At 45.8% G+C, this 62,319-nt stretch overlaps 1 protein-coding gene, 1 long non-coding RNA gene and 4 pseudogenes across 5 annotated transcripts; all 6 read left to right on the top strand.

The window, feature by feature from the left end:
- The first annotated feature begins 1,992 nt into the window (after nucleotides 1-1,992).
- On the top strand, nucleotides 1,993-4,191 carry LOC125534648 (uncharacterized). Its single transcript, XM_048697816.2, has one exon. It carries the CDS (start codon nucleotides 2,017-2,019, stop codon nucleotides 3,244-3,246), a length of 1,230 nt encoding a protein of 409 aa, XP_048553773.1. The 5' UTR covers nucleotides 1,993-2,016; the 3' UTR covers nucleotides 3,247-4,191.
- A 3,925-nt stretch (nucleotides 4,192-8,116) lies between these two features.
- On the top strand, nucleotides 8,117-10,797 carry LOC125540501 (disease resistance protein RGA2-like; annotated as a pseudogene). Its single transcript, XR_015617773.1, has 2 exons — nucleotides 8,117-10,558; nucleotides 10,659-10,797. The product of XR_015617773.1 is annotated as a disease resistance protein RGA2-like (transcript).
- A 22,925-nt stretch (nucleotides 10,798-33,722) lies between these two features.
- LOC147988052 (uncharacterized) lies at nucleotides 33,723-34,743 on the top strand (annotated as a pseudogene).
- A 2,376-nt stretch (nucleotides 34,744-37,119) lies between these two features.
- Nucleotides 37,120-42,966, top strand: LOC125540500 (disease resistance protein RGA2-like; annotated as a pseudogene). Its single transcript, XR_015617772.1, has 3 exons — nucleotides 37,120-37,671; nucleotides 38,531-41,991; nucleotides 42,400-42,966. The product of XR_015617772.1 is annotated as a disease resistance protein RGA2-like (transcript).
- Nucleotides 42,967-44,549: 1,583 nt separating this feature from the next.
- LOC147988051 (uncharacterized) lies at nucleotides 44,550-45,846 on the top strand (annotated as a pseudogene).
- A 2,749-nt stretch (nucleotides 45,847-48,595) lies between these two features.
- On the top strand, nucleotides 48,596-53,342 carry LOC125540498 (uncharacterized). Of its 2 annotated transcripts, none has more exons than XR_007297336.2 (2): nucleotides 48,596-49,031; nucleotides 53,056-53,342. It is a non-coding gene; the product is annotated as an uncharacterized LOC125540498 (long non-coding RNA). The 2 variants fall into 2 exon arrangements; XR_015617771.1 differs by lacking the exon at nucleotides 53,056-53,342 and adding an exon at nucleotides 52,266-52,811.
- The last annotated feature ends 8,977 nt before the right edge of the window (nucleotides 53,343-62,319 follow it).

Below are 62,319 nucleotides of genomic sequence, written 5' to 3'. Positions count from 1 at the left end.
TTGATGTTCACCTGCAGCCAAGCTTGGGAAGTTTGGCGGGCTTTAGGTCTGTGTGACATTCTTAATCAAGCTTTGGCGGTGGACAGGTCGGGCTTGATTTTGCTCGCAGAAATTCCCAATAATCTGATTAAAAAATCACCGTTGCTTGGTCAGTTCGACTCTAAGAGACGGTCGATGTGGATGCGTGGTTCATATTCGGCGGTGACAGCGTGTCAAGATGGCAACGAGGACGAAACCCACCGGGTTTTGCGCTCTGGCGCTCTTTCTTTGGGCCGCTTGATTCAAGATTGATCAATGGCATGCTAAAGAAAATGTATTTTGACGGTATTGTCGGGTTTCGAGTTCGGGTACTACTGAAACGGTTTAAATTCGTGAAACATGGCGGGTTTTATAATGTACCCACCAGCAACCCCACAGGGATAGAAAGACGCCCATCCGTGTCTCCTAATAGGGCAAAAACCCACGGGGCGGGTTTCAGGACCCATTGCCACCTTGAGCGACGTGCGGCATGTGCTCATTGAGCTCTGCTACTGATGATCTGCGTTTGCAGTTTGTAAATCTTGAGACATCTCTCCCTCCCGATTCACAGGTATGTATGTGCGAGCACAGAATGTATGAATTTGCAACCGCAGGCACACCACCAACTCTGATGAATCATAATATCCCAATGAAAAAACTGATGAATCAATCACTTCTAGTTGCACCATTCAGTTCCAACAACATCCTGATTGTCCAAAGAGCAACTAATCCCTGATCACCACATGCAGGGCGGGCGGGGGGAGGGGGGAACGCTGTGTTCTCATCATGCATGGCATGGCAAAATGTGAGCCTTACAAGCTCCTGAAAAATTTAGGCTACAACACTTCTCGACTTGTGAATCTTGACCACTCAACTTGGTTGAAGTTTGAAACAAACAAAAAATTAAAGTGTAATCTGCTTACTTCTGATCCCCCAATGTGTCTTAAAAAGCTTGCATAGTAAGTAGATTAGGTCAGGGAAACCATCTGTAATATGGTACCCCAAACTAGCTAACATTTCCGCACTTCTGAAACTTGAAACCATCTGCCTGAATGTTATATTGTACACAGTAGCTAATACTATTTTTCTCGGATACACACCAAACCAAAGGTGTGCGTCATTTGTATTTGAGGGAAAAAGCCGAGACAGTGACACGTGTCTTCTTACAAGCCAAGAGCCAGGGAGAAAGGGGAAACCAACAAGGAAATAAAGCACAAGCAGAAACCGCAAATTCCTAAAGCTTGCCATCAGAGTGTTGCAAAAAGACCTAAATTTTTCATGTTTGGAAGAAAAAATTTGTTATGAACTTCCCATGCGAAAATATAGAAATATTTCTAAGTATGCCATGACTAGAAAAACATGATTATAATGATTTCTAAACATCAATCCATTTTTTACACATTGTTGCCATGAATTAGAAACCATACTTCCAAGTCTGGGAACATGGCAAATTTAGTAGTTTTTTCATAGGGATTTAGTTCTCTGAAAGACATGGAAAATTTGGGTGAGATGGCAAATTTAGTTCTCTGAGACCTTGGCAACTTTGGAAATCTGTAATGTACCTTGGAGAAGACAAAAGCATAGTAGATGAAAATTGATTGTTTGACCTACAACTGATTTGATTACAGCAACATCACTAAAGTTGACATGAGATTTCAAGCGTGAGGACTAACACATCGAAGCCTGTGATGTTTTGATCCCGCAGATCGTCAGATTTGATGGTTTGTTGTTCGGCGAGGATCATATGCTTAAAAAAAAAATACCTTCCTTTTTCTGGATGCTGCGGAAAATCTTTTTTAAAAAAATTGCTCCTTTTTTTGACCTAATGCTGGAGGAAATCTTAGTCGGAACGGAGGGATTTGTCATAAAAAAAACCAGAAGTGACAAGTGAGGCATAGGCGGTAAAGGTTAACGTCCGTAATATATAACTTTGAAATCGTTAATCTCCAATCCGACGACGCAGACCATCCTCCTCCCAATCCCTAATCGATCCTTCCGATGCGGCGAGATCGAGCAAAGGCGGCCATCGCCGTCGCCGCCGACCTCCCGCCGGACATGCTGGCCAACATCCAAGCCCGTCTGAGCCCCCTCGACCGCCTCGCCTTCGCCGCCGCCTTCCCGGCCTCGCGCGGCGCGTTCAGGCCAGAGGCGCCGTGGCTCGTCCTGCCCTGCGGCGACGACCCGGAGACCGCGATGCTCTTCTCGCTCTCCGATCGCATTGCCACCACCCTACGCGCCCCGGAGCCCGCGTTACGCGGCCACGTCGTCCTAGGCTCCTCCTCCTCCGGCGCCTGGCTCGTCACCGCCGACGACCGGGCCCGGATCCGCCTCGTCAACCCGGTCACCGGAGAGCAGCGTGCGCTCCCGGCCATCACCACCATCCCGGGCCTCCTGGAGAAGTGGGGCGGCTTCAGCTTCATGATGCTCCAGCCGAAAGACTTCCTCAGGGGTCCCCCGTACCACGTCGGCGGCGACTGCCCGCCGCAGGGTACGTTCACGATGGGTGCCGAGCTGATGCGTCGCTTCTTCTATCGCAAGGTCGTCCTCTCCGACTGCGACTCGCCGTCGCCGGGCCCCGCCGCCGCCATGCTGATCACGGGACCGCGATTCGGCGTCCCGGCCTTCGCCACGGCGGAGGGCGGTGGGTGGAGGCTGGCTCCCTCGCGTGATGGTGTGGAGGACGCTGTCCACTACAACGGCAAGTTCCACTCCATCACCTACACCGGCACCGTGCAGGCGTGGGAGCAGGATGGCAATGCCGGCGGCGTGTTCATGAGCGTGGTGATCGCGCCAAGGCTGCCCGATGCGGAAGGAGATTCGTCGGTCTGCCACCGCAAGTACCTTGTGGCGTCGCCGGGCGGCCGGCTGATGGTGGTGCTCAAGGAGTCCAAGGAGGAGACCACGGATAAGTACTCCCGCCCTCGGAGGACGTGCTCCTTCAAGGTGCAGGTCCTTGACGGCGAACAGTGGAGGGAAACGGACGATATCGGGGATGCCGCACTGTTCGTGGGGGTGAACAGTTCGCTGTGCATGTCGACGAGGGAGCACCCGGAGCTCAGGGTCGGCTGCATCTACTACACAGAGAACGATCAGGGACCGTGCAAGGACGATGAAGACAACGGAGCCGGGGTGTTCAGCCTCAAGGAGGGCAGGGCGGAGAAGGTCGAGGGCCTCGGGCGGCACAGGAGCTGGCCGCCTCTGGCATGGTTCATCCCTTCAATCCCATGATGATGGATATAATCATTGATACGAGTAATTGATAGCCTGGGTTAGTGTTTCATTTCAGCAAAAAAGGCTTGACAACTAAGAAAACAGTTTAGTTAGTCCACAGGGATCAGACTAAATTTTAGTTATTAGTACTAATTGATTATTGCCTTGTGAGGTTTCTAGATGAACAGATTTTACTAAATAAATTAGAAGAGTAATTATAATTACTTGTTCCAGACTGCAACCAAGCTAACCAGGTGCACTTGTTTTCCAGAATAGGGAATTTGTTGCAGTGTGCAGCAGAGCTTAGCTAAGGCATGTGCTGCTGATGTTGCTGCTGTTGCTTGGGGTGACATGAGAGCCTGAAAGCCTCTGCTTACTTACTGCACTTTTTGTAAGTTCCGGTTTCAGAAGTAAGCTACAACAATTTTGTTTGCAGCAGGGTTTCAGCCTCTCAAGTCTTTTGTGTTTGTTTCAAGTTTCACAAGTAAGCAAGTAGTAGCTAGTTTAATGTAGTAGTTTTCCCGGCCTCAGATCGACACCTCTGATGTTTTTCTTTTGTCACTGTTGATGATCAAGATTAGTTTCAAACTGCAACCATCGTTCTCTGTTGTTTTGTTTCACTAGCAGAGAATTTGGGGGCGAATCGAGAGCCTGAGCGTACTTAGTGAAGCCTGCTTACTGCAACATCATTTTTCAGGAGTGTCTGGGGGTCTTAAGTAGGGTAGACAAATTGTTTCGCGGGGTGTTCAATTTGGTTCAACGAGACTAGTCTCTTGTGTTTTGCAGGGTGTTCAATTTTCAGAAGTAGCCAGGTACTAGTCAAAAATTTGCAGTAGGAGTGGAGCTTGCACAGGCTCACAGATTGATGCCTCTGCTGATTATTTTAACCTGATCAACAAAGTTTAATGGGTTTCATTTTTTAGGTATGATGGCTGCTGCATGCAGTTTGAGATGTAGTGCATTTGGTTTCAAAAATTAGGGAAACTGAAAATGCAATTCAGACATTGTTTGTTGGCGCTGATGCTTGGGTTTCAGAGTACTACTCTCTTTTGTATTGTTGGTTATTCCTACCCTAGAGCAGAGTAAGATGAGGTCATTTCTTAAGCAAGCAATTGTTCAGACTACTCTTCTCTTTTGTCAAGCAAAATCATTTCTTCCACATGATTATCGAAAGGAATCAAGGGGACGGCACTCACCAATTTCTATCACTACTCGAGTACCACTCTTAGGGCTAAATGAACCCAACAGTTTGGTTGCCAACTTCCTTCTTGCCTCGAAAATATCGATCTCAAGTTATTTTTCCTCTCAATACCGGCTTTTCCTAGGGATGTGCCAGTAAACCGGTTTCCGGAAAATCTCAGAATTTCGGTTTTCTCGTCTGGACTTATTCAAATGAATTATCAATTCAAAACTTTGCCATGAAAATATATATAATTAATCCCGCGACCATGCATGTGGTACTAGAGCAAAAGCTTTGCCACCAAGCTAGGCATTGCGTTGTGCCACTAAATGCATACAAACCTTATTTGATAAGCTCTGGGCGTTTAAATTCAAATCCATTTTAATTTTTCAAACAGTAATAACAGTATTTTCCCAGGTCCACGGGGATTTGGGTTTCCGCCAGTTTTCCAAATCTCTCGGATCGGAATAAAAAACCCTATTCTATCTATACTGAGTTGCAACTGCATGCAACAAAGCTGTCATTCTTCTAAATTGAATGTACGCTTCAACGTTTGCACTGACAACTTGTTATTAACATTAATTGTAGATTATGTTATGAAAAAGGCCCATAATTTGATTTCCATGACAGATTATAGTTCCGAAAAAAATTAGGAAAACCCTTCACGCCTACACGCCGGCCGAAAGGTGCGCCGGTCACACGTGCAACGTGCGATCGGCCCACATCCGTTGGCCTGCATTGCTTCCCACGTCATACTGGGGCCCATCCCACCGCCCCTGCACATCCTTATCTTCTCCCCCTCCACTCATTCAGATCCCTTATCTATTCTCTCTCTCTTCCTCTCTCCTGGTTGCGGAGCATGTCCTTCTCATACGGCTACCGGCGAGCTAATGCAAGCCCTTCCTCCTTGTATTTTTCTAGTTCAGAGAGGGGTGTTGCAAAGGGAGAAGATAAGGATGTGCAGGGGTGGTGGGATGGACCCCAGTATGACGTGGGAAAGCAATATGCTGTGCGTGTTGACCAGGAAGCACTCGGAACTCAGGGTCGGTTGCATCTACTACACCGAAAATGGCCAGTGGCGGTGCAAAGACGCGCACAACCATGAGTTCATGACCAGAGTGGCGTCGGGGTGTGCAGCCTCAACGATGGCAGGGCGGAGAAGGTCGAGGGCCGGGGGCGGCACTGGAGCTGGCCGCCCCCGGCGTTGTTCACGCCTTGCATCCCATGACGGGGATACGATGGTTGATTTCATAGTACTTTATTATGTGCATTATTACAGTATAGACGAGTAACAGTTTGGTGTTCAAGTTTTTGTGACGGCCTCCCTATTGTCATTGTAGCGGGATGCGTGGGACCAAGTCCAGGGAATAGCTTGCGGAGAGCGGTCCTCATATCTAGCTCGACGAGATTAGTTTTTAATGTTTAAAACATTTCATTGCGATCGCACGTTAATGACAGGTGTCTCGTACAATGGCTGAGATTGACCAAGCCTAGACATGTTGTGATTAGAGAACATCACAGTCATCGTCGGTGAGAGACTAAGATAAGTTGTGACACGGGTGAGACACCGTGTTGAAATAGAGGATGATGAATTGTGAGGGTCTTGAGGATATTTATCGGGCCCGTTACAACGGGCGGGCATGTTTACTACTCACTCCGTAAAGAAATGTAAGAGCGTTTAGATCACCTAGGTAGGTAGGGAGTACTTGTCAAAAAAATAAAATAGAGAGGCCGAGTCTAAGAAGTCAGTGGCAATTGGACCACGCAGAGCATCCGGCCCCTCCCTATCTACACGCGGCTACCACCCTGACCCAGCGGCGCATCCCCAATCGTGCAATGGTGGCCGGCGCCACCGGATGTGCCAACCAGCATCCTCGGCCGCTTGAACCTTTCTCTACCGCCTCCGCTTCGCCGCCGTGGCTCGTTCGTCTTCCTCTCCGGCGGCATCCCGGAGGCTGCCTCGCTCCTCTCCCTCGCCGGCCGCCGCGCGAGGACGCCATCCATAAGTTCCACCCCGCTCCATCACCTACTGCTCTGTGCTTTTCCAATTCTGCGTCCAAATTGTTTATTCCATCACCTAACCACGAGAAATTATTCCAAAGGGAATTGCAACGTGCAGAAGAGCACGCCGGTGTCGGCGTGCTTTATCGGAGCACGCGTTGAAGACCGGAGGACCGTGGTGAAGCTCCCCAGCACAGCAGATTCATAGCAAATTGATCCCCGACGACTTGGGTGGACTCTTGGAGATAGCAAGGCGACTGCCCCCCGTCACATCCAGATCCGGCCATATTTCTCCTCTCCCGATGCGCGTTTGACAGCGCTCGTCGGCGGCAACCTACTGTGAGCGCCCCTCCTTCCTTGAACCACCTTTCGTTGCATTTTCTTTACTGCATCTGCGCCATAGATTTCTTCTGCGGTCCACATACTAGTACTAGTGTGATGATGTCGACTGGTATTTTTGACTTGCACATGAATACAAGCCAAGAAAAGCATCAGTTTTACACGTATGTACAGAACAAAAAACAACAGCAAAAGAAGCAGAAATACATACTATATGGATTATCTCAACTCAACGAGGGGGAATCAGATGTTTCCCCAAAGTTGCCAGGCCTCTGTATTTATTTTTCACCCAAAATGGACATCCATTTTGTAAATTTGGGTATCTTTTGAGAATTTCTCAACACAGTGCCCAAACTATTCACTTGCCCTGTAGACCCTGCCCCATACAAATGTTGAGCCCCCATGTATGGTAGAAACACAATGAAGATCGCCTGGCGTCGTCGCCCATGATGCTTTTTTTCGGTGCGTTGTTAAAACTGGAATTCGGCAACCAATTTTAGCTTATTAACAAGGGATTTGTCAACCATTTTTCAAAGAAAATAAACAAGGGAATTTTTTAACAAGAGAACAGAAACTCCGCCTATGTCTTTTAGGCATAGCCGGTCTCAAGCCCAGGTAAAGGAGGAGGGTTGTGATAGGCTTGGCGAGCCAACGTAAAAACTAGTCAGTCCTTTGGGTATGAAACCCATTTGGCGCGAGAGTAGTACTAGGATGGGTGACCTCCTGGGAAGTCCTCGTGAAGGGTTTCATATCTAGGCTACCCCAACTTGTTTGGGACAAAAGGCTTAGAAGAAGAACAAGGGAGATAGAGCGCAGGAAGAGAACTAGAGCAGAGAGAACCAAGCAGAACACTCTGTTATGAAGATGTCGGCTGCAATCTGCTACTCACGCTCCTGGTAGGGAATGAAACAACTGGAGGATAATTTGGTGTTTTCATGTACCGCTTCATGGATCGCATGAATACACTGATTCTTCTTATTTTTGTGGGACATCTCTTTGATGTTTCAACTCCATATTATGTTATTCTATGTTTTCCGTTTGTTCTGCATGGTCCTCCCAAGCCTGATCTTTCTCTTAGTTCTGTATGTGAATGAATCTCATTTCAATATATTAGTGTATATTTCGCGACATGTATTCTGAGTAAAGCTCCAATTGCACGTGCATGATTGCTTGTCAAAGAAAAATATATTTTTAAATAATTCCAAAGGCGTATTGTAACTTTATAACTTCATTTCACTTTATGATCATTCATGATGTTTCTCTATGCTGCTGATGTATCCGTTGAAAGTAATTTGATGGGAACTTCTGAAGAAAACAGTTACTGATGCCGTGTTTATAATGCTAATTGCGTCCACTATTTGCTTCCAGGACGAAAATAAATGTCCAGAACCCAGCCACCATGAGCTTTTCTGCCATTGGGATCATTAGTGTCATCAATGAATGTGTCACTTTGTTTCAGTGGGCCAAATCTGCCATTTCATCTTTGCACTCCGATGGACTGGCTCACAGGAGCAAAGCCTCCAGGATCATGTGTTACAATTACAGAGTGATTTGCAACGTCTGAGCGATACTCTTCCAGCAATGTATGAACTCATTAACGGAGCAGAGTGGAGAAGCCATGAACACAGTGTGGCCAAGCTCCTTCCAAGTCTCAAGGATGCTGTGTCTGAGGCTGAGTACCTTATTGATGAGTTCAGATGGTACGAGACAAAGGCGCAAGTGGAGGAAATTGCAAGCCAATCTCCCCTCATTGACTTCCTTGAAAAGGTCATCCAAGGCAACTTCAACAAACTGAATGATGTCCAATCAAGGTTGAATCATCTTTCAAGTCAGCTGGAGAATATGGGGCTTCGTGGCGTTACACAACGCTTTGACAAATTAGTCAGGCCGGAGACCACCTCATTGCCATATGAAACAGAAATATTTGGTCGTGACATGGAGCTGGAGAAGGTACTAGGATGTCTTATTGTACCTAAAAATTCAAAACGCAAAAGAGTGACTAGTTCAATCAATGCATCAACAGGCGCATCATCAAGCAACCAAGTTAGTACTGAACCAAGAATATTGAGTCTTGCTGTTTTGCCAATAATTGGAATTGGTGGTGTTGGAAAAACTACTTTGACCCAACACGTTTGTAGTAATCAGCGAGTGAAATCTCACTTTGATCAGATAATTTGGATTTGTGTCTCAGATGACTTTGATGTGAAGAGGTTAACTAAAGAGGTCATACAATCCTGTACTGGAAAGGAGGCAACCACTGGTAATTTGGATTCTCTTCAGCGTGCTCTCTCTAACCATGTGAACAATAAAAGGTTATTGATAGTCCTCGATGACATGTGGGATGATGCCTTGAAGGAAAATGGGCAGTGTTGGAAGAGATTTTGTGCACCTTTTAGAAGTGTCCAAGAGGGAACTGTGATGTTGGTTACCACTAGATGTCCAAATGTTACCGAGAGGGTGGGCACAATGAGGCCTATCATATTAGAAGGTCTAAAGGATGACGTCTTCTGGAAATTCTTCAAGTCCTGCACGTTTGGATCTGAGGGTTCAAAAAAATATCCTGAGTTAGAATGCATTGGGAGAAGAATACTTTCTAAATTGAAGGGTTCTCCTTTGGGCGCCAAAACACTGGGACGGATGTTAAGCATGGACCTTCAAGCATCACACTGGAATTTTATACTTGAGAGTGAACTGTGGGAGTTGAAACAAGAGGAGAGTGACATCTTGCCTGCCCTTCGGCTGAGCTATATTTATTTGCCATTTTATTTGAAACAATGCTTCTCCTTTTGTGCTGTGTATCCCAAAGATTACGTATTTAAGAAGGCACGCTTAGCTGAAATTTGGGTAGCAGAAGGCTTCGTGGAACCTCAGGCTGGTGTTCCAATTCAAGATGTTGGTGTTCAGTATTTTGAAGACCTTGTAGCACGGTCCTTCTTTCAAGATGTTGGAGGTCGATACGTAATCCATGACTTGATGCATGACATGGCACAAAAGGTTTCAGAACATGACTGCTTCATCTTAAGAAATAAGAGTGACTTTGATAAAGTTCCCCGAAATGTTCGTCATCTGTACGTACACCATAGCAATGATTTTGATGATTCAAACCTTCTGAGACTATGCAAGTACACAAAGCTGCGTACCTTAATTTGCAAGAAGAACTTAGGAGAAAACACAGGCTTTGTAATGGACAAATGGTGCACTGAACTTCTGTGCATGCGTGTAATTTCTTGTGCCTTCACAAATGAATTACCAGATAGTATTGGCAACTGGAAGCATCTTCGGTACCTTGAAATTACCCGAGCTTGTCCTTTGAAGATGATCCCTTCAACTTTCTGTTGGCTCTATTATCTCCAGGTTTTATATGTCAAGCAATGCAACCTAGAAAGCTTGCCCAGTGACTTTGGTAACTTGATCAATTTACAAAAATTTGAATCCCTCGGATTACCAATTTATGGGCGTTACTCCTACCTTGATTCAGCACATCGGCAGGGACAAGGAATTAGGTTAATAAAGAATCTTAACCAATTTCGTGGACACTTGGAGATAGATAATGTTGGCATCCTGAGTAAGGATCATGCTGCCAAAGCTGAGCTGAAGAATAAGAAATATCTTGATGAGTTAAAACTGAATATGCAGGGTTCTTTGGGCCTCCCAGAATCTCAAATCATACCGGACGATTATATAGAAGTGCTCCAAATTCTGCAGCCTCCTATCAGTCTCAAGTCTCTATTCCTCCAGAATTATGCAGGTGTTTCTCTCCCAAGCTGGTTTCAACCACAAAACCTGCCAAGCTTAAAATCACTTACTTTGGTAAGTTGTTTTCGACTCGAGAGCATATCATCTCCCAGGATCTCACAGAGCATAAACTTCAATGAGATACCTACAATTGATGTTTTCATATCCCTGACAGACGTAACAATTGATGGATGTGAAAATATATCAAGCCTCGAGTATTTTCTGGTTCCAGATTATGTACCCGCTATCAAGAAGATAGGAATTAAAAATTGCAAGATGTTAGCATCAATACCAACCGAAAAGTTTGAGGACTTTCATTTCCTTGAAGAACTGGACATGCGCCATTGTCCAAACATCCGCCTCCAAAGGTTGGTCTCATCATCCCTTGAGAAGCTCACTCTGCATAGTTCTGGTCTCTTTTGCAACATTGACTGCTGCTCCCTCACTTACTTTCATTTGGACTGTGACTCTGTCACGTCCATCCAAATACAAATGTGGAGTCTTCCATCTCTACGGGAGTTAGCCATTAGTTGCAAATCCCTTACATCTATTGGAGGCAGCATTCAGGCATTCTTGTTCCTTACTGTCCTAAGAGTGGAATGCTGTGATAAATTGTCAAACCTTGATGACCTCCTAACACAAGAATTTCTGCCTGCTATTGAGGAAATTGAAATACGTTGTTCGGAGCTAGTGTCCCTACCTGGTGAAAGGTTTGGGAATTTTCCTTATCTGAAAGATCTGGTGGTTTGTGGATGCCCAAGTGTCAAGTGGCAAACGGGATTGGTGTTGCCATCATCTCTCCAAAGGCTCAGCTTAGCGTGGTGTGGTGATCTCTCTCCATATGTTCCCAGCTGCCTACATGACCTCACATCCCTCGTCTCATTGAGCCTTACTGGATGCCACGGTATAACATCCATTCCAGGTGACATTTGGAGCAGTAATCTTGCATCAGTCGAGAAATTGGAGATTACGGATTTTCATAACCTAGTTTCAGTTGGTGATCCAAGGGCATTTGAAAAAATAAATAAGGTGTTGATATGTGAGTGCCCAAAATTAAAGGAAGCGGATGAGATCAATAGAAGATCCCGCCTAAGGAATTTGTGCTAATGCCTAATGCTTGTTTCTTGTCCAGCTTTTATTTCTCTGTTGTTTGAAATTACCTATGGACTGTACGTTAGTCTTGTATTATGTAGTAACAATCCCACTTAAATCAATATCAGTGAAGTACGATGGACTTACTCATTGATGACACCTACATATGCATTCTATATCTTGTTTCTGCTTGTTAGTTCCAATGATTAGTCCGTATAGAATCTTGATCTGTTCGTATTGTTGGAAATATGCCCTAGAGGCAATAATAAATTGGTTATTATTATATTTCCTTGTTCATGATAATCGTTTATTATCCATGCTAGAATTGTATTGATAGGAAACTCAGATACATGTGTGGATACATAGACAACACCATGTCCCTAGTAAGCCTCTAGTTGACTAGCTCGTTGATCAATAGATGGTTACGGTTTCCTGACCATGGACATTGGATGTTGTTGATAACGGGATCACATCATTAGGAGAATGATGTGATGGACAAGACCCAATCCTAAGCCTAGCACAAAGATCGTGTAGTTCGTATGCTAAAGCTTTTCTAATGTCAAGTATCATTTCCTTAGACCATGAGATTGTGCAACTCCCGGATACCGTAGGAGTGCTTTGGGTGTACCAAACGTCACAACGTAACTAGGTGACTATAAAGGTGCACTACGGGTATCTCCGAAAGTGTCTGTTGGGTTGGCACGAATCGAGACTGGGATTTGTCACTCCGTGTGACGGAGAGGTATCTCTGGGCCCACTCGGTAGGACATCATCATAATGTGCACAATGTGATCAAGGAGTTGATCACGGGATGATGTGTTACGGAACGAGTAAAGAGACTTGCCGGTAACGAGATTGAACAAGGTATCGGGATACCGACGATCGAATCTCGGGCAAGTATCGTACCGCTAGACAAAGGGAATTGTATACGGGATTGATTAAGTCCTTGACATCGTGGTTCATCCGATGAGATCATCGTGGAACATGTGGGAGCCAACATGGGTATCCAGATCCCGCTGTTGGTTATTGACCGGAGAGTCATCTCGGTCATGTCTGCATGTCTCCCGAGCCCGTAGGGTCTACACACTTAAGGTTCGGTGACACTAGGGTTATAGAGATATTAGTATGCGGTAACCCGAAAGTTGTTCGGAGTCCCGGATGAGATCCCGGACGTCACGAGGAGTTCCGGAATGGTCCGGAGGTAAAGAATTATATATAGGAAATGCTATTTCGGCCATCGGGACAAGTTTCGGGGTCACCGGTATTGTACCGGGACCACCGGAAGGGTCCCGGGGGTCCACCGGGTGGGGCCACCTGCCCCGGGGGGCCACATGGGCTGTAGGGGGTGCACCTTGGCCTACATGGGCCAAGGGCACCAGCCCCTAGAGGCCCATGCGCCAAAGGGACAAGAGGAGGGGAGAGTCCTAAAAGGGGAAGGCACCTCTGAGGTGCCTTGGGGAGGATGGACTCCTCCCCCCCTTGGCCGCACCCTTCCTTGGAGGAAGGGGCAAGGCTGCGCCCTCCCCCTCTCCCTTGGCCCTATATATAGTGGGGGGAAGGGAGGGCAACCATACCTAAGCCCTGGCGCCTCCCTCTCCCTCCCATGACACATCTCCCTCCTCCCGCAGCGCTTGGCGAAGCCCTGTTGGAATCCCGCTACTTCCACCACCACGCCGTCGTGCTGCTGGATCTCCATCAACCTCTCCTCCCCCCTTGCTGGATCAAGAAGGAGGAGACGTCGCTGCTCCGTACGTGTGTTGAACGCGGAGGTGCCGTCCGTTCGGCACTAGGATCATCGGTGATTTGGATCACGACGAGTACAACTCCATCAACCCCGTTCTCTTGAACGCTTCCGCATAGCGATCTACAAGGGTATGTAGATGCACTCACCTTCCCCTCGTTGCTGGTTTCTCCATAGATAGATCTTGGTGACACGTAGGAAAATTTTGAATTTATGCTACGTTCCCCAACAGTGGCATCATGAGCTAGGTCTATGCGTAGTTTCTATGCACGAGTAGAACACAAAGTAGTTGTGGGCGTTGATTTTGTTCAATATGCTTGCCGTTACTAGTCTTATCTTGATTCGGCGGCATCGTGGGATGAAGCGGCCCGGACCGACCTTACACGTACTCTTACGTGAGACTGGTTCCACCGACTGACATGCACTAGTTGCATAAGGTGGCTAGCGGGTGTCTGTTTCTCCCACTTTAGTCGGATCGGATTCGATGAAAAGGGTCCTTATGAAGGGTAAATAGCAATTGGCATATCACGTTGTGGTCTTTGCGTAGGTAAGAAACGTTCTTGCTAGAAACCCATAGCAGCCACGTAAAACATGCAAACAACAATTAGAGGACGTCTAACTTGTTTTTGCAGGGTATGCTATGTGATGTGATATGGCCAAAGGATGTGATGAATGATATATGTGATGTATGAGATTGATCATGTTCTTGTAATAGGAATCACGACTTGCATGTCGATGAGTATGACAACCGGCAGGAGCCATAGGAGTTGTCTTAATTTATTTATGACCTGCGTGTCAACATAAACGTCATGTAATTACTTTACTTTATTGCTAACCGTTAGATGTAGAAGTAGAAGTAATAGTTGGCGAGACAACTTCATGAAGACACGATGATGGAGATCATGGTGTCATGCCGGTGACGATGATGATCATGGAGCCCCGAAGATGGAGATCAAGAGGAGCAATATGATATTGGCCATATCATGTCACTATTTGATTGCATGTGATGTTTATCATGTTTTTGCATCTTGTTTACTTAGAACGACGATAGTAAATAAGATGATCCCTCATAATAATTTCAAGAAGGTGTTCCCCCTAACTGTGCACCGTTGCGACAGTTCGTTGTTTCGAAGCACCACGTGATGATCGGGTGTGATAGATTCTAACGTTCACAGACAACGGGTGTAAGACAGATTTACACACACGAAACACTTAGGTTGACTTGACAAGCCTAGCATGTGTACAGACATGGCCTCGGAACACAGAAGACTGAAAGGTCGATCAGGAGTCGTATAGAAGATACGATCAACATGAAGATGTTCACCGACGTTGACTAGTCCGTCTCACGTGATGATCGGACACGGCCCAGTTGACTCGGATCATGTAATCACTTAGATGACTAGAGGGATGTCTATCTGAGTGGGAGTTCATAAGATGAACTTAATTATCCTGAACATAGTCAAAAGGTTTTCGCAAATTATGTCGTAGCTCGCGCTTCAGTTCTACTGTTTAGATATGTTCCTAGAGAAAATTTAGTTGAAAGTTGATAGTAGCAATTATGCGGACTAGGTCCGTAAACTGAGGATTGTCCTCATTGCTTCATAGAAGGCTTATGTCCTTAATGCACCGCTCAGTGTGCTGAACCTCGAACGTTGTCTGTGGATGTTGCGAACATCTGACATACACGTTTTGATGACTACATGATAGTTCAGTGCGTAATGCTAAATGGTTTAGAATTGAGGCACCAAAGATGGTTTTTGAAACGTCACGGAACATATGAGATGTTTCGAGGGCTGAAATTGGGATTTCAGGCTCGTGCCCACGTCAAGAGGTATAAGACCTCCGACGATTTTCTTAGCCTACAAACTAAGGAGAAAAGCTCAGTTGTTGAACTTGTGCTCAGATTGTCTGAGTACAACAATCGCTTGAATCGAGTGGGAGTTGATCTTCCAGATGAGATAGTGATGTTTCTCCGAAGTCATTACCACCAAGCTGCTAGAGCTTCGTGCTGAACTATAATATATCAGGGATATATATGATGATCCTTGAGATATTCGTGATGTTTGACACCACAAAAGTAGAAATCAAGAAGGAGCATCAATTGTTGATGGTTGGTGAAACCACTAGTTTCAAGAAGGGCCAGGGCAAAAGGGATGCTTCATGAAACGGCAAATCAGCTGCTACTCTAGTGAAGAAACCCAAGGTTGAACCCAAACCCGAGACTAAGTGCTTCTGTAATAAAGGGAATAGCCACTAGAGCAGAATTACCCTAGATACTTGGTAGATTAGAAGGCTGGCAAGGTCGATAGAAGTATATTGGATATACATTATGTTAATGTGTACTTTACTAGTACTCCTAGTAGCACCAGGGTATTAGATACCGGTTCGGTTACAAAGTGTTAGTAACTCGAAACAAAAGCTACGGAATAAACGGAGACTAGCTAAAGGTGAGATGACGATATGTGTTGGAAGTATTTCCAAGGTTGATCAAATATCGTACGCTCCCTCTACCATCGAGATTGGTGTTTGCGTTGAGCATAGATATAATTGGATTATGTCTATCGCAATACGGTTATTCATTTAAGGAGAATAATGGTTACTCTGTTTATTTGAATAATACCTTCAATGGTCTTGCACCTAAAATGAATGGTTCATTGAATCTCGATCGTAGTGACACACATGTTCATGCCAAAAGATAGTAATGATAGTACCACCTACTTGTGGCACTGCCACGTAAGTCATATCGGTATAAAACGCATGAAGAAGCTCCATGTTGATGGATCTTTGGGCTCACTCGGTTTTGAAAAGTTTGAGGCATGCGAACCATGTCTATTGGTGTATATGCATGAAGAAACTCCATGCAAATGGACCGTTTTGACTCACTTGATTTTTAATCACTTGAGACATGCAAATCATACCACATGGGCAAGATGACTGAAAGCCTCATTTTCAGTAAAATGAAACTAGAAAGCAACTTGTTGGAAGTAATACATTTTGATGTGTGCAGTCCAATGAGTGCTGAGGCGTGTAGTGGATATCGTTATGTTCTTACTTCATAGATGATTTGAGTAGATGTTGAGTATATTTACTTGATGAATCACGAGTCTGAATTATTGAAAGGTTCAAGTATTTTCAGGGTGAAGTTGAAAGATCGTCGTGACAAGAGGATAAAAGATCTATGATATGATCATAGAGATGAATATCTGAATTACGAGTTTGGCACAGAATTAAGACATTGTGGAAATTGTTTCACAACTGATACAGCCTGGAACACCATAGTGTGATGGTGTGTCCGAACATCATAACTGCACCCTATTGGATATGATGCATACCATGATGTCTCTTATCGAATTACCATGATAGTTTATGGGTTAGGCATTAAAGACAACCACATTCACTTTAAATAGGGCACCACGTAATTCCGATGAGATGACACCGTATGAACTATGGTTTAGAGAAACCTAAGCTGTCATTTCTTAGAAGTTTGGGGCTGCGACGCTTATGTGAAAAAGTTTCAGGCTGATAAGCTCGAACCCAAAGCGGATAAATGCATCTTCATAGGACACCCAAAACAGTTGGGAATACCTCCTGTCTCAGATCCGAAAGCAATAAGGGATTGTTTCTAGAATCGGGTCCTTTCTCGAGGAAAAGTTTCTCTCGAAAGAATTGAGTGGGAGGATGGTGGAGACTTGATGAGGTTATTGAACCGTCACTTCAACTAGTGTATAGCAGGGCACGGGAAGTTGTTCCTGTGGCACCTACACCAATTGAAGTGGAAGCTTATGATAGTGATCATGAAACTTTGGATCAAGTCACTCCCAAACCTCGTGGGATGACAAGGATGCATACTACTTCAGAGTGGTACGTAATCCTGTCTTGGAAGTCATGTTGCTAGACAACAATGAACCTACGAGTTATGGAGAAGCGATGGTGGGCCTGGATTCCAAAAATGGCTCAAAGGCCATATAATCCGAGAGAGGATCCATGTATGAAAACAAAGTGTAGACTTTGGAAGAGCTACTTGATGGTCGTAAGGCTGTTAGGTACATATGGATTTTTTTAAAGGAAGACAGACAATGATGGTAAGTGTCACCATTGAGAAAGCTCGACTTGTCGTTAAGATGTTTCCCGACAAGTTCAAGGAGTTGACTACGATGAGACTTTCTCACTCGTAGCGATGCTAAGAGTCTGTTGGAATTATATTAGCGATTGCTGCATTATTTATGAAATCTTGCAGATAGGATGTCAAATCATTGTTTCCTCGACAATTTTCTTGAGGAAAGGTTGTATGTGATACAACCGGAAGGTTTTGTCAATCCTGAAAGATGCTAATAAGTATGCAAAGCTCTAGCAATCCTTCTAAGGACTGGAGTAAGCATCTCGGAGTTGGAATATATGCTTTGATGAGATGATCAAATATTTTGGGTGTATACAAAGTTTATGAGAAACTTGTATTTCCAAAGAAGTGAGTGGGAGCACTATAGAATTTCTGATAAGTATATGTTGACATATTGTTGATCAGAAATGACGTAGAATTTCTGGAAAGCATATAGGGTTATTTGGAAAGTATTTTTCAATGGAAAGCCTGGATTAAGCTACTTGAACGTTGAGCATCAAGATCTATAAGGATAGATCAAAACGCTTAATGGTACTTTCAAATGAGCACATACCTTGACATGATCTTGAAGGTCTTCAAGATGGATCAGTCAAAGAAGGAGTTCTTGCCTGAGTTGTAAGGTATGAAGTTAAGACTTAAAGCTCGACCACAGCAGAAGAAAGAGGAAGGACGAAGGTCGTCCCCTATGCTTTTATCATAGGCTCTCTACAGTATGCTATGCTGTGTACCGCACCTGATGTGTGCCTTGCCACATATCTGGCAAGAGGGTACAAAGGTAATCTAGGAGTAGATCACCAGATAGCGGTCTAAATTATCCTTAGAGGAATAAGGATATGTTTCTCGGTTATGGAGGTGATAAAGAGTTCGTCGTAAAGGGTTACGCCGATGCAAACTTTGACACTAATCCAGATTATTCTGAGTAGTAAACTGGATTCGTATAGTAGAACAGTTATTTGAAATGGCTCCAAATATAGCGTAGTAGTTGCATCTACAAGATGACATAGAGATTTGCGAAGTACATACGGATCTGAATGTTGCAGACCCGTTGACTAAAACCTCTCTCACAAGCAAAACATGATCAAACCCCAGAACTCATTGAGTCTTAATCACATGATGATGTGAACTAGTTTAGCGACACTAGTAAACTCTTTGGATGTTGGTCACATGGCGATGTGACCTGTGAGTGTTAATCACATGGCGATGTGAATTAGATTATTGACTCTAGTGCAAGTGGGAGACTGTTGGAAATATGCCCTAGAGGCAATAATAAATTGGTTATTATTATATTTCCTTGTTCATGATAATCGTTTATTATCCATGCTAGAATTGTATTGATAGGAAACTCAGATACATGTGTGGATACATAGACAACACCATGTCCCTAGTAAGCCTCTAGTTGACTAGCTCGTTGATCAATAGATGGTTACGGTTTCCTGACCATGGACATTGGATGTCGTTGATAACGGGATCACATCATTAGGAGAATGATGTGATGGACAAGACCCAATCCTAAGCCTAGCACAAAGATCGTGTAGTTCGTATGCTAAAGCTTTTCTAATGTCAAGTATCATTTCCTTAGACCATGAGATTGTGCAACTCCCGGATACCGTAGGAGTGCTTTGGGTGTACCAAACGTCACAACGTAACTAGGTGACTATAAAGGTGCACTATGGGTATCTCCGAAAGTGTCTGTTGGGTTGGCACGAATCGAGACTGGGATTTGTCACTCCGTGTGACGGAGAGGTATCTCTGGGCCCACTCGGTAGGACATCATCATAATATGCACAATGTGATCAAGGAGTTGATCACGGGATGATGTGTTACGGAACGAGTAAAGAGACTTGCCAGTAACGAGATTGAACAAGGTATCGGGATACCGACGATCGAATCTCGGGCAAGTATCGTACCGCTAGACAAAGGGAATTTTATACGGGATTGATTAAGTCCTTGACATCGTGGTTCATCCGATGAGATCATCGTGGAACATGTGGGAGCCAACATGGGTATCCAGATCCCGCTGTTGGTTATTGACCGGAGAGTCATCTCGGTCATGTCTGCATGTCTCCCGAGCCCGTAGGGTCTACACACTTAAGGTTCGGTGACGCTAGGGTTATAGAGATATTAGTATGCGGTAACCCGAAAGTTGTTCGGAGTCCCGGATGAGATCCCGGACGTCACGAGGAGTTCCGGAATGGTCCGGAGGTAAAGAATTATATATAGGAAATGCTATTTCGGCCATCGGGACAAGTTTCGGGGTCACCGGTATTGTACCGGGACCACCGGAAGGGTCCCGGGGGTCCACCGGGTGGGGCCACCTGCCCCGGGGGGCCACATGGGCTGTAGGGGGTGCACCTTGGCCTACATGGGCCAAGGGCACCAGCCCCTAGAGGCCCATGCGCCAAAGGGACAAGAGGAGGGGAGAGTCCTAAAAGGGGAAGGCACCTCTGAGGTGCCTTGGGGAGGATGGACTCCTCCCCCCCTTGGCCGCACCCTTCCTTGGAGGAAGGGGCAAGGCTGCGCCCTCCCCCTCTCCCTTGGCCCTATATATAGTGGGGGGAAGGGAGGGCAACCATACCTAAGCCCTGGCGCCTCCCTCTCCCTCCCATGACACATCTCCCTCCTCCCGCAGCGCTTGGCGAAGCCCTGTTGGAATCCCGCTACTTCCACCACCACGCCGTCGTGCTGCTGGATCTCCATCAACCTCTCCTCCCCCCTTGCTGGATCAAGAAGGAGGAGACGTCGCTGCTCCGTACGTGTGTTGAACGCGGAGGTGCCGTCCGTTCGGCACTAGGATCATCGGTGATTTGGATCACGACGAGTACAACTCCATCAACCCCGTTCTCTTGAACGCTTCCGCATAGCGATCTACAAGGGTATGTAGATGCACTCACCTTCCCCTCGTTGCTGGTTTCTCCATAGATAGATCTTGGTGACACGTAGGAAAATTTTGAATTTATGCTACGTTCCCCAACAGTGGCATCATGAGCTAGGTCTATGCGTAGTTTCTATGCACGAGTAGAACACAAAGTAGTTGTGGGCGTTGATTTTGTTCAATATGCTTGCCGTTACTAGTCTTATCTTGATTCGGCGGCATCGTGGGATGAAGCGGCCCGGACCGACCTTACACGTACTCTTACGTGAGACTGGTTCCACCGACTGACATGCACTAGTTGCATAAGGTGGCTAGCGGGTGTCTGTTTCTCCCACTTTAGTCGGATCGGATTCGATGAAAAGGGTCCTTATGAAGGGTAAATAGCAATTGGCATATCACGTTGTGGTCTTTGCGTAGGTAAGAAACGTTCTTGCTAGAAACCCATAGCAGCCACGTAAAACATGCAAACAACAATTAGAGGACGTCTAACTTGTTTTTGCAGGGTATGCTATGTGATGTGATATGGCCAAAGGATGTGATGAATGATATATGTGATGTATGAGATTGATCATGTTCTTGTAATAGGAATCACGACTTGCATGTCGATGAGTATGACAACCGGCAGGAGCCATAGGAGTTGTCTTAATTTATTTATGACCTGCGTGTCAACATAAACGTCATGTAATTACTTTACTTTATTGCTAACCGTTAGATGTAGAAGTAGAAGTAATAGTTGGCGAGACAACTTCATGAAGACACGATGATGGAGATCATGGTGTCATGCCGGTGACGATGATGATCATGGAGCCCCGAAGATGGAGATCAAGAGGAGCAATATGATATTGGCCATATCATGTCACTATTTGATTGCATGTGATGTTTATCATGTTTTTGCATCTTGTTTACTTAGAACGACGATAGTAAATAAGATGATCCCTCATAATAATTTCAAGAAGGTGTTCCCCCTAACTGTGCACCGTTGCGACAGTTCGTTGTTTCGAAGCACCACGTGATGATCGGGTGTGATAGATTCTAACGTTCACAGACAACGGGTGTAAGACAGATTTACACACACGAAACACTTAGGTTGACTTGACAAGCCTAGCATGTGTACAGACATGGCCTCGGAACACAGAAGACTGAAAGGTCGATCAGGAGTCGTATAGAAGATACGATCAACATGAAGATGTTCACCGACGTTGACTAGTCCGTCTCACGTGATGATCGGACACGGCCCAGTTGACTCGGATCATGTAATCACTTAGATGACTAGAGGGATGTCTATCTGAGTGGGAGTTCATAAGATGAACTTAATTATCCTGAACATAGTCAAAAGGTTTTCGCAAATTATGTCGTAGCTCGCGCTTCAGTTCTACTGTTTAGATATGTTCCTAGAGAAAATTTAGTTGAAAGTTGATAGTAGCAATTATGCGGACTAGGTCCGTAAACTGAGGATTGTCCTCATTGCTTCATAGAAGGCTTATGTCCTTAATGCACCGCTCAGTGTGCTGAACCTCGAACGTTGTCTGTGGATGTTGCGAACATCTGACATACACGTTTTGATGACTACATGATAGTTCAGTGCGTAATGCTAAATGGTTTAGAATTGAGGCACCAAAGATGGTTTTTGAAACGTCACGGAACATATGAGATGTTTCGAGGGCTGAAATTGGGATTTCAGGCTCGTGCCCACGTCAAGAGGTATAAGACCTCCGACGATTTTCTTAGCCTACAAACTAAGGAGAAAAGCTCAGTTGTTGAACTTGTGCTCAGATTGTCTGAGTACAACAATCGCTTGAATCGAGTGGGAGTTGATCTTCCAGATGAGATAGTGATGTTTCTCCGAAGTCATTACCACCAAGCTGCTAGAGCTTCGTGCTGAACTATAATATATCAGGGATATATATGATGATCCTTGAGATATTCGTGATGTTTGACACCACAAAAGTAGAAATCAAGAAGGAGCATCAATTGTTGATGGTTGGTGAAACCACTAGTTTCAAGAAGGGCCAGGGCAAAAGGGATGCTTCATGAAACGGCAAATCAGCTGCTACTCTAGTGAAGAAACCCAAGGTTGAACCCAAACCCGAGACTAAGTGCTTCTGTAATAAAGGGAATAGCCACTAGAGCAGAATTACCCTAGATACTTGGTAGATTAGAAGGCTGGCAAGGTCGATAGAAGTATATTGGATATACATTATGTTAATGTGTACTTTACTAGTACTCCTAGTAGCACCAGGGTATTAGATACCGGTTCGGTTACAAAGTGTTAGTAACTCGAAACAAAAGCTACGGAATAAACGGAGACTAGCTAAAGGTGAGATGACGATATGTGTTGGAAGTATTTCCAAGGTTGATCAAATATCGTACGCTCCCTCTACCATCGAGATTGGTGTTTGCGTTGAGCATAGATATAATTGGATTATGTCTATCGCAATACGGTTATTCATTTAAGGAGAATAATGGTTACTCTGTTTATTTGAATAATACCTTCAATGGTCTTGCACCTAAAATGAATGGTTCATTGAATCTCGATCGTAGTGACACACATGTTCATGCCAAAAGATAGTAATGATAGTACCACCTACTTGTGGCACTGCCACGTAAGTCATATCGGTATAAAACGCATGAAGAAGCTCCATGTTGATGGATCTTTGGGCTCACTCGGTTTTGAAAAGTTTGAGGCATGCGAACCATGTCTATTGGTGTATATGCATGAAGAAACTCCATGCAAATGGACCGTTTTGACTCACTTGATTTTTAATCACTTGAGACATGCAAATCATACCACATGGGCAAGATGACTGAAAGCCTCATTTTCAGTAAAATGAAACTAGAAAGCAACTTGTTGGAAGTAATACATTTTGATGTGTGCAGTCCAATGAGTGCTGAGGCGTGTAGTGGATATCGTTATGTTCTTACTTCATAGATGATTTGAGTAGATGTTGAGTATATTTACTTGATGAATCACGAGTCTGAATTATTGAAAGGTTCAAGTATTTTCAGGGTGAAGTTGAAAGATCGTCGTGACAAGAGGATAAAAGATCTATGATATGATCATAGAGATGAATATCTGAATTACGAGTTTGGCACAGAATTAAGACATTGTGGAAATTGTTTCACAACTGATACAGCCTGGAACACCATAGTGTGATGGTGTGTCCGAACATCATAACTGCACCCTATTGGATATGATGCATACCATGATGTCTCTTATCGAATTACCATGATAGTTTATGGGTTAGGCATTAAAGACAACCACATTCACTTTAAATAGGGCACCACGTAATTCCGATGAGATGACACCGTATGAACTATGGTTTAGAGAAACCTAAGCTGTCATTTCTTAAAAGTTTGGGGCTGCGACGCTTATGTGAAAAAGTTTCAGGCTGATAAGCTCGAACCCAAAGCGGATAAATGCATCTTCATAGGACACCCAAAACAGTTGGGAATACCTCCTGTCTCAGATCCGAAAGCAATAAGGGATTGTTTCTAGAATCGGGTCCTTTCTCGAGGAAAAGTTTCTCTCGAAAGAATTGAGTGGGAGGATGGTGGAGACTTGATGAGGTTATTGAACCGTCACTTCAACTAGTGTATAGCAGGGCACGGGAAGTTGTTCCTGTGGCACCTACACCAATTGAAGTGGAAGCTTATGATAGTGATCATGAAACTTTGGATCAAGTCACTCCCAAACCTCGTGGGATGACAAGGATGCATACTACTTCAGAGTGGTACGTAATCCTGTCTTGGAAGTCATGTTGCTAGACAACAATGAACCTACGAGTTATGGAGAAGCGATGGTGGGCCTGGATTCCAAAAATGGCTCAAAGGCCATATAATCCGAGAGAGGATCCATGTATGAAAACAAAGTGTAGACTTTGGAAGAGCTACTTGATGGTCGTAAGGCTGTTAGGTACATATGGATTTTTTTAAAGGAAGACAGACAATGATGGTAAGTGTCACCATTGAGAAAGCTCGACTTGTCGTTAAGATGTTTCCCGACAAGTTCAAGGAGTTGACTACGATGAGACTTTCTCACTCGTAGCGATGCTAAGAGTCTGTTGGAATTATATTAGCGATTGCTGCATTATTTATGAAATCTTGCAGATAGGATGTCAAATCATTGTTTCCTCGACAATTTTCTTGAGGAAAGGTTGTATGTGATACAACCGGAAGGTTTTGTCAATCCTGAAAGATGCTAATAAGTATGCAAAGCTCTAGCAATCCTTCTAAGGACTGGAGTAAGCATCTCGGAGTTGGAATATATGCTTTGATGAGATGATCAAATATTTTGGGTGTATACAAAGTTTATGAGAAACTTGTATTTCCAAAGAAGTGAGTGGGAGCACTATAGAATTTCTGATAAGTATATGTTGACATATTGTTGATCAGAAATGACGTAGAATTTCTGGAAAGCATATAGGGTTATTTGGAAAGTATTTTTCAATGGAAAGCCTGGATTAAGCTACTTGAACGTTGAGCATCAAGATCTATAAGGATAGATCAAAACGCTTAATGGTACTTTCAAATGAGCACATACCTTGACATGATCTTGAAGGTCTTCAAGATGGATCAGTCAAAGAAGGAGTTCTTGCCTGAGTTGTAAGGTATGAAGTTAAGACTTAAAGCTCGACCACAGCAGAAGAAAGAGGAAGGACGAAGGTCGTCCCCTATGCTTTTATCATAGGCTCTCTACAGTATGCTATGCTGTGTACCGCACCTGATGTGTGCCTTGCCACATATCTGGCAAGAGGGTACAAAGGTAATCTAGGAGTAGATCACCAGATAGCGGTCTAAATTATCCTTAGAGGAATAAGGATATGTTTCTCGGTTATGGAGGTGATAAAGAGTTCGTCGTAAAGGGTTACGCCGATGCAAACTTTGACACTAATCCAGATTATTCTGAGTAGTAAACTGGATTCGTATAGTAGAACAGTTATTTGAAATGGCTCCAAATATAGCGTAGTAGTTGCATCTACAAGATGACATAGAGATTTGCGAAGTACATACGGATCTGAATGTTGCAGACCCGTTGACTAAAACCTCTCTCACAAGCAAAACATGATCAAACCCCAGAACTCATTGAGTCTTAATCACATGATGATGTGAACTAGTTTAGCGACACTAGTAAACTCTTTGGATGTTGGTCACATGGCGATGTGACCTGTGAGTGTTAATCACATGGCGATGTGAATTAGATTATTGACTCTAGTGCAAGTGGGAGACTGTTGGAAATATGCCCTAGAGGCAATAATAAATTGGTTATTATTATATTTCCTTGTTCATGATAATCGTTTATTATCCATGCTAGAATTGTATTGATAGGAAACTCAGATACATGTGTGGATACATAGACAACACCATGTCCCTAGTAAGCCTCTAGTTGACTAGCTCGTTGATCAATAGATGGTTACGGTTTCCTGACCATGGACATTGGATGTCGTTGATAACGGGATCACATCATTAGGAGAATGATGTGATGGACAAGACCCAATCCTAAGCCTAGCACAAAGATCGTGTAGTTCGTATGCTAAAGCTTTTCTAATGTCAAGTATCATTTCCTTAGACCATGAGATTGTGCAACTCCCGGATACCGTAGGAGTGCTTTGGGTGTACCAAACGTCACAACGTAACTAGGTGACTATAAAGGTGCACTATGGGTATCTCCGAAAGTGTCTGTTGGGTTGGCACGAATCGAGACTGGGATTTGTCACTCCGTGTGACGGAGAGGTATCTCTGGGCCCACTCGGTAGGACATCATCATAATATGCACAATGTGATCAAGGAGTTGATCACGGGATGATGTGTTACGGAACGAGTAAAGAGACTTGCCAGTAACGAGATTGAACAAGGTATCGGGATACCGACGATCGAATCTTGGGCAAGTATCGTACCGCTAGACAAAGGGAATTTTATACGGGATTGATTAAGTCCTTGACATCGTGGTTCATCCGATGAGATCATCGTGGAACATGTGGGAGCCAACATGGGTATCCAGATCCCGCTGTTGGTTATTGACCGGAGAGTCATCTCGGTCATGTCTGCATGTCTCCCGAGCCCGTAGGGTCTACACACTTAAGGTTCGGTGACGCTAGGGTTATAGAGATATTAGTATGCGGTAACCCGAAAGTTGTTCGGAGTCCCGGATGAGATCCCGGATGTCACGAGGAGTTCCGGAATGGTCCGGAGGTAAAGAATTATATATAGGAAATGCTATTTCTGCCATCGGGACAAGTTTCGGGGTCACCGGTATTGTACCGGGACCACCGGAAGGGTCCCGGGGGTCCACCGGGTGGGGCCACCTGCCCCGGGGGGCCACATGGGCTGTAGGGGGTGCACCTTGGCCTACATGGGCCAAGGGCACCAGCCCCTAGAGGCCCATGCGCCAAAGGGACAAGAGGAGAGGAGAGTCCTAAAAGGGGAAGGCACCTCCGAGGTGCCTTGGGGAGGATGGACTCCTCCCCCCCTTGGCCGCACCCTTCCTTGGAGGAAGGGGCAAGGCTGCGCCCTCCCCCTCTCCCTTGGCCCTATATATAGTGGAGGGAAGGGAGGGCAACCATACCTAAGCCCTGGCGCCTCCCTCTCCCTCCCATGACACATCTCCCTCCTCCCGCAGCGCTTGGCGAAGCCCTGTTGGAATCCCGCTACTTCCACCACCACGCCGTCGTGCTGCTGGATCTCCATCAACCTCTCCTCCTCCCTTGCTGGATCAAGAAGGAGGAAACGTCGCTGCTCCGTACGTGTGTTGAACGCGGAGGTGCCGTCCGTTCGGCACTAGGATCATCGGTGATTTGGATCACGACGAGTACGACTCCATCAACCCCGTTTTCTTGAACGCTTCCGCATAGCGATCTACAAGGGTATGTAGATGCACTCACCTTCCCCTCGTTGCTGATTTCTCCATAGATAGATCTTGGTGACACATAGGAAAATTTTGAATTTATGCTACGTTCCCCAACACATATTTCCCGTTTGTGATGTTTACAGTACTTCTATACATGTGAAAATTTGAAATATAAAAGATCATCCCTACGGGGGCTACTGTGCTGCATGTGTTGCGTCAAAACTCTCATTTTTGTTTTGCCAAATTTGCTCTACTGACCATGTTTTACTGTTCTTCAAGGCAAATGAATGACCTGCAGGCAGCGTACAGGAACCTGTAGTTGCGTTTCTTGGAAGTTGTTAGACACCAGGACAACAAGACATCATCATGCCTTTCGTCTTTGCCGTCTCTATCTATCTAGCTATCCATAGCCGCTTCACCCTTTTAGCTGATAACAAGGGGACACGAGACATCTTTGTTTCATGTTTATTCTGGTAACTTTCAGTCCCAATTTGCGCGAACTTGATGTAACCTATGAAACGTAATTTTCAGTCCCCAGTTTGCACAAACTAGTTGTAACCTATGAAACGGCAGTGTATCGCCGTGCGTCTGTAAGACATGTCGTACCGATATTCATCTGTGTGTTTTGGTGGATCTTTACTATAGATCTATTTCAAAAGGAATTGTGGTGTGCAGCAGAACTTAGCTAAGGCAGTGTTCTTTGTTTAACTCAGTCATAATGTAAATGTTCTGCTCCAGATGCTGGTGATGGTGCTTCGGGTGAATCGAGAGCCTGAGCGTCCGTCGAGAAGCCTGCTTACTGCAACATCATTTTCAAGAGGGTTTGGGGGTTCTTAAGTAGGGCAGACAATTTGGTTCGCAGGGTTCAAACAGACTAGTCTCTTGTGTTTGCACGGTGTTCAGTTTTCAGAAGTATAGACAGCCAAAAGTTTGTTGTAGGACTGGAGCTTGCACAGACTCAGATTGATGCCTCTGCTGATCATTTTAAACTGCCGCGCCAAAGTTGAATGGGTTTGATTTTTAGGTCTCATGGCTCCTGCATACACTTTGAGAAATTAGGGATGCCGAACAGGCAATTCATACATTTTGTGTTGGCGCTGTGCTTGGGTTTCAGACTACTTTCTCTTTTGAGTTGATTTTTCCTGCCCTACAGCAGAGTAAGATGGGAGGTCATTTGTTAAGCAAGCAATTATTCAGACTACTCTTCTCTTTTGTTAAGCAAAAGCATTTGTCCCCCTTGATTATCGACAGAATCGAGCCGACGACAATCGCCGATTTCTATTGCTACTCAAGTACCACTCTTACGGCACGTTATTTCTCAGGAAGAGAAAATTATATCGATCTCAAGGTTTTTTCATCTGAATTTATTCAAACGATTTTTGAATTCAATTTTTTGGCATATATATATATATAGAAATCGGCGATTGTCGTCGGCTCGATTCTGTCGATAATCAAGGGGGACAAATGCTTTTGCTTAACAAAAGAGAAGAGTATATATATATATATATATATATATATATATATATATATATATATATATATATATATATATAATTGATCCCACAACCACGCATGCAGCACTAGAGCAAGAGCTTTGCCACCAAGCTAGGCGCTGCGCTGTGCAAACCTTATTCGATATAGCTCTGGTGTTTATATTCAAATCCATTTGAATTTTTCAAACGGTAACAGTATTTTCCCAGGTCCACGGGGATTTCTGATGTCCGGCAGTTTACTAATCTCTCGGATCGGTATAAAAAACCCCACTCTGTCTACAACTCTACATTGAGCTGCAACTGCGTGTAACAAAGCTGACATTCTTCTAAATTGGTACTCCTTCCGTTTCAGAATAGATGACTCAACTTTGTACTACTAACTTTGTACTAAAGTTAGTACAAAGTTGAGTCATCTATTTTGGAACGAAGGGAGTAGAATGTTTCAAGGTTTGCAGTGAAATTAACACTGTAGATTGTTAAGAAAATTACAGCAAAATTTGGTTGCCTGGGACTTGATTGCAGTTTAAGTGCAGAGGGAGTCTTTTTTTTTTGCGGTGGAGTTCAGCGGCAGTCGGTAAAGAAAACAGATTTGCTATTTCACATCTAATGTGAAATAACTATCTCACATCTAAATCCATAACCATTGGATGTTGTCCTGTTTTTTAAGATTCACGCACACATTTATTTTTCCATCTATCCTGTCGCCTGTTTCTTCGTGCGAGCTTGATTTCGCATCGATGCATGTGTGCGCCTGGTTGTTTGTTTTTCCTCGGTCCATTGTGTCCCACGGCCGGGCTTTTGTTGTTTTTGTTGGCCTGTTATGCCCGCACAGGGCTTTGGGCTGTTATACACATGTCCTTTTACCGGGCATTAATAGGAAGGCACAGCGATTTCGTTCTTTCGTGATTAAATGTGTTGTTTTTTTTGCCTAAACAAATGTGTTGTTTTCCATGCTGGGGTGCATGGTACAAATGCACGAGTCGGTTCTGCTGTTTTTCTTTTCACTTTTACTTTTACCTTTTTGTTTATTTGTATTAAATTTATGAGCTTTTAAAAATTAAATTGTTTATAAATTCATGATTTTTGAAAAGAATTATGATAATTTTGTTTCTAATTTTAATTTTTTGTTGCTTTTCGGTATTCATTGTTTTTACTTCTTTTGCTTTTTCTTTGTTTCCTTTGTTTTTCTTTATTATGTTCTTTCACGGTTATCATCGGTTTTCTTTCATTTCTTGTTTCTTTATTGGGTTATCCTACTCTAATTTTTGCATTGGTTACCTTTGTTTTTTGGTTTAAATTGTTTCATTCTTGACTTTCATGGTTTTTCTTTCTTAGTTTTCATTGTCTTCATTTTTTCATAGGCTTTGGGTTTTCTTTCTCTTTTTTCTATTTTGGTGGTTTCTGCATTTTTCTTTGTTTCTTTGTTGATTTTAATCGATTTTTTTAGCACGTGTCAACTTACTTCAATATACACTCAACATTTTTGAATGCATCGGAAACATATTTATATACATGTTTTAACATTTTCTACATACATGATTAGCATTTTTTGTCTTTCTTTATTTATTTGTTTCAAGTTCATGAACTTTTTTTCAACATATTTAGCAATGTCTCATCTAAGTTTTTGATCGTTCGACCTGTTCGCTTTTAAATTTTTTTGTGCAAATCTTGATCTTGGATTATTTTGTCACGCACATCCTATACTTCCATGTCTCGCCGTATGTCTGGTGTCCACTTGTCATCCCGTTCACGTGTGTGTCTTTTGTTGGGCCGACTTCGTGACACGATCTCAAGACCCGTTTTTTTATTTTTGGCGTGCGTTTTATATGTTGAAGACACGAGTTGGTCACCGCTTCCTCAGTTCCATCGTCAGTGTCTCTCTCCCACCCCCATTTGCCTTGGAGTAGAGCCGATGCGAGTAGGAAGGAGGAAGACGACTAAGGGGTTCGATCTTTGTCCACACGTTGAAGACATGCATCTGGTTCGCCTTTTGTGTTTCATTTGACAAACAACTATCTTGCAAGTCCTCCCTTGACACACAATCTTCATTTGAGGGGGCAGAGGGAAACCATTTTCGTCCCAGTTACAACTCCATCCTCAACATGCAACTGGGTCCGTGTTTTTCATAGTTGCAACTAGGCATGTGTTTTGTTTTCTATCCTAGTTGTAAGTGCACGCTCGACTCACAACTAGGCTTCTGGTTTGTCACTATAACAATTGCAAGTTCACTCCCGACTCGCAAATGGTATCGTAGTTTTGTGTAGTTGTCACGATTGCAAGCCCGTTCATTCGCAACTAGGCCCCTAGTTTGTTGCATCCTAATTGCAAGTCCACCCTTGACTCGCAATTGGGCTTGTAGTTCCATAGTTCTCCTACTTGCAAGTCCACCCTCGACTGGCAACTAGGCCCATAGTTTTGTTGTCGTCTCAGTTGCAAGTCCACGTTCGACTTGTAACTCGTATCGTAGTTTTGTGTAGTTGTCACGGTTGCAAATCCACCGTTGACTCACAACTAGGCCGTGGTTTGTTTCTTCTCAGTTGCAAGTCCAACCTTCACTCGCAACTTGACCCGTGTTTTGTTTTCCATCCCAATTGCGGGTCCACCCTTAACTGGCAACTAGGCTCGTACTTTGTTTTAGCCCAGCTGCAAGTTGACTCTTGACTTGCAACTAGGCTCGTAGTTTTGTATTTGTCCCAGTTGCAAGTCCGCCATCGACTCGCAACTGGGCTCGTAGTTGTCCCAGTTGCAAGCCCACCTTCGACTCGTAACTGCGCACATAATTTGTTTCATCCCAGTTTCAAGTCGGACCCTTGACTCGCAACTAGGCTTATGGTTTCCTAGTTTTCAAAGTTGTCAGTCCACTCTCGTTTGTCTAATTGGCTCGTAGTTGTCCTAGTTGCAACACCACACTCGACTAGCAACTAGGCATGTGTTTTCTTTTTCCTACCAGTTGCAAGCCCACCCTCAACTCGCAACTGGGATCGTAGTTTGTCATTGTCGCAGTTGAAAATTCACTCTCGACTCGCGAATGATATCGTAGTTTTGTGTAGTTGTTAGGGTTACAAGTATATCCTTGATTCACAACTAGGCTAGTAGTTTGTTTCATCCCAATTGCAAGTCCACCCTTGACTCGCATTTGTGCTTGTAGGTTCATAGTTGTCCCAATTGCAAGTCCACCCTCGACTCGCAACTTGGCCCATAGTTTTATTGTTGTCTCAGTTACTAGTCCATCTTCGATTCGCAACTCATATCGTAGTTTTGTGCAGTTGCCCCAGTTGCAAGTCCAACCTTCACTCGCAACTCGGCCCATGTTTTTTTCCATCCTAGTTGCAGGTCCACCCTTAACTCATAATTGGGCTTTTAGTTTGTTTTATCCCAGCTGCAAGTCGACCCTTGACTCGCAACTGAGGTCATAGTTTTGTATTTGTCCCAGTTGCAAGTCCGCCCTTGACTTGCAACTGGGCTCGTAGTTTTCCCAGTTGCAAGCCCACCTTCGACTCGCAGCTAGAGTATTTGTTTTTATTTTTCATCACGATTGCAAGCTCACCCCTTGACTCGCAACTGGGCACATAATTTTTTTCATCCCTGTTGCAAGTTGGACCCTTGACTCACAACTGGGCCTATAGTTTCATAGTTTTCACAGTTGCAAGTCCACCCTCGACTAACTAATTGGCTTGTCGTTGTCCTAGTTGCAACACCACACTGGACTGGCAACTGGGCATGTGTTTTGTTTTCCACCCCAGTTGCAAGCCCACCCTCAACTCGCAACTGCGATCGTAGTTTGTCATTGTCCTAATGGAAAATTCAGTCTCGACTCACAAATGGTATTATAGTTTTGTGTAGTTGTCAGGGTTGCAAGTCCGTCCTTGATTCGCAACTAGGCTCGTAGTTTGTTTCATCCCATATGCATGTCTAACTTGTACTTGCAAGTCAGCCTGTGTTTTATTTTTCATCCCAGTTGCAGGTCCACCCTTAACTCGCAACTCGGTCTGTAGTTTGTTTTTACCCCACTTGTAGTAAATGGGCAAGTTTTGTATTTGTCCCAGTTGCAAGTTCTCTCTTCACTCGCAACTGGGCTCGTAGGTGTCCCAGTTGCATGCCCACCTTCGACTCGCAACTAGAGTATGTGTTTTCATTTTTCATCATAGTTGCTAGCTCACCCTTGACTCGCAACTGCGCACCTAGTTTGTTTCGTCCTAGTTGTAGTCGAACCCTTGACCCGCAACTAGGCTTATAGTTTTGTAGTTTTCATAGTTGCAAGTCCACCCCCGACTGGCAAATAGGCTCGTAGTTGTCCCAGTTGCAAGTTAACGCTCGACTGCCACCGAGCATGTGTTTTGTTTTCATCCCAGTTGCAAGCCCACCCTCGACTCGCAACTAGAGCATGCGTTTTTTTATTTTTCATCACAGTTGCAAGCATACACTTCACTTGCAAGTCGGCGCATGTGCATTTTCACCTGTGAAACAAAACTCAACCGAGCCAGTTGCGTGTTCATCCTAGATATGCAAATTTGATTATTTTTGGTTTTTTGTTTTCTTCTCCACATGCGACTTTTAAAATGTTCTCCACATTTAAAAAATAAATTCATCGCGTCATGTGCTTGTAAAATGTTCAACGTGTATTTCAAAAAAAAAATTCATCTCGTCCATAAAAAATATCGAGTGTGTCATTTTTTCCATTTTTTAAATTTTGCCAAACAAACACTTGATTGATGCATCCATGCTGCTTTTCACGTGCTAAATAAGGGAAGAAAACATAAAGGTGAAAGTGACAGGGGAGAGAGAGGGGTTTCACATCAGTGGGGTTCTTTTCTACGTAATGTGACAGGCTCATCGCAACACCGGTTACACGTTGGGTCTACAAGTGCTAACTTATTTACGGACGTACACATGCTAGAAGAAAAAAAGCCAACGAAGACGCACGACAGCCCACACTCGTGGCGCTAACTGGGCGGGGCATTACTGCTGACGAGAAGCACATGAAATCGATACAAACAAACAATGGACAGGACATGGGCTTGTCTACCTACTGATTTGTGATAATGTCATAGTTAGATGTGAGATATTATCTCACATCTAGATGCAATATAGACCGACCCTAAAGAAAAAGGTCGGCGATTTTGGGTTTTTCTTCTTCACGATCACGGAGAGGCGGAGCCCGGCGTCGCCCCCAACCAATCTGATCCCTCCCTCCCTGCTGCAGGCAATGCGGCGAATCTGAGCAAAGGCCTCCGTCAAGAGCCTCTCGCCGGACATGCTGGCCAATATCCACGATCGCCTCAGCCTCCTCGACCGCCTGTCCTTCGCCGCCGTCTTCCGCGCCTCACGCGACGCGCTCAGGCTGGAGGCGCCGTGCCTCCTTCTGCCCGATGACAGCTCGGAGACCGCCACGCTATTCTCCCTCTTCGATCGCAGCGCTACGCGCCCCAGAGCCCGCGCTGCGTGGCCACGCCATCCTTGGCGGCTGGCTCGTCACCGCCGATGACCGGGCCCGAATCCGCCTCATCAACCCGGTCACCGGCGAGCAGCGCGCGCTCCCGACCATCACCACCATACCCTGCCTCGAGCCGAGGTGGGGGGGCTTCAGCTTCCTGTTCACCGACCAAAAAGACTTCGTCAGGGGACCGCCGTACCCCGGCGATGGACTGCCAGACCGGCCGCCGAGAGGGACATATACGCTTGGTGCCGAGCTGATGCGCTGCTGCTTCTATCGCAAGGTCGTCCTCTCTGAATCGGCCGCCATGCTGATCACGGTACCGCGATTCGGCGTCCCGGCCTTCGCCACGGCGGATGGCGGCGTGTGGAGGCTGGCACCCTCCCCCGACGGCGTCCAGGACGCCATCCACTACGACGGAAAGTTCCACTCCATCACCTACACCGGCGCGGTGGAGGCGTGGGAGCAGCAGGGCGGCGTGTTCATGAGCGCGGTGGTCGCGCCGAGGCTGCTACTTCAAGATGGCAACGGGGCCCCGAAACCCGCGTCCCCGCGGGTTTTTACCCTATTAGGGGACGGGGACGGGCGTCTTTTCATCCCCGCGGGGCTGTTGTTGGGCACATTATACAACCCGACGCGTTTCGTGGGTTTGCACCCGTTTCGGTAGTCCCCGAACCCGAAACCCGGCAAACCCGGCAAAATACATTTTTTACCAACCAGTGCTCCTGCGCGGCCCAACCCAAAACTACCGAGCCCCCCCACCCCCTAGTGTCGAAGGCCAAACAGCCAGTATCGCCAGCTCCTTTCCCCCTCGCTCGAGCCCTCATCTCTCTCTCCCACATAATACCTAACCCTAAACCTAGGACCCCAGGCGCCGCCTGGCTCGATCCCGCAAGATCCGCCGACCACGATCTGCGCCGGCGAGCCTCCTCCCTCCACGTCTTCTCCCCTGCCGCCGGTCTGATCTAGAGAAAGGGCGTAGCCACCAGTGATGAACTCAATGGTGGCCTCTTCACGTCCCAAGTCGGGTTGTTTTTTGTTGAAATTTGCTCTAGTTGTGCTGCTGAAATGTGCTTTTTTTGCTGTTGAAATGTTATTCTTTGTTGCCACTATGTTTGTTTAAATATTTTGATTTTCTCGTGGGTTCCCCGCGGGTTCCCCGAAACCCTATGGGTTTAGGGGACGGGCGGAAAACTAGCCCCGCGCACGGTGATGGGGACGTGGACGGGTTTGCAATTTTCTCGTGGGGATGGGTTTGGGAAGGTAAAACCCGATGGGTTTCGTCCCCGTTGCCATCTGGACTGCTACTGCCGCCGGCCGATGCGGATCACCGCAAGTACCTCGTGACGGCGTCGGGCGGCCGGCTGATGGTGGTGCTCGAGGACTCCAACGAGACGACGAACGGATGGTTCGGCCCTCGAAGGGCGCACTCCTTCAAGGTGCAAGTCCTTGACGGCGAGCAGTGGAAGGAGACGGACGACATCGGCGACGCCGCTCTATTTGTCGGGGTAAACAGTTCGCTGTGCGTGTCGACCAGGGAGCACCCGGAACTCAGGGCTGGCTGCGTCTACTACACCGAGAATGAGCAGTGGCCGTGCCAGGACCCGCACGACCACGATTAGAGTGGCGTCGGGGTGTTCAGCCTCAAGGACGGCAGGCGGGAGAAGATTAAGGGCCTCGATCGGCACCGGAGCTGGCCGCCACCGGCATTGTTCACGCATTGCATCACATGATGAGGATACGATGGTTGATTTCATAGTACTTTATTATGTGCATTATTACAGTACAAATGTAGTAACCGTTTGGTTTTCAAGTTTTTGTGACGGCCTCCGTGATGTCATCCTAGTGCGATGCGTGGGACCAAGTGTAGGGAATAGCTTGCGGAGAGCAGTCCTCATGTTCAGCTAGATGAGATTAGTTTTATTGTTTTAAACATTCCATTGCGATTGCACGTTAATGCCAGGTGTCTCATACAATACCTGGGATTGATCAAGCCTAGACATATTGTGATTAGAGAACACCATGGTCATCGATGGCGAGAGACTAAGATAAGTTGTGACACGGGTAGGACAGGGGCTGGATTAACGAGCTGCTTGGCTGTTCAGCTCATTATCATTAAGCTCATTATTGTTAAGCTCATTATCGTCAAGCTTGTTAATATTAACGAGCTAAAACCTCTATTCTGCTCGGTTCGTTATGGGCTCGTTATGCTCGCGAGTGTCCACAAGTGCTCGTTAAGGTAATATACAACACAAAAGAATTCCATGATCCCATAAAACAATCACAATAGAATAAATTAAACAAGGACGTTAAGATAGTAAACAACACAAAAGAATTCCATGATCTCATCAAAAATTTACAACGCCATAAATTAGGTAATAAGGACATTTGATTCCTAGTGGATGGCTCTTAGTTGACTCTAGGGTCTCCTGGCGGCTAGCTCCTAGGTCTAGGAGAAGTGCCAAAGTGGGCAGGGTTGCTAGGCCCCTAGGCTAGACTAACTAGCAACTCTTTTATTAGTGGGCTGATTTGAACTAGGGTTCTCATGTCAAACTTTTGAAAATTAGCGAGCTAAATAAGTTAACAAGCAAAAAACATTGTTTGACTTGGTTCATTAACTAACGATCACGAGCCGAAACGAGCCGAACTATCGAGCGCTCGTTATGCTCAGAGCTTCGAGCTTTTCATCCAGCCCCGTACCGTGATTAAAATAGAGGATGATAGATTATGGAGGTCTTGAGGATATTTATCGGGCCCGTCACAATGCACAGGCATGTTTACTACTCACTCCGTAAAGAAATGTAAAAATGTTTAGATCACTACTTAGGTAGGGAGTATTCCCTCTGTAAACTAATATAAGAGCGTTTAAATCACTACTTTAGTATTCTAAACACTCTTATATTAGTTTACGGAGGCAGTACTTGTCAAAAAAGAAAATAGAGAGGCCGAGTCTAAGAAGTCGGTGGCTTTTGGACCGTTGATCTCCAATCCGACCACGCAGAGCGTCCGGCCCCTCCCTCCTACACGCGGCTACCACCCTGACCCAGCTGCGCATCCCCAATCGTGCAATGGTGGCCAACATCGCCGGCGTCGCCGGATATGCCAGCCAGCATCCTCGGCCGCCTGAAGCTTCCTCTACCGCGTCGCCGTCGCCGCCATGGCCCGTTTCGTCTTCCTCTCCGGCGGCATCCCGGAGGCTGCCTCGCTCCTCTCCCTCGCCGGCCGCCGCGCGAGGACGCCATCCGCAAGTTCCACCCCGTTCCATCACCTACCGCTCTGTGCTTTTCCAATGCTGCATCCAAATTGTTTATTCCAATTCCATCACCTAACCACGAGAAAGCTGACGAGGTGTACCTTTTTTCCAGGATACATTATTCCAAAAGGAATTGCAATGTGCAGAAGAGCACGCCGGTGTCGGCGTGCTTTATCAGAGCACGCGGTGAGGAGGACCCCCGACGACTTGGGTGGACTCTTGGAGACAGCACGGCGACTGCTCCCCGTCAAATCCAGATCCGGCCATTTCCCTGCTCCCGCTGCGGCGTTTGAGATTGAGAGGGCTCGTCGCCGGACAGATCGGAACCAGCGCCGACCTAGGGTGAGCGCCCCTCCCCCTTTGAACCATCTTTGCTTGGATTTGTTTTACTGCATCTGCGTCCTTGATTTCCACTGCTTGGAGATAGATATATACAGTACATACTAGGTAGTTCTTGCTCACGTCACATCATGCTACAGTCTTGATGTCGTATGGTATTTAGGCACATTTATATTATCGGATCTGTTGAGAATTTCTCAACAAAGCACCGAAACTCTTCCTTGCCCGGGAGACCCTGCATTATGCCTCATCATACTTTTTTTTCACCTGTGTGTTGTTAAAAAAAAATTCAGCAATCTATTTTAGCTTACACAAACCATTTTTCAAGAAAGGGGAAATTTCAGCAAGAAATCAGGGGAGAAAAACCACATGAAGATAACTACAGCAGACAGGACCAAGTAGAGGGACATCTCTTTGATGTTTCTTTCTACGGGGGGCAAAGGGGGAGGTCTCTTTGATGTTTGAACTGCATCATATGTGTTCTTTTCGTTGTGAATGGTCCTCCCATTCCCATGGCTCTTTCTCTCTGTTCTATATGTGAATAAATCTCATTTGGATATACCAGTGTATATTCCACGACATAAATTCAGTACAGTTTGCATTGCGTGTACACGATTTCTGCTCAAAGCAAAGTCTAGTTGCTTGCATTTGGAAAGACTTATTGGAACTTTATAACATTATTTGCATTTCATGATGGTTCCCTTGCTTGCTAATGTGTCTGCTGAAACTAATTTCGTTGGTGGAAATATATCTGGAGAGGACAGTTACTGCAATTATCAGCTTGTTGTATACTTTGACTACAAAATTTACTTCCATAATGCTACCTGTGTAATGCTAATTACTTCCACTGTTTGCTTTACAGGATGTAAATAGATGTCCAGACTCCAGCCACAATGAGTTTATCTGCTGCCATTGGGTTCATCAGTGGCTTCAATGAGTGTGTCACTTTCTTTCAGTGGGCCAAATCTGCCATTTCATCTCTGCACTCCCGATGGAGCAGCTCGCAACAGCAAGGTCTCCAGGGTCATGTATTGCAGTTGGAGAGTGGCCTGCAATGTCTCAGAGATACTCTTCCTGCAATGTACGACCTCATTGATAAAGCAGAGTGGAGAAGCCACAAACATGGTGTGGCCAAGCTCCTTCCGAATCTCAAGGATGTAGTGTCTGAGGCTGAGAACCTTCTTGATGAGTTCAGCTGGTATGAGATGAAGGTGCAAGTGGAGGGAAGTGCAAGCCAATCTCCTTTCATTGAGTTCTTTGATACTGTCATCCAAGGCAACTTTAACAAACTGAATGCTGTGCAATTGAGGTTTAATCATCTTTCAAGTCAGCTCAACAATATGGGGCTTCATGGAGTTACACAACGCTTTGACAAATTAGTTAGGCCGGAAACTACCTCTTTCCCAAATGAAACAAAAATATTTGGTCGTGATGAGAAGCTGGAGCAGATATTGGTATTTCTCAATGTACCTACAATTTCAAAACGCAAGAGAGAAACTAGTTCAACCAATGCATCAACAAGCACATCAACAAGCAGCAATGTCAGTAATGAATCAAGAGTATCGAGTCTTCCTATTTTGCCAATAGCTGGAATTGGTGGTGTTGGAAAGACTACTTTGGCCCAACATATTTGCAGCCATCAACGAGTGAAATCTCACTTTGAGCTGATAATTTGGATTTGTGTCTCAGATGACTTTGATGTGAAGAGGTTAACTAAAGAGGTCATACAATCCTGTACCGAGAAGGGGGCCACCACTGATAATTTGGATTCTCTTCAGCATGCTCTATCTAACCATTTGAACAATAAAATGTTATTGATAGTCCTTGATGACATGTGGGATGATGCCTTAAAGGAAAATGGGCAGTGTTGGAAGCGGTTTTGTGCACCTTTTAGAAGTGTTCAAGAGGGAAGTATGATGTTGATCACCACTAGATGTCCAAAAGTTACCGAGGCGGTGCGCACCGTGGAGCCTGTTATATTAGAAGGTCTAAAGGATGACATCTTTTGGAATTTCTTTGCATCGTGCTTGTTCGGATCTGAGAATTCTGACAATTACCCCGAGTTAGAGTGCATTGGTAGAAGAATACTTCCTAAATTGAAGGGTTCTCCTTTGGCTGCCAAAACACTGGGACGCATGTTAAGCATGGATCTTCAAGCATCACATTGGAATTCTATACTTGAGAGTGAAATGTGGGAGTTGAGCCAAGAGGAGACTGACATTTTGCCTGCCCTTCGGTTGAGCTACATGTATTTACCATTCTATTTGAAGCAATGCTTCGCATTATGTGCTGTGTACCCCAAAGATTACATATTTGGTAAGGAATGTTTAGCTGAAATCTGGGTAGCAGAAGGCTTTGTGGAAACTCGGGCTGGTGTTTCAGTTCAAGATATTGGCTGTCAATATTTTGAAGACCTTGTAGCACGATCCTTCTTTCATAAAGATGTTAGTGGTGGATACGTGATTCATGACTTGATGCATGACATGGTACAAAAGGTTTCAGAGCATGAGTGCTTTATCTTAAGAAATAAGAGTGACTTTGATAAAGTTCCCCAGAATGTCCGTCATCTGTACGTACAACCTAGCTGTGATTTTGATGATTCCAACATGTTGATACTATGCAAGTACGTAAAGCTGCGTACTCTAATTTGCGAGAAGGATTTAGAAGAAAATACATGTTCTATAATGGACCACTGGTGTAGTAAACTTTTGCATATGCGTGTGATTTCTTGTGTCTCTTCAAGTGAGTTACCAGAAAGTATCGGCAACTGGAAGCATCTTCGGTACCTTGAAATCTCCATTGAAGATCCCTTCAACTTTTTGTAGGCTATATAATCTGCAGATTTTATATGCCAAGCGATTCGAGCTAGAAAGCTTGCCTAGTGACTTCAATAAGTTGATCAGTTTACAGAAATTTGGATCATATCGATTACGATATTATGCTGGCGGTCGGACGATTCTTGATTCAGTCAATGGGCATGGACAAGGAGTTAGGTTAATAAAGAATCTGAACCAGTTCCGTGGACAGTTGGAGATAGATAATGTTGGCATCCTAAGTAAGGATCTTGCAGCAGAAGCCGAACTGAAGAATAAGAAATATCTTTACGAGTTGAAACTGAAGATGCAATCGCCGGGGATTTTAGGCTTCCCTGAGTCTCAAATCATCCAGAACAAAGAAGTGCTTCAAGTTCTGCAACCTCCTATCAGTCTCAAGTCTCTGTTCCTCCAGAATTATGCCAGTGCCTCTCCCAAGCTGGTTTCAGCCTCAAAACTTGCCAAGCTTAGAATCACTTACTTTTGTAGGTTGTGTTCGACTGCAGAGCATATCACCTCCTTTTATCTCACAGAGCATAAACTCAAGTGAGATACCTGCAATTGGTAGTTTCAAGTTTCTGACATATGTAATCATTGATGGGTGCGAAAATATATCATGTCTCGAGCATTTTCTGCATCCAGATTATGTACCAGCCATCAAGAAAATAAGAATTGAAAAGTGCAAAATGTTAGCATCAGTACCAATTGAGAAGTTTACGGATTTTCATTTCCTTGAAGAACTGGAGGTGTGCCATTGTCCAAACATCTGCTCCCAAGGATTGGTATCGTCGTCCCTTAAGACACTCAGTCTGCGGAGTTCTTCTCTCTTTGGCAATATTGACTGCAGCTCCCTCACCTACTTTCATTTAGAATCAGAGTTTGTCACGTCCATACAACTACAAGTGTGGAGTCTTCCAGCTCTACGGGAGTTACACATTAAGTGTCAATCTCTTACATCTATTCAGAGCACTGGCAGGATTACGGCACTCTCGTCTCTTAATGTCCTATTGATTAGTGATTGTGATAAATTGTCAACCCTTGGTGACTTCCTGACACAAGAATATGTACCTGCTATTGAGAGGATTGAAATCAGAAGTTGTAGGGAGTTATTGTCCCTGCCAGGTGAAAGGCCTCGGTGTTTAACTTATCTGAAACACCTGGAGATTTTTAACTGCCCAAGTCTCACGTGGCAAAGAGGATTGGTGCTGCCATCATCTCTCCAAAGGCTCAGCTTAAAGTGGTGTGGGGATATCTCTCTATATGTTACCAGCTGCCTACGAAACTTTACGTCCCTCGTCTCACTGAGCATTTCTGGATGCAAGGGTATAACATCCATTCCAGGCGACATTTGGTGCAATAATCTTGCATCACTCGATAAATTGGAGATTGGTGATTTTCCAGACCTAGTTTCAATTGGTGGAGCAAAGGCAGTTGCAAAAATAAAGGTGCTGATACGCTCGTGTCCAAACTTGAGGGAAGCGGGGAAGATCAAAAGAAGATTCGTCCTAAGGTATTTGTGCTAACACTTGTCTCGTGTCCAGTTTTTACTTCCCTTCTGTTCAAAATTCCCTATATACTGGAAATAACTCATGTATATATGCCGTAACAATCCATCTTATATCATCATCATTAAAGTACACTGGACTTACTTATCGATGACACCTACATGCATTATGTATCTTGTTTCTGCTTGTTAGTTCCAATTTAGTTCATATATAATCTTGATCTATTAACATTTCCATAAAGAACATTGTGATGTTCACAATAATTCCATGTAGGTGTCATTTTGAGAAAAACTTGCTAACATGAAGATGTACAAGTGCTGCCCGTGTTGTGTTTGTTAGGTCCAACTATCTATTATTATTTATTTATTTTTCCAAATTTGTTCTACTGACCATTTTTTTTCTTCAATGTGAAGAGATGACAGGCGAGCACGCAGGCGCACATAGGTGCAGTACTTTGAAGTTGCAAGGCCAGAGCACAACATACTTTGTCGGCGACAATGAAAGGAAATTGTGGTGTTTATTACATGTCTTTTGTATCGCCGTCTTATCAATACCTCCTTGGCTGCTTCTCCCTTTATGCAGTTTCATGACATGAAGCATTTCCCATATTTGTGCTGATAACTATCTAAACTTGTTGTAACCTATGAAACGACAGAGTCAATTTGCATCTCTTGTATTTGTATATGCATTTGTGTCTTTTGTTGCATTGCTGCTAATGTTGGTGCTGGTGCTTGGGGTGACCAGAGAGCCTGAAGCCCCCAATACTGCAACATCATTTTTTAAGACAGTGCTTGGGCTTTCAGAAGTAAGGAAAACAAGTTGGTTTGCAGCAGGGTTAAGACACTGGTCCTTTTTTTTGTTTGTTTTGCCCTTTATGCAGTTTCAGACTGGGTTTTGTTTTCAGGGCGATGGCTTCTGCACTTTCAGTCTGTACATTCGGGTTTCAGAAGTAAGCAAAGGAATCTGGTTTGCAGTGTTCATTCAGATTGTCATTGTTTCAAATTTGTTTTGTTTTTTCAGCATGTTTGTGGCTGTACTAGCATCATAAATTGGCTCTGGGATCAGAGCAGTGCATCTGCCTGCTGGTGATCAGGAGTTCAGGACTGAATCCGGAAACAAATTTGGTTTGCAACTGATATTTCTATTGTTTTTCACCAGCAGATCAAGTGCCACTCTTACTGCATTTTTCTCGATATTGCATTGGAATTATCTTGCATTGTAAACCAGGACAGATCGTATTTCAGAAAGAACTGCAGTGACCCCCCCTCCCCTCCCCGTACCCCCCGCGCCGCCCCCCGAGCGGGGCGACCGGGGCGGCCCTCCCTCCCCTCGCCGCCCAGCCCCCACCTCCCACCCCTCCTCCCGCCGCTGCCGCCGGCTGGCGTGGCCGGGCGTTGCCCGCGCGGCGTCGTGGCAAAGCCGGCGGTGGCGGCCCTCTTCCTCTCCCCCTCGCGGTTCCCCGGCTCGGGCGGCGGTTTCCGGCGATGGTGCACCTCGGCGGGCGGTTCTCCGGTGTAGATCGGGCACAGATGCGGCGGCGGCGCGGCCCTTTGGCGGCGGTGGCGGCTGGCGGCAGGGGTTGGCCGGTGAAGCCCTGTAGGCCCAGATCCGGGCCCTTTTGGGCCCGATCTGGGTCAGGGCGGGTTGGTCTGGCCTCCGACGGGTCTCCTCTGGCTGGGCTGGCGGGATGAGGTCGTTGGGATCGGCGGCTCTGCGCTGCGTCGGCTGCAGCACAGCGGCAGGAGCTTAACGGGCCTGATCTGGGCCCGGCTGGGCAGGGGGTCCGGCGTGCTCCCGCGCCTGCGTCCGGTCTGCTACGACTTGTGCCAGTGGAGGTTGTCCCCTCCCACGTGGCTGGGGTGCTCCCGGTCCCTATCGGCGGTGGTCTCGCTTGGTTCGGCCGGCCTCGCAGCGTTTGCGGTGGAGAGACGACAGTGGTGTCCTCGTGACTGTGGTGGCGCAGGTTGGTGGGCGGTTGGCGTGGTGGAGCCGCCGGTTGGTCCTGGGTTGTGGGTATGAAGGGCAGGGCGAAATCCCTCTCGGGTCCGCCCGGCACCGGCGCGGTGACGCCTGTGGGCGCCATCAACCTTCTTGAAGGGCGTCGGGAGTACCTCTCGCCCGCTTCCCTCCGTGTACCGGGAGAAATCCTAGGATTTGTCCGGGCAGCAGCGTCGTCGTCGTCGCAGTCCTTCTTAAGGGTGTTGCTTGGTTCACGGCGACTCGATGGCATTGGAGCGTGGTGGATGTTTCCGGTGGGCGCAGCGGTTGCGGGATGCCTCAGCTTTCGTTCATCCGGTGCTGCCGGCATTTCTTCCTCTTAATTTTCTCTTGTTTTTCTCTTGGGCATGATTGTGCTATTTGCCCCAGCGTAATCTTCTGGATGTTTCGGATGGTTGCTATATTAATATAGCGGGGCGAAAGCCTATTTTGATGAAAGAACTGCAGTGCGCAGTACAATTTCGTTTGTAGTTGCAGTTTCCATACCAAACAGAGAGGCAGGTTGGAGTCGGTAAAAATGGTCGGCGCTTTTTGGGTTTTTCTTCAGGACGAGGGAGCACGCCGCGCCCCCGACCAATCCCATCCGTACAAGCAATGCGGCGAAACCGATCAAAGACGACCGCCGCCGGCCTCCTGCCGGACATGCTGGCCAACATCCACGGCCGTTTGAGCCCCCTCGACCGCCTCGCCTTCGCCGCCGCCTTCCCCGCCTCGCGCGGCGCGTTCAGGCCAGAGGCGCCGTGGCTCGTCCTGCCCGGCGGCGACGACCCGGACACCGTGACGCTCTTCTCGCTCTCCGACCGCAGCGCCGCCGTCCTGCGCGCCCCGGATCCCGCGCTGCGCGGCCACGTCGTCCTGGGCTCCTCCTCCAGTGGCTGGCTCGTCACCGCCGACGACCGGGCCCGGATCCGCCTCGCCAACCCGGTCACCGGCGAGCAGCGCGCGCTCCCGGCCATCACCACCATCCCGGGGCGGCTTCAGCTTCATGATGCTCCAGCCGAAAGACTTCCTCAGGGGTCCCCCGTACCACGTCGGCGGCGACTGCCCGCCGCAGGGTACGTTCACGATGGGTGCCGAGCTGATGCGTCGCTTCTTCTATCGCAAGGTCGTCCTCTCCGACTGCGACTCGCCGTCGTCGGGCCCCGCCGCTGCCATGCTGATCACGTGATCGCGATTCGGCGTCCCGGCCTTTGCCACGGCGGAGGGCGGCGGGTGGAGGCTGGCTCCCTCACGTGATGGTGTCGAGGACGCTGTACACTACAACGGCAAGTTCCACTCCATCACCTACACCGGCGCCGTGGAGGCGTGGGAGCAGGATGGCAATGCCGGCGGCGTGTTCATGAGCGTGGTGTTCGCGCCAAGGCTGCCCGATGCGGAAGGAGATTCGTCGTTCTGCCGCCGCAAGTACCTCGTGGCGTCGCCGGGCGGCCGGCTGATGGTGGTGCTCAAGGAGTCCAAGGAGGAGACCACGGATAAGTACTCCCGCCCTCAGAGGACGTGCTCCTTCAAGGTGCAGGTCCTTGACGGTGAACAATGGAAGGAAGCGGACGATATCGGCGACGCCGCACTGTTCGTGGGGGTGAACAGTTCGCTGTGCATGTCGACGAGGGAGCACCCGGAGCTCAGGGCTGGCTGCATCTACTACACGGAGAACGATACAGATACAGGACCGTGCAAGGATGGGCACAACGCCGACGAAGACAACGGAGTCGGGGTGTTCAGCCTCAAGGATGGCCGGGCGGAGAAGGTCGAGGGCCTCGAGCAGCAGCAGCAGCACAGGAGCTGGCTGCCTCCGGCGTGGTTCATTCCTTCCATCCATGATGATGGATGTCATCATTGATACGAGTAATTGAGAGCCTGGGTTGGTGTTTCTGTAAAAGAAAAAGGCTTGACAACTAAGAAAACAGTTAGTTTCCAGCTTCCTTGTGAGGTTTCTGAATGAATAGGTTTACTAAATAAAATAGAAGAATAATTATGATTATTTCTTCCAGACTGAAACCAAGCAAACCAGCTGCACTTGTTTTCCAGTACGGATAGATTGTTTCAAGAGTAGGGAATTTGCTGCAGTGTGCAGCAGTGCTTAGCTAAGGCAGTGTATGCATGTGCTGCTGATGTTGCTGCTGGTGCTTGGGGTGACTTGAGAGCCTCAAAGCCTCTGCTTACTTACTGCACTTTTTTGTTTAAGATCGGGTTTTCAGAAGACAGCTACAACAATTTGGTTTGCAGCAGGGTTCAGACTCTCAAGTCTTTTGTGTTTGTTTCAAGTTTCACAAGTAAGGAAGTACTCCCTCCGTTAAGAAATATAAGAGCATTTATATTTCTTTATAGAGGAGTACTAGCTAGTTGAATGTAGGAGTTTTGCAGGGCTCAAATTTTGATGCCTCCGATGATTTTTGTAGTAGTTGAATCTCCAAGTCACAAGATTCTGTCCGTGTTGATGATCAAGATTTTATTTGATTGCCACTTGAGTAGCATCATCTGTTTTTTTTTTCACCAGTAGAGCACCACTCTCTCAAGATGTACATAAGAAAACAGCTGGATCTTTTTGTAGTTTCCTAGTCGAGTCTCAAACTGCAACAAACTAATCTGGACTTCTTTTAGGAACGATCGATTGATTGGTCCAAATTCTTGCCGTTGATTATCTACTGGGCTGGGAATTAACAGTCCAGTCCATGCCTTCACGCTGTGCTTCAGACTTGCTTCCATGGTTTCAATATCAGATCCGTCCTTGGTGTCATCAAAGAGGAATACATACAGGTCGTGGGTCACAGGCAGGAGATAAGAATTACAGGCATCAGGTCACTTAGGTTGCATTGCTTTGTGGGCCGTGCTTTGCTTTCGTGCTTTAATTAGGTCAGGCTCTGGTCTGAGTGGTGGTGTAAACTTTTCCTTGTCTGTTTTTATTAGCTGTTAACATGGTCATTAGGGCATTCTCGGTCCTTACTGTCCTGTCATAAATTGTCAACCCTTGATGACCTCCTAACACAAGAATATTTTCCTGCTATTGAGGAAATTGAAATCGGAAGTTGTGGGGAGTTAGTGTCCCTGCCAGGTGAAGGCTTGAGAGTTTTCCTTGTGGTTTGTGGATGCCCAGGTCTCAACTGACAAATAGATTGGTATTGTTATCATCTCTCCAAAAGCCCAGCTGTGTTCATCTGTTCCCAGCTGCCTAAAAAACCTCACATCCCTCGTCTCATCCATTCCAGTTGACATTTGGAGCAGTAATCTTGCATCAATTGAGAAATTGGAGATTAGGAATTCTCAAAACCTAGTTTCAGTTTGTGGTCCAGGGGCAGTTGAATAAATAAATAATGTGTTGTGAGGTTTCTGGATGAACAGCTTTTACTAAATAAAATAGAAGAGTAATGGTAATTATGATTATTTGTTCCAGACTGCAACCATTATGTACCCATTTGTGCGTTTTGGTGGATCTTTATTATGAATTTATTTCTAGATTGTTTGAAAAGGACTTGTGTCGTGTGCAGCAGAACTTAGCTATGGCAGTGTTCTTTGTATAACTCACTCATTTACTGCTGCTGATGTTGGTGCTGGTGCGTTTTGGTGGATCTTTATTATGAATTTATGGGGTGAATAGAGAGGCCTGCATACTGCAACATCATTTTTCAAGAGTGTTTGGGGGTTTGCAGCGTTCAGACTAGTTTCTTGTGTTCGATTTTCAGCAGTACACAGGTACTAGCCAAAAGTTTGTTTTAGGTTCAGATATATACGCCTCTACTGATCATTTTAAACTGACACAAGAAAGTTTGATTGAGTTTGATTTTTGGGTCTGATGGCTGCTGCATGCACTTTCAGATATAGTATATTTGGTTTGAAACATTAGGGATATTGAACAAGCAATTCAGACATTGTGTTTTGGTGCTCGTCCTTGGGTTTCAGACTAGTCTTCTCTTTTGTGTTGATTTTTCCTGCCCTACAGCAGAGTAATATGAGGTCATTTGTTAAGCAAGCAATTATTCAGACCACTCCTCTCTTTTGTTAAGAGAAAGCATTTGTTCCCCTTGATTATCTAAGGAATCAAGCCGACGACATTCGCCGATTTCTGTTGCTACTCAACTACCACTCTTACGGCACATTATTTCTCAGGAAGAGGTATCTCAGAACTAAATAAACCCAACAGTTTGGTTTCCAACTTCCTTGTTGCCTTGTTCAATTATACAATTGATCCCATGACCATGCATGCATGTGGTACTAGAGCAAGAGCTTTGCCACCAAGCTAGGCGCTGTGTTGTGCCACTACATGCATACAAACCTTATTCGATATAGCCCTGGGTGTTTAAATTCGAATCCATTTAATTTTTTGAACGGCAGCAGTATTTTCCGGTATCTGGTTTCGGCTTCCGGACGTTTTCCTGATTTCCTGGCCCGGAATTTTTTTTTAAAATCTACTCTATCTGCATTGAGTTGGCATTCCTCTAAATTGGCAGTACGTTTCAAGTTTGCTAGTCGGAAATTAACATTGTACGTATATTGCTATGAAAAAGGTAAATGCTTGTACCCGGCGGACCAGCTGAACATTGCGCCGGTCGTGCACGTGCGTCACAAGTACGCATCTCAAGTGGGACCTGTCCACCACCCTTCCTTCACCTTATCTTCTCAGAGGCTCAAGCGACCACATCCACTAATCTCATCCCATGACGCTCCCATCTCCTCCACTTTTGCAGCACTGCTCCACCTCGTCTCGCGCGCCGCCGACGAGATCCTCTGCCACCGGCGACGCGATGCCGGCTGGCCATGGCCACCACCACCACCTTTTGTTTCTTCTATCCCTGCCATGGCTACTCTACCAAACGCCCGCGGCGAGCTGCGCCTGCGGCCGCGGTGAGCTGCGCCCATGGATGTGAGGCCGTGGTGCGACCGGCCTGTGGCAGAGCCTGTTGCGTCCTTGGAGCGGTGGCGATGTCCAAGGTAACGCGTTGCGACCAGTGAGATGCGATGCTTGACCCGGTGTGGGGATTTGCTTCAACCGGCGGGGGATTTGCTTCAACCAGCGAGGATGGTGGTGGGGCGGCGACCGCGGTGGGTTGTGGTAAGTTGCTGCCTTTTTTGATTTGGGTTTTTATCAGTTTTGTCATTGGCTGTGTAACGCTACTCAATTTTGCCACTAAATGTTTTTACTAATAAAAAATGTCACTGTTCCATTAGACACAAACTCAGAAATGCCATTTTTCACCTTTACCGTCTGGTCAATGCACGTTGACTGGAGGTAGATGACAAAAATACCCGTAGCCCGTTTATGAACCCCCCGTCTCTCTGTGTTGACTTGTGGGACCATTTGTAAGGGGCGCATGAAAATAGAATAAAAACCGTTTATGAACCCCCCGTCTCTCTGTGTTGACTTGTGGGACAATTTGTAAGGGGCGCATGAAAATAGAATAAAAATCATCATCTTGGGGTTTCGAACCCAAGACCCACAACCTCTAGTAAGGAGCGAGCAAACCAACTGAGCTAAGGAGATGTTATGATGTAGAAGGAGATATATCAATTATATGTTTATATGGAATAATATTCCAACACAACAACGTCTCGTATATTTTCCTGTTGCTAGATAGTTGAACTTCGGTTTGAAAGTTAGTATGGACAAAAGATCCGCACGAGCGGCTGGCCGGCTAGTACAAATTGTCTGGTACTAGTAGACATAACAAATGAGGCAGACCGCCACACCCAAATTTTTTGACGGTCACACACTAATTGACAGAAACAACACATATGACAGCACGATCACATGGTATTCTAAATTTCTCTGAAAATTTCAGCATGGTTGCTGCCCATTTTTTTGAAAACGACACAAACACAAAGTGGTTCACAGACATAAATAAGGTTCGAAAACATAAATAAGGTTCAATAACATCCACTTGTTGGTCGAAATCAGGTTCACAAACATAAATAAGGTTCACAAACATAAATAAGGTTCAATAACATCCACTTGTTGGTCGAAATATAAATGTCCAAATTCTCAAACATGCATAAGGTTGAAAGGAAACATGTCCAGGTTCACAAGCAAAAGGTCACGATCACACAAACTTCACATATGTAGCTTCTTTTTGCTTCTTGTGTTTTTAGCAGGACTGTCTGGTAGTTCCGCATTTGCAATTCGAATATGCATGGGAGACGAAACAAATCCACTTGCAGGTCCATCGGTTGTGGTACAAACTTCATTTTGCATGTCCTTCCTTTTCCTAGTGTTCTTCACACTTTTCTTTGAGCTGTACAAAAGTTAGTCATATTGCAAAAAAGAATGAAAAAAGATGTTGAAAATATATATAGAAAAGCACATGTTCTTTTGATGTTACCTAGCAGAACTTGCAACCATTGATAGTTCAGGGTCGCCTTCTCCTGCCACAAAAGGGGCTTCCCTAGCTTGGAGGTCAGCCTCATCTTCTCCAAATGCTGGGTCAACTGGATTTGTGCACAATCTGGCAATGTGCCCGAAGCCTCCGCATCGCTTGCACTTCCTTTTCCTAGCGCCCACGCCAGCACCTTCAGCACTAGATCTAATTCTAGTCTTCCTTGGTCGGCCTTTTGGCCTCCTCAACACTGGAGCATGTAGTTTGAAGCCAGGGTCAACAATGTCCCATTGTTGCTTGCCTACCATTGCAGGTATGTTGTCCGCATACGCAGCCTTAAATTTTGCAACGGAGTAGAACTCATGTACATATGGTTCAATTTCTGATACTGGACCTCGTAGTGAAGTAATAAAGTACAGGGCATGGATACATAGCAAACCCTTGACCTGCCATTGCCTGCAGCTACATGTTTCCTTTGCAATGTCAACAGGGTACCTCATTCCCTATTCTCTTTGTCCACTGCAGTAATTTCTGCCTCAACATCACTGCGTCTAATTACCATCATCTTCAGCCCTGAAAAGAACACAAAACATTGATTATTGAATTGAGTTGTTATGAAATTAATCAATTGAAAGAGTACATGATATTTACCTTTGGATTTGGCATGCAGTGCCTTTATCACACTTGGTATTATGAGATGACCAAGCCATTTTTCTAATGCTATCCTCATCCACAGATCAAACTTCTCCATTATCATCTGCCTAATCTTGTCCAACATGTCGATAATAAGAAGAGACTTAACTTTTCTGACTTTGCTATTAAATGACTCTGCGAGGTTGTTATTGACATAGTCAACCTTGCATATTTCATTGAACTTGCTTCTATACCATATCTTTGTGTGGTGTTCAGTCATATATTTTTGGACACTCTTCTTAGCAAGGATCTGTTTCATATGCCAGTTGTGCTTTCTAGAGCTGAAAGTTAAGCTTGCAACCCAAAGATTATCATCATAGACCTTGCCCTTGATTTTTTTTCAAAAATTTGCAGCAAGATGCCTCATACACTCCCTATGCTCCACTCCAGACCACACTTGTTCTACTGCTGTCTCTAAACCTTTGCAAGCGTCAGTGTGTTGACTAAACCCATGTCTGTCCTCCTCCTCCTCTTCCTCTTCATCAACTAAACCCATGTCTCTATTCTCTTCTTCCTCTTTAGTGTCAGTGGATTCATATGCTGGAGGATTATCTTCCTCTTCCATATCTGCCGAATCATCTTCTTTGGTAGACTTCTTGACTAAGTTTGGATATTGCCCCTCATCATCATTATCCGAGAGAATAGCATCATCAGGTATAGCATCATCGATTATGTCTCTATTAGCATCGTCAACACTATTAGACTGCCTGACTCCATGTATGTTGACTGTATCAACATCAACTGCCCGACTCCCTGTATGTTGACTCTCACTGTAACAAGGTTGTGTAGGTGGATTATGGCTAGGTGTGCTAGGAGTTTGGGATTTTTGAAGAACCTCAATTTGCATAGATATTTTCTTTGAATCTTGATGTTTTCCAAACATCAAAGCTGCATCATCATCACATACAACAGCAACCCATTTATTCTGCTCCCTGTCATAGTACTTCAACTCAACGTAATCACGCCACCCCCATGGATAGGTATCACACAGTTTGTGCAGCAATGTTTTGTGTGTGATACTAGGTTCTACGAATAGATGAAAATCAAAGCCGCCAACATATCGCTTGAGACCATCGCTATTCTCACGGCTTGTTTCCATCCTAACTGTCAGCATACAAGCAGTATCCGCATCCATCCTGACCATCAGGAACACAAGTACCAAATTGCATGTGATTATCAGTAAGGCAAAGTCAGCCACTACATATTATATGTACAAATTTCGACCTCTACAAGTTATATTGAACCACACACTCACACTGAGAATTAGTACACTCACAATGCAGGAATTTCAGAGCCTATGTCATGCTGGGGCGTCCTTTGGCCGAGGAAACCCTCTGATTCGGTCGTGCTGTTCGTCGCCATTGCCGTGGTACAACTGCCCTTCAAGACTCGGGAGGAGATGCAGAGTATGGCGGGAGAAGCGCCGGAGCTGCCTGCCTCTGGTGGCGGTGCCCGGCGGGAGGAAGAGCCGAAGCTGCGGTGGTGGCGGCACTCGGCGGGAGGCGCCGCAGCTGCGGCGAGTAGGGGCGCGCCGGAGCTGGGCGGGCATCCCGGCGACCGGCGGTGCCAGGTGAGGAGTTTGGCAGGCGGCGGCTGGGGATATTTGGTTCCGGCTGGGGAAACTGCCATGAACAGATCGGGTAAAAGATTAGATAAGGGTTCTGTTTAGTTAGGTTCGGATATCTGTATATGAAACATATATCTCCTAACAAAACAAAGTGCTTCCCAGGGTCAGTTGGTTAGCTCGCGCGCTGTGCAGCCTGTGGTCTCCGGTTCAATCACCCATCCTCCCAAATTTAATTATCTTTTTCTCATGCGCCCCTTACAAATGGGACAGGGGTAGTTTCGTCATCTACCTCCAGTCAACATGCATTGACCAGACGGTAATGATGAAAAATGACATTTCTGAGTTTGTGTCTAACCGAACAGTGGCATTTTTGATTAGTGAAAGCATTTAGTGGCAAAACTGAGTAGCGTTAGACAGCCAATGGCAAAAATGATAAAAACCCTTTTGATTTTTGCTGGAAACACTTCGATTTTTGCTGGAATGAGTTTCTCGATTTGCTGCATCAGGAGAGGAAAGTGCTAGGCGGCCACGACGGCGGGGGTGCCATGTTTTTTGCTGCACAGGATTTTTGCTGGAACCAGATTTTTGTCGTGCTGCAACCGGTGAGGATGGTGTTGGGGCTGCTACCACGACGACGCCATGCCTTTTTTGCTGCATTGATTTTTTTTTGGTGGAAACCCCTTTTCAATTTTGCTGGAACTATATGGTTTTTTTTGTTGAAACTATGTTTGTTTTTTGCTGGAACCATATCAATGTGTTTCGCTGGAAAAACATCAATTTTGCTGGAACCACATTATTATTTGCTGGAACCATATCAATTATTTGCTGGAACCATGCGTTTTGCTTTTCAAACTAGCGTTGCTATTTTTTGTTGCAACAGACGAGCGCCGACTGCGGCGGCGAGCAGCGAGCGGCCAACGATGAGGAGCCAGCGAAGCTTCGAGGTTGTGCAGGCAAGGATCAATGGCGTTCGTTGTGTGTTTTTTATCCATGCATGCCCAGCAGAAATACAAGGAGGGAAAAGGACAAAGAAAAGAGATATGACGGTTCACAGCTTTTAGATCGGGTGGCTAGCAGCCGATTGACCGAAAGGTTGGGCCAGTGCGCCGACGCCTAGTAGTGCCCCCAATAACTTGGTTTCCGGGACAGATTATATTTTAGAAGGAAAGAATTTTTTTTTGAAAAGGGGTTCTCCCCGGCCTCTGCATCAGAATGATGCATACGACCATCTTACACTAGTGCAGAACCGGACAATAGCACCGGTTCGTAAGGCCCTTTAGTGCCGGTTAGGTAACCGGCACTAAAGTGTGGGCACTAAAGCCCCCCCCTTTAGTACCGGTTCAGCACGAACCGGTGCTAAAGGGCAACCACGTGGCACGAGCCAGCTCCGGGGGCCGGGAGCCTTTTAGTACCGGTTGGTAACACCAACCGGTACTATAATGTTTGGGGGGTTTTTGGTTTTATGATTTCTTTTTCATTTAATTTTGTGTTTTCCATTTTAATTCTTTTTCGTTTGCTGGTATTTTACGGTACTACACATTGTACACGTTATGCATATATATATATATATATATATAAAAGTAGAATTTCTAGTAGAACCAATCATATATATATCATCAATGTCTCACAAACCACCATATTAATTTACACATACACACATGTATAGCTATATACAATTTTTCCTACATATGCATGTTGCCTTCTGAGCCAGTGGCATTAGACTAATTGGTGCCTTCGGAGCACGATGACAATTGGAAGTGGTTCATGACCTGGTCGATGGGGGCGGTAGCGGGTAATAGTATTCTCCCTTCAGATTTATGACATGGTCGAGCAAAAATCCCGCTATTTCCTTTTGAAGTGCTTCTACGCGCTCCGTTTCTAGGAGCTTGTCCCGCACCTCTTTGAACTGTTAAGAAGGAGATCAATATGCATGTGTATTAGTTGTGTGACTAGATATCGATAATGGTGTAAAAATTGTGAATAGTGTTCTGACAAGCGTACCCATTCCTGTCTTTGAGATCTGCTCCTTTCGGACGCCATCATGCGAATGTTCTCGCAAACGCAGAATGCACACAGATCAGTCCCCTGCGCCTGCTTCAGGGCCTTTATTACGAGAATGGAATTTAATTTGATCAGATAATAATTAATCAAGCATGATAATTAAAGAGATGGCAGCTAGCTAGCTAGTACTACTTAATTACTTACCTTGGGTCGAAACCATTTCAGCTGTCGTTTCCATTCGCCTTCCGTGACGCTGATGAACCTTGCCCAAGCCCTACCCGCCGACAAAGAAAATGAATAAAGGGGTTATTAAATAGTTCATATCATGAAATGACGAACTAAATAGGCTGAGATATATAGTTAATAATGATTGAAATTACCTGTTGACTATCCCAAACAAGATGTTATAGTCACTATTTGCTTTGAGTAGCGAGTCCAGTATTTCAACTGTTCCGGCGTCAACTTTAATGATACACAAGATCCAGTGAAATCTGCATGCACACACGTTTGCATGTCTTAATTAAGCGGGCATATGTAAGCAAAAACATGTAGCTAGCTAGTAGGCAAAAACAGAGAATTTGTAGTACAAGAAAGTGTGACTCACTGGAAGTTGTAAGGAAGTAGTATATCTTCATTGTATTTGAGGCGCTTCAAGAACTCTAGCATGCTGTCCTCTACCTGCTTTTCATAATGCTTGTTTATTTTCCATGTGTATTCATTAACGGTGTTTGGGTCAATGAACCCAATGCCATAGCGTCCACCTTTTCTCATTTCATACATCTTCATCCTGCATAATACCACAGAAAAGAATATAGTGAGGATAATTACAGGTAATGATTGATCAAAAGGATCACTACAGCTAGCTTGAGACTTAAATTACAGAAAGAAATCACTTACAGACAATAGCAACTGACGATAGATTTGTCGAGTGCGTCTTGATTGTATAACTGAAACAGTTCAGAATACTCAACGGTCACAGGTTTCTCATGGTAGTAATGATCCTTCTTGACTTGCACCATGAGGGACTCTCGATCGGATCTCTTGGTAATGTTCATGTACCATTCATGTAATTCATACATTCTCGTTTGGAGCTTCTTGACCTCTTCTGGCTTGACCAAAGGTTGGCCCCGGGCATATTTCCGTTTTATTTCCTCCTCTTTAAGCACAGGCATGTCCTCGATCTCGAGGAGTTGTCCAACAGTGATTTTGAGAGTTTCAGCCTGCATTATATGCTCCTGGGTTATTACCACATCGCCCACCTCGGGAACGTAAACTGTTTGGCCACAATAATATTGGGCGCGCGTACTGTCATGTGTTGTTGGTGGCACAACAAGCGGGGGGGTCGATTGCGCCGCCTGTTCTCCCAGCTGGGCAACGGTTTTCCTGCATTTTTTGACAGCTGCTTGTTGTTTGCTCGAGCTCGAGCTCGCCTCCTTCTGTAGACATTGTCGATGTAACTTCCTGATGTGGCGCTCATAGTCTGTGTCAACAGGCTTAGGAGCTGGTGGTTGAGCCATACGAATGAAGTGGTCAACTACTTCCATAGGCACTTTCTCCCTTGGCGGCGGTGGCGGTTTCGGTCCAAAATGGGCGTCGACTTCTGCCCGCACTATGGCATTGGTTTGCTCCTCGGTCCTGTCATAAGCCCTCTCAGGAAGAGGAGTACTGAGGTTTGGACCATATTTATATCGCTTGCCTCCGCCTGTACTTCCTGTACTATGACCTCGACTGGTACCGCTATGCACCATAGCTGCGGGGTGTCTCTTCTGCGATTGCTGAGGCGGCGGAGACGGCTGACGGGGCTGAGTTGGACGAGGAGGAGTGGCCTGAAGCTGTGCCGGATTTGGAGGAGGAGTGGCCTGAGGTTGTGCCGGACTTGGAGGAGGAGTGGACGTCTGACGCTGTGTCGGACTTGGAGGAGGAGTGGCCTGACACTTTGCCGGACTTGGAGGAGGAGGAGTGGCCTCACGTGTTGGTGGACTTGGAGCGGGAGTCTGCTGACTCGGTGGCGGACTTCGACGAGGAGTCGGGTGACGCGGTGTCGGTGGCCTTCGAAAGATGATGCAATCCTTTCTCCATAGGATGACATGATGTATGGCCTCTCCCAATGTGTGCTCGTCGTCACCTCCAGGAATGTCAAGCTGTAGCTCTGAATATGGGTCCACCACCTCATCAACCAAGACACGAGCATAGCCCGTTGGAATCGGGTTGCAATGGAAGGTTTCCTCGGGGGAATTTGAAAAAGCAACGGCGTCCGCCACCTTCATGGATATGTTCTTCATTTTGAAGTGTAGCTCGCAGTTAGTGTTCTCCGTGATGTCATCCACGGGGTATCTATCCAGCACTGCGTCGCTCGGGGCGGAACCCATGCTGCTTCTCGGCATGGATGGGGCGGTGGTATCCAATGCTGGATCATCCGCTAGCTGCTGCAGATGCTGAGACCCCCTTTGCCGGCTAAGTGAGTCGATCTACTCCTGCTGCCGCTGGAATTTAAGTGCCAATTCCGCTTGACTTGCTTCTAGGCCTTGAAGGTGTTCATAGTCCCACTTCCTCTGCTCCTCCTCCATCTTCCTCTTCTTCTCCTCCGCAATCTTCTTTCTCGCACGGGTTCTGTAGTCGGCGTTCCAGTCCGAAAACCCCTCATACCACGGAATAGCGCCCTTGCCTCGTGTTCTTACCGGGTGTTCAGGATTTCCCAGGGCACGCGTAAGCTCGTCGTTCTCTCTGTTGGGCTGGAACACCCCCGATCGAGCCTCTTCTATTGCAACAAGTATCGCATCGTCGGCTCCGTTCAGACATGCCTTCGTCGAAACATTGCCTGTCTTCGGGTCCAACTCCCCCCCATGCGCATAGAACCAAGTCCTGCACCTGGGGGGCCAGCTCTTAGTAACCGGAGTGACACCTGCATCCTCCATCTCTTTCTCAGACTTATCCCACTTAGGCATTGCCACCGCGTAGCCACCTGGCCCCAGCTTATGGAACTTATCCTTTTTTCGGCATTCTTCTTGTTTATTCTCGACCGTTCCTTAGCTAATTATGAATCCTTGAATTTCACGAAATCGTCCCAATGAGCACTTTGATTCTCTAGTATCCCCTCGAATACTAGAGTCTTCCTTCCTCCCTTGACGTACTTCTCCCACGTCGTTCTCTTGTGGTTCTTGAATGCAACCGCCATCTTCCTAAAAGCAGCGTCCTTGACTTTCTGCACATCTGCTTCTGTGAAATGATCTGGTAGGGTGAAATGTTCCATGAGAGTATCCCAAAGCAGTTTTTTGATTCTCGTCGACAAAAGTAACATTTGGACGTGGCTTTGCTGGCTTTCTCCATTCTTGAAGGGAGATCGGGAGTTGGTCCTTCACAAGAACTCCGCACTGACGAACGAACTTGTCCGCAATCTTCTTAGGCACTAATGGTTCGCCATTAGGTTTGAATGCCTCGATATTGTACTTTACGCCCTCCTTCAACTTTTTGTTCGGACCTCATTTCGTCCTTTTGCCTGAAGATTTGCTCGATCCGGATGGCTGAAAGAAGAAAGATCGATTCGTTAATATATCTTCAACTCATTTAAAACATGCGATGATCACCAGATTCCTGCTTATATAAATATATATACCTCGCCGGTGTTTGTTGTTTCAGGATCAACATGTTCTTCGTCGTAGTTCATGACTTCATCAATTCGGTCGTCGCGATCGAATATCATATCACCCTCTCCGGTGTTGTTTAGAAATTCGGAGCCGTCAAAATCTTCTTCATTCTGATCATCATCTGGCCCGCGTATGATATCGAACATGGTCCGTTCTCTCTCTCTGTCGGTATTGTCCGCCATAGCTTTTATTTAACTATGCCAAAAGAAATATAAAACAATTTAGTATAATCTCGAATAATAGATATAATCTCGAATACATCGTCTCGAATAATAGATTTAATCTCGAATACATCGTCTCGAATAATATATAATATTGAATAGTACATCACTGGCTAGGTAGCTAATTAAAGATCGAATACTACAGAAGAATCTAGGACACTCGCGGTTCCTGCGACGCGGGCGGTGGACACCCAAAGAGAAGGAACCCTCACAGGATCATAGCTGAAGTGAGATCCCTGAAGAAACTGCCAGGTATTGGAGAACCTGCCGCCCTCTAACGCAACCATGTAGCGATGGACGTGCTCGTCCTCCTCCCTAACACGACGACGTACCACCTCCGGCGGGGCCGGCTCCCTCCGCACCGAAACTGGCCCACGCGAACTCCACCAAACGAGATCAGGGTCGACGACGGGACCCGGGGCCGGGTTCCTCATCAAGCGGCGCGCCCCTCCAGGCAGCACCTCCCAGTGCCAGCCCGGCGGAGCCCAGTCCCGGACATGGGTCAGCTGGACGTCGTCGCGGACGTGTCGACGGCGAGGATGCGGGCCGGGCACGACAACAAATACTAGCTATATGCCCGCAAAAAGTAACATTTTTTTAATGATTGGATTTTGATAACTAACATTTCTAACATTTCTATAACATTTCTAACAATGCTATATATAACTAACATTTCTATAACATTTCTAATATTTCTATAACTAAAAAAAAGAAAAATTTCTAACAATTCTAACTTTTTTATAACTATTTCTATAACTAAAAAACAGAAAAATTTCTAACAATTCTAACTTTTTTATAACTATTTCTATAACTAAAAAACAGAAAAAATTCTAACAATTCTAACATTTCTAACAATTCTAACATTTCTAACTATTCTAACAATTCTAACATTTCTAACTATTTCTAAAAAACAGAAAAATGTCTAACAATTTCTAAAAAATAGAAAAATCTATAACTAAAAATGTATGTGTGTGTGTGCGCGCTCACCGGCCGGTGAGGCGAGAGGCCACGGGGACGGCGACGGGCGCGGCGACGACGGGGCGGCGACGACGGGGACGGGGACGTACGGGCTGGGGCGGCGACAAGGACAGGGACGGTGACGACGCGGCCGGGACGGGGCGGCGGTGACGACGGGGACGACAGGGACGGGACGACGGGGCGGCGACGACGGGGACGGGGCGGCGACGGGCCGGGGCGGCGACGAGGGATATGGAGACGGCGGGGGCGGCGGGAGACGGTGCAGAGGAGAAGAAGCAGAGGGAGAGATGAGAAACTGACGAAATTTTGAAGTGTTTTCTTATATAGAACCCACCTTTAGTACCGGTTGGAGCCACCAACCGGTACTAAAGGTCTGTTTTGGCTAGCCCAAGCGGCGGGAAGCGACCCCCTTTAGTACCGGTTGGTGGCTCCAACCGGTACTAAAGGCCCCCCCTTTAGTACCGGTTGGTGCCACGACCCGGTACTAAAGGGTGTGCGCTGCCAGGCGAGGGGCACAAAAGTTTAGTCCCACCTCGCTAGCCGAGGGGCACTCGCACCTGCTTATAAGCCCCGCCGTCGCTGCTGTCTCGAGCTCCTCTCTTAAGCAGGCCTTCTGGGCCTACCTCTTCTGCGATGCCCTGTTGGGCCTACTGGGCTAGCGGGCCTCCATCCTGGCCCAACTTGAATTTGGGTTTCTAGTCGTATGCAGGCCGCTGTGGCCCAGTAGGTGGGCTTTTTTTCTTATTTTTTTTGCTTTATTTATTTTTGTGAATAACTTAACTTTGAAAATAGATTTTTCAGTGATTCTTTTTTCTTATGTTTAATATTAGTGTGTTTTATCATTATATTCAATTTGGTAATGCTTAGGTTATTTAAAAAATGAAATGCCTTTGTAACGGATGAGTTTTCGTCCGAAACCCTGATACTTCGAAACAGATTGTCCATTTTGTACACGAAGTGCATCCAGTTTTTGCGGTAATCCTCTCTACTTTTTTGCACATGCTATGTGGGTGAAATTATGATACCATGCCAACTTTCAACCTTTTCTGAGTTCATTTGAAATGCTTTTCAATTTCAGGGTCATTTAGCTGAAAAAATCAGTAAATGCATGAAAGAATTTGCTTGCACATAAAATTTCTTCGCGTTTCAAATGCCAAAACACATAACTAGCTACCCTAACTATTACAGAGATTCCCTCCTGGGTGTGAAACACAGAAGAAAGTGATGATAGTTAAGCCGATCACATCCCAGATCTTTGGGTGTGAAACTTTTTCTTCGCGTGTGTCCCTTTGCGTCGTAGCCATGGAAAATCTTCATCATTTAACGGGATGCTCGGGTCAATATTCACTGTGAATGGAGCAATTTCATCAAACTTTTCATAATCTTCTGACTTGTCTGTCTTGTCATCCACTCCCACGATGTTTCTCTTCCCAGAAAGAACTATGTGCCGCTTTGGCTCATCGTACGATGCATTCGCTTCCTTATCTTTTCTTTTTCTTGGCTTGGTAGACATGTCCTTCACATAGAAAACCTGTGCCACATCATTGGCTAGGACGAATGGTTCGTCTGCATACGCAAGATTGTTGACATCCACTGTTGTCATTCCGTACTGCGGGTCTTCCGTTACCCCGCCTCGTGTCATATTGACCCATTTGCACCGAAACAAAGGGACCTTCAAACCACGTCGATAGTCAAGTTCCCATATGTCCTGTATATAACCATAATATGTTTCCTTTCCCGTCTTAGTTTATGCATCAAAGCGGACACCACTGTTTTGGTTGGTGCTCTTCTTATCTTGGGCGATCGTGTAAAATGTATTACCATTTATCTCGTACCCTTTGAAAGTCATTATATTCGAAGATGGTAACTGGGACAGCAAGTACAGGTCATCTTCAATAGAGGTGTCATGCATGGTACGTGCTTGCAACCAGCTGGCGAAACTCCTGGTTTGTTCACGTGTAATCCAGTCATCAGACCGCTCCGGGTGTTTGGAGCATAGCAAATTCTTGTGTTCATCCATATACGGAGCCACCAAGGCGGAATTCTGTAGAACTGTGTAGTGTGCTTCAGTGAGAGAATTTCCGTCCATACATATTATTTGTTCCCCTCCTAGCGTGCCTTTTCCATCCAGTCTGCCCTTATGCCGCGATTCAGGAACACCAATCGGCTTAAGGTCAGGAATAAAGTCAATACAAAACTCAATGACCTCCTCATTTTGGCGGCCCTTGGAGATGCTTCCTTCTGGCCTAGCATGGTTATGAACATATTTCTTTAAGACTCCCATGAACCTCTCAAAGGGGAACATATTGTGTAGAAATACATGACCCAAAACGTTAATCTCTTCGCATAGGTGAACTAGGACGTGCGTCATGATGTTGAAGAAGGATGGTGGGAACACCAACTCGAAACTGACAAGACATTGCACCAAATCATTCTGTAACCTTGGTATGATTTCTGGATCAATTACCTTCTGAGAGATTGCATTGAGAAGTGCACATAGCTTCACAATGGCTAATCGAACGTTTTCCGGTAGAAGCCCCCTCAATAAAACCGGAAGAAGTTGCGTCATAATCACGTGGCAGTCATGAGACTTTAGGTTCTGGAACTTTTTCTCTGCCATGTTTATTATTCCCTTTATATTCGACGAGAAGCCAGACGGTACCTTAATACTGAGCAGGCATTCAAAGAAGATTTCCTTCTCTTCTTTGGTAAGAGCGTAGCTTGCATGACCCTGATGTATGCCGTCTTTTCCGTGCATACGTTGCTGGTCCTCCCGTGCCTCAGGTGTATCTTTTGTCTTCCCATACACGCCCAAGAAGCCAAGCAGGGTCACACAAAGATTCTTCGTCACGTGCATCACGTCGATTGCGGAGCGGACCTCGAGGTCTTTCCAATAGGGCAGGTCCCAAAATATAGATTTCTTCTT

The sequence above is a fragment of the Triticum urartu genome, chromosome 2A, assembly GCF_056163025.1.
Source record: "Triticum urartu cultivar PI428250 chromosome 2A, HENAU_Tu73, whole genome shotgun sequence".
NCBI lineage: Eukaryota > Viridiplantae > Streptophyta > Magnoliopsida > Poales > Poaceae > Triticum > Triticum urartu.
The sequence above is the reverse complement of the archived record's forward strand: the minus strand, read 5'-3'. Positions and strand labels throughout refer to the sequence as shown.

Coding starts and splice junctions, on each gene's coding strand:
- LOC125534648 (XM_048697816.2), top strand. CDS start 2,017: ATGCGGCGAGATCGAGCAAAGGCGGCCATCGCCGTCGCCGCCGACCTC.